Source organism: Buteo buteo, chromosome Z (assembly GCF_964188355.1).
Source record: "Buteo buteo chromosome Z, bButBut1.hap1.1, whole genome shotgun sequence".
NCBI lineage: Eukaryota > Metazoa > Chordata > Aves > Accipitriformes > Accipitridae > Buteo > Buteo buteo.
In genome coordinates, this window is record NC_134204.1 from 60,206,621 (window position 1) to 60,278,709 (window position 72,089).

The window sequence follows — 72,089 nt, forward strand, 5'->3', positions numbered from 1 at the left end:
TGCTTCCAAATATTGATTAGAGATGTCTCAAGTCTGCAATCACCAGGGAACAGCGTAGCTATCAAAGCAAAAGGGACAGAAGTCTCAGGCCTGTAGCATACTATCCAAAATGATTAGATACTAGCATTTGTGACAGAATTGTCTATTCACTCACCTGTTCTGGAGACCACTTGAGGTTCATGTCATGTGCTACCAAAACCTTTGTCTCAGGGAAAGCTATTCTAGCTCTTGCAACTTGGTGGTTTTTTTTGGTAAGCTTGTTTGGTTTGGTGGTTTTGTTTGTTTGTTTGTTTGTTTGTTTATATTTTCTCTATGAAACCTGCGTGTGCTTGATCCAGTAAAATTTATGGTCCAGCTTTATATTCAAGAGACATTGCTATTGAATCAATGAACAGTTTAACTTGGTTTATATATAGGTTTTTTTGAGGTCTGGTAGTTTGACACAGTAACTTTCTATTCTCCTTGCCACAGACTTGAATTTGTCTTAGGGGCAAAGAATGGAAACTGCTACCAATAAACAGCTTTTTCATTTCCATGTGAAATGTCAGTCGTCCCTGCTGCTTTGTTAACAGCTATTAAAAACTTAGGGATTGACTCAGTTATCTAAACACAGGTGGCTAGTACCATATTAGATGCCTTAGGGTATCTCACTTTCTGTCCAGTTACTGCTTCAAAAAGGCATGGTTTCCCTGTAGGTCACATACCTCAGAACTCTACTGGTGTCCCAGCTGGCAACTGACACCTATGTTTAGGTAGGGAATTGAGGCTCTGCTGGTGTAGGACTTACCTCTTCAGTGCAGGGATAGAACATATTTACAGTTTATCTTGTATTGGACTTGCACTGAAGTCTTACAGCTGTCAGTCTTCTGTAGGTTTGCATTTAACCTTCTTCAAAAAGGAGGTTATACATCTACAAATAAAACTTCCCTCACTAAAAGTAACCATTAAAGCAAAAAATATTTCCACAGGGAAGTGCACATTTCTTCATCTGTACAAAGAACTTCTTACATTACTAAAATAGCAAAACAGGAGGCAAAGGCGGTGTGAAGTAAGAAGTACCACATATGTTCTCTCCTAGACTACGCAGTCCTTGCCTGGGGACTCCATATGCATGAAATGTAAATTCATTAAGCAGTTCATCTTTAAAGTTCCTTCCCATGTGATTTGGGCTGGTACAGGCTCAAGTTTGGTGCAGACCCAAGCATATGGTGAGGTGATAGATTTTTTAACAAGACAGTTATGGGACTAACTGTTTCAGGAATTGGAGGGACAGTGAAGGATAATCTAGGCAATGAACCTGAAGATAAAAGGTGGAGAGGGTGGTTATCTTAGTGAGGCAAGAGGGACTCCCAGCTCACCATAGCTTTTACATAAGCAAAGTAGGCATCAGGATTATGATTTTTGTTACACCCACAAAGCTGCTGCGGTAAGTGATTATCTACCTGGTTTTTTTTGTGCCTAGAGTTTGTCTTAACATTAATTGCATATGGACAAGGATGGTACAATCAACTTTTTTTCAGTTAGATTGTTTGTTTGGTTATATGAAGGAGAGACAATACTAAGTCCTATAGTGAGGAATAGTTCAATTGAACAAAAAATGCTTGCTCATGATAATGACTGAGACAGAGACTCAGGTTATGAACTGAAGATCAATTTCCTTAGCTGAAAACCCTGTCAGAATGTCTTTTACATGAAGGAGAAAGAATATAGTCATAAGACTAAAGTACTCACTTGATCCTTCAGTGATTGTGCTGTTTATGGAGCTCCCTCCAGTCGAACTGCATTTTTTGCTGTCTTTGAACTGTTTCCGTCTCCTGGCCCACTGGTCTGTTGTTTCTTCTTGGGAGCTATCGCTTGCTCTGGTGTCTTTCATCAAAGGTAGCTTTCTGGTTTTATTCATTTCTGATTTCAAGTCTAAATTATAACCAGACATTATTTGTGAGGAATGTGTAAGGCAACTTAAGCAATTATAGTGTTTAAAATTTCCACATTCTAAAATACAAGAATAATGTAACCAAACACAGAAATGAAAATACCAAATAATACTGAAAATATTCATAAAGTATATCTTTTAGATTAATTGAGGTCTTCATGCAGAGACGAGTACATGTGGTTACCTTGCGGTAGTTGTATCTGTAGTTAAATATCTACATAGCTATTTGTATAGCACCATTTTTATTCAGAAACATATAAGTTGTGCATGGATTTTATTAACAAGTGCTCACACATTTTTGAAGTGGTCAGTATGTAAATATATAAAGTGCTATTTAAACATTAAAAATCTTGCAAGCCACACATGCAGATAAAAGGAGGATATGCCTTTCTACATTAGGTTTCTTTCTAGGTAAGGCAATATAAATTTATTCGTTGTATTACTATTTCAGCTAAAACAACAACTGGAAAACAGACAGTATTAGATTCCATTCTGAAAATGCAACTGTACCCACTGGCAAGGGCAGATAGGGAGAAAGTGAGCTCAGCCTCAACAGGCTCCCTAGAAGATTGTGCAAGTGCTGTGTTGGCTCGATCGCCTCTTTCTGACTTCAGTCAGATATCCATCACACACCTGTGTCACTGAGCCCCTTTTCCAGGGCAGCTAACTATGGCTGAGACTCAGGAAACTGATCTCTTGTAGCTCCCTTGTAGTGCCCTTTGCATGAGTCCTTGCCCCTCTGATAATAATTAAGTTCCCACAACACCAGCAGAATTTTAGCTTGCCTGGACTCCTCTCCTCCATCCTGTTTACAACATTTGCATCTGTTTTTCTCCTCTATTCTAGATGCTCTCACTCTTTGTTGAAAAATGCCATTTTCTTTCCAGCATCACTGAATTACCAGGCACAGCAAGTCCCCCATTGCCCCTTGTGCCCAATATCTTGACTAAGAAGGTTGGTATTCCCACATTACAAGTGGACTTTGATTCATATTAATGAGTCTTAAAACTTTAAATGCTTATACTTCTTTCTGGTTGTACACATTTACTCATTTAAGGTAGGACCTCAACAGAGTTGCTGAGAATAACACAGGTGGAAAATCAAAATACAACCATAGACCAAGAGGACCAAAGTTACAGACCGGGTGAAGTGATAGGTAAGAGAAAGAATACACATAGATAATTATTAGCAAGGGGCAAAAGGAAAGAGGAGAGAATAAAACAAAAATGCAAGGAATAGCTACACCTTACTTCTGTGCTGTGTGTTTAACCACTGAGGTCTAATATATGAGAACTCAAGGTTTTTGAGCACACAGGCTTCCTTCCCTGTCTTCTTTCTATACCTTGCTCTAAAGAGATTTCCATTTAATTAATTCTCTATTTATTTTAGTATTTTAGTTATTGATCTATATAGCAATATCTACCTATATAGTGTATCAATATAGTCTATATAGACTTGAGGTATTTTTGAAATTTCCATTACCCATGCCAAACAAGACAACCTTGGAGGACATACCAGTATTTTCTACAGATACTGTGAGCTAGAAAGATTATTAAAAACTTTCTGATGCTTTTTACTATGATTTGTGAAGATACTTTCCCATGGTAAGAAAGTATGTATTTTTCAATAGTATAAAACTCCTAACCTTCAAACCTACTGGAAACATTCTTTCTGAAGAGGATGATCTGAGTTATATTTCCATATAATTTGATTAATATTAAAAAATTAAAATTAAAATTAAAGTATTTGGAGTGATATTTCAAAAACACACACAGACATATGTGTGTGTACATATTCACAATGTAAAAAGCTTACATTGTAGTGTGCAGTGTCCCGGTATGGCTTTACATTTTTATGATTCAAAACACTCTTTTTAAATGACCAGTTATGAATATGGGTAGATGGATTACAGAAGGGAAGACAAGAAATTTTGTAAAACATTAGCTATGAAAAATAGGTTTTTTTCATATGCAGTTTTCTTAACTACATAAAGAGAGGAGAAAAGAAGGTTGAATGATCTACTGTGGTTATTCCATGACATGTAAAGGCTCAGCCTGAATTAAGACTGAGATGTACTTAGAATTCATTATTTCCTTAGCTCACATGGATTCCAAAAACAGATTTATGTGGTTTTAAACACCAACTAGAGCTCTGAGTTCATGCCACATGGCAACTGCAAACAAACCCTTCCCGTTTTGGTGTTTGCTTCTCTCACTAGATGTATGGGATGAGTTGACTGTTTAGTGTAGGAAACTCACTTCTTGAACAAAGTTGCATTCAAATTTTCTTCTTTTTTTTTTTTTTATTTATTATATTTAAGTTACCTGGCTCTACAAGATGGCTCCTAGGACCCTCAACACAATAACTGCATATTATAACGAAATGGCCCTGCTTACCAACATCATCTCTTTGTAAAGTTATAATATACTTTCATTTTCCCCAAAAAGATGTCACCAAAGCACTAAACCATGTACGCAAAAGGTGTGTAAGTAATATTAACTCCAAAAGTCTTATAATACCTACCTTTCTGACAAATCTGTTTTACTGATGATGGGGGGATATCTGCATTCTGGTGAAAATCTTCTTCTATTTCAATCCTTTTCTTAATGTCATCGGAGCTGGATTTGGCTAACTGAGGTAGTTGATGTTCTCCAGACTCTCTCCTTAAGCTATCATCAGTTGACTGTTTACAGCAAAAGTTCTCTGGTCTTTCCTTGATATTTGAATGTTCTGTGAAATTCTCTCTCATTTCTGTATATGGTGAAGAGGTAGATAATATGGCAGCCTGTGCTGAATCATTATGGCAATTGGATTCAACAAGGATATTCCCAGCTATGTCTTGTATCTCAGAAAAGCTTTCAGATTCATTATTTATGTCATGATCCTCAGGATCTAACAGCAAGGATGACAGCAAGGATTTTTCTTGTATACTACAGGGAAGTTTAGGCTCTTTTCTTACCCCTGAGCTGAAAGAATCAGGCATCAACTTAGTGTCACCTTGGATGAGTCTTCGTTCTAGTTCTCCAGTTATCACAGTCATTACTGACCCTCTCCTTTTCTTTATTACCTCAGGCTCTGCAGGGGTTAGGTGAACATTTTGCTGTAAAGGTGAAAGTTGTTTTGGAGCGCTTCCTGTAGATGAATAATTAGTACTTTTCTTGTCATTAATAAGTTCACCTGAAGGGCTTCTAGGACGTGTAGGGTTCTGTAATTCAACATGCTTTTCTGGATGGTTGTACTCTGGTGTCCTTTCACCTAGAGCACCTTTGGTAGACTCAGAGTCTTCCTCCCATATGGCTATGTTTCTCAGAGGCTCCTCATGCCCATTTTCTTTTTTCTCATTAATAGTACCATTGGAATGAAGACTCTCCATTAATGTTTCTTCTGTTTCTTCACTTTGCCCCACATAGTCTGCATAGTCATTCAGTAAACAAGTGTCATCTAGATTTTCTTCAGGCTCAGATGGATAAATGGTAATATTATGATCGAATGATGTGAAAGCATACTGATATGAAGACTTAAGACCTCTCAAACTTCTCAGTGAGGAGGTCAAGTCAGAACACTTACAAAGCTCTGTATAGCTTGTATGAACATGTGAGTTCCTGTTATAGACATCTGCTTTGGTCTCCTTGGGCAATACTTTTAAGGATGGCAATGAATAAAAACCAGAATCCCTTCTAGGGTGAACTGGTGATGGTACAACAATGGTAGTATCTGGGAAAGACTTTCTTCTTGCTGTTTTTTGCCCTGTTTCTCTGCATTTAACACAGTTATTTCTTTCTTGACCTAATACATTGTTCTTACTGGTAAGCTCTTTCCCAGCATTTGGGTTATTCAAGGTATTACTAGCTACAAGACAATTTGTACTATTTATTTTTGAGAAAAGTATTTTATCTTTTGAAAAATCTTCCTTTTCATTGGTGTGGTCTTCATTGTCCTTTTTGCTATGGTTACAGAAATAATTTTCTTCCCCCCAAATTCTCAAGGCTGTAGAGAGGCTGTCAGATTCTTTTCTGTCATTAACAGTGTACAAAGATACACCCTCTGCAATTGTATCCAAATTCATTTTGTCACAGTCAGCAAATTCTTTAGGTGGAGGGAGAAGTGTACATCCACCTGGGAATGTATAGTCTACTTTTTCATGAAATCTAAAAGATGACTCACAATCTGTATTGCAGGGTGCCCCTGTTACAGAATAACCTGTTTCACTCCAATACGTATCTTTATGTTCCCTGTTGCAGGTTTTGCTCTGTGCCTCTTCACCAGGTTTGATGTTAATCTTCAGATTTTTCTTTCTGCTGGTATATTCCAATTTAATTTCCTTTGCTTCAATGTTCATTTTCAGGGAGGCATTTTTGTTGATGGCAGTTTGAATTTTATGTTTAGAGGATCCCTTATATTTCCCATTATGTTCTGCTGAATGGTCAGTTGAAGGACACTGGTACTTTGAACATTTTGAACACTGGCGTTTCTGGTACTGTCTTTCATGAAAACGTTTATTGTTCTTTGAACTTTTCCTTTTTTCAGCTACAAGGTTTGTTCCGGTATCAAACAGCAAAACGTTCTTAATTTCTACTTTCACATTAAAAGAACCATATTTTACTTCTGCAGTAATTTTTCCAGTGGCCAAGCTAATGGACTCTGCAGAATCTGGCTTGCCCCACAGTGTAATTTTTCCTGTGGATGAGCCTTCTGATTCACCAAAAGTTACTGTAGCTAGGATTTCATCTTGCTGAGGAGAGAACATCTGAGGAGGGAAGTTCTTTTCCTTCTTTCCTTCTTTTTCGCTGTCTGATATGTTATCAAGGTCTCTATCTTCAGATGCATCTAAGCTACTCTGATTCTGGTTTTCATGATTTTTTCCATCTTCTTCAGTACCCTTTACATCCACTGGCTCAGTCAAGTGAGCCAGAGCCTCATCTGCTTTATTTTCAAGGCTTCCTACATTTTGCTGGCATTTACAAATAGGTGACAATTGTTCATCTAAGTTAAGGTAAAAAAAAGAAAAAAATAATTTTTCCCATGATTTGGTAAGCAGTATCACAAATGTATGATTATCTTTGAATCGCTTTCAATAGAAAATGCCTATACTATCTTTAAGGTGTAGTATATTTTCCAAAACATTATTTTTTTCATTTCAATAGTAACTTCTTTTGTCTTAATTATCTGATAAGTAATTTGAAGTCAGATAAACAGGGTAGGCCATGTTAACTCACTCTGAATGGAGGACAATAATATATTAACACTTCTTTTTTCTCAGAAAATTTTACAGTTGTTAGGGGATAAGGTATTCTATTTGCTTATAAAAAGGTCTACCTTTTTACTTCCATTACTCCTCTCGGTATTAACTTCATTCCTATGAAGACACTGGGACAATCACTATCCCATTGCATGTTTGCAGTTTGGGGTAGATTACATGGATCTTGACTTCATAATCCTTTTACAGATGAGCAAACAAAGGGATTAATGAATATTGTTGCAATCACACAGCAGATCAGTGGCACATTGCCAGGAGGTGTGAGCCACAGCTTGCTGTTTGAAGCAGAAGAAAATACTGTTTTCTGGCAGGAGCTGTACCATGCAAGGTTTCACAGCATTCATACAATTACATGCTGCCCTTCTTGGACTTTTTTTAGAACAGGCTATGTGCATTAGAGGCTAACAGTTTACAGTGACATCTACCCAAGTAGGATTAGAATAAGCTGTTAAACTTAGACAACATTGGGAAATTTACAGCAAGAATGCTGAAAATTTGAGGTAATTAAACATCAACATCTTTGGAAAGACTTTGCCAGAAATAGCTAGGGTAGCAGCTCAACTAAAACAGAACAGCTAGCCTCATCAAGACGTTACCTGTACATATGCGCACTTGAGTGTAAATATTTCCAATTTGACAAACAGCTTTGAGCACAAAGATGGATTTCTGTCTTGATGAGTAAATGGAGAATAAGCACCTATGATTCTGATGGTTTTACTTCAAATTAAACATTTCTGTAAACTTACATTCTCTGGAATCAAAGCTCTTTCTGCCCTTGCAGCTTTTTCTTCTTTTTCTACTCATTTCTAAGAACTGAGGGCATCTGGGTTCCACTCTTCTGTGTGGGAGGGAAAACATTGGATAATGAGAAAGTTTCTCTGGAATCCTTTTGCTCTCTAACTCTCTCAGGCTCTCTAACTTGGCTTTTCTCCTGTGTAAGAACTGGCTGATGATAACAAAAAATAGAAAAGTGCTAGAGCATGTACTAATGCATCTATTTTCTTCTCTTGGTTATTTGGGACCAAATTTTCAAAGGTTTCCAAATACTAGCTCAAAAACAAGGTCTGATGATCTCAGCTATGAGGCCTGAACCAATACTCTTTGAAGTCTGTGGGAGATTTGGGCAGTGGCTGACCTTTTCCAGCCTATGATTTAATCTGATTCTGATTTTTAGAGATTAATATTTTGTTTGAAGCATTAATTTTTAATTCAATCTTATTTATATACATAATGAAATACTTAATAATCATTGTTTTTTCTCTTGAGGAAAAATTCAGACCTAGTATAAGAGAATAAAAGGCCTTAGCTAGGACTAAGTACATAACTGAGCTGCATACAGAGCAAACTGACCAATCTGCATCTTACAGTTTGGGTTGCCCCTTGCATTTGTTTGTGGGAAGAAGAAAATTGTCTTATATGATTTTTTTGCCTCATAGGGAAACTTATTAAATGTAAGATTAACTGTTAATGCTGGCTTAGTATTGAAGACTTACTCCACTCAAAGTTAAATGGCAGTGGAATACCTCTCATAATTAATTTTTAAATATTATTCTTTTCACAAAATCAAGAAAATAAAAATTAAAATGTTTATCTGTGTTTCTCCACAGGCCTGTGGGAAATTTCACTGTCTGAATTTAACAGGCCTTAAGAAATACGGTATCAAAGAAGGCTCAGCCTAAAGGAAACATTATGGATGCTACTATTTGTGTACTTTAATAATTTGAGACAAATGAAGAATCCCTAGACTCTCAACTAGGAGCTGAGCTTTGCATCCATGTTTAGTTAGTCAGTCATTTTTTTGCAGCTGATCACTGAAGTGAGACCTTAAATTTCTACTGAACTGAGAAGAATAGCTAAAATCTGGAAGTCATCTATCATTCCTGTTGTGCAATGGGGCTGAATGCTGACTGAAGGCACGATAGTGATGGAAGAGGTCTGTATCCCATGCAGCAGGGTTACTATGTAGAGGCTATTTAACCAAATAGAATTGGTAGCATTTTCTGGGATTGATATTTGCTTGGAAAATAGACCAAAACTTACAACTTATTTTTATTTTGATGTTTTTTTACAGTATTGAAATATAATGGAAATAGTCAACTTTCCAAAATAAGTCAATGTGTTAGGATTTGCTTCTGTTATTTAATCCAAAGATTTTCTATTGTATTCTAAATGACCTTGGAATGGATAATTCACATTGTTTGAAATTAGAAGTATTTGAACTGCTAATACATCATTGGGATAGTCTTGAAAATCAGTAGAGTTATGTTGGGAAAAATCAACTGACTGCAAGTGTTGTTAGTCATAATATCTTTAGACGATAGCTCATCAGCACATCAAATAAGTCATTGTGGAAAAAGCATGAGTGAATTTTTGAGGCTGCAAACTTACCTGGTGTAAAGGGGATGTACGGATTTTGCTATAACAATGAGGATTAGGATAAAGCTTTTTAAATCATTATATTGACATTGTAAGGCTCATGTTACATGTCACTGTATGCAGTGATACGTAGCTAGCCAAACAACTGGGATTTCAATACACAGCCATTGACTTCTATTTCTGAAAACTTTTTAATTTTGTGTGAGGCTAAATGACTGAATATGCCAGTGCACTAACATGTTCATTAGTTGGCTGCAAAAATGCTCTAGATGACTATTTTTGTTGTTTCCCAGGAATTCCACTTTCATGGACATTCTTCCCTGCCTTTTTAGAAGACATTCTAGAGAGACTGAGAAAGCTTTGTGTTTATTTCACAGCAGACACTTTGAAATGTTTACATTGTCAATTTTCATGATGAAACTATACCCCTCTGTTTTTTCCAGGTGTCTCTTTAGTCAAAGCTGGACAGACAGCCAAAGCTGCCAGCTGAGCTCTGTTTTCAGTGGGAAGAATGATCTTAAAGCCAAATACAAGGCTTTAAAGGACACAGAGGCAAGAGCTGGGACTGAAATTTATCTGTAGTTTTGGATATGAGACAGTGCCTATCAGTTTCAGATAAAGATCAATATTCTTGTACAGAGTTACATATGCAAGTATGTTAAGAGCATAAAAATCATACTTAGAGGTGTCTTATGTAAGATCTGCAGATTGGTGCATATATTTATGACAATAGGAACAACAGCCTAACAGAGCTCCATAATCTGATTGTGATCCTTGAGGTTTCAGTTATATTTCATTAAATTGTAATTGAGAAAATATTTTTACTTCTAGGAATTCTCTCAATTCAACCTAAGGAAGATGCTACACTCTGTTCCTTCCCCTTCTCCTTGCCCTTCCTCTTCCCCTTCCCCTTCTTGACCTTCATGGTTGTCTTTCCAAAATACTTTCCTTTGTTAAACTATTTTTTGTCCTTCCTCAGGAATTCCTCTTCCATGTTTTTTTCCCTGTCCTGTGGTCAGTAACAAAATGGCTAATCTCAATACAGGAAATGTGATTGCTAAGCTTCATTGCTAAAATGCTTTTAAAAATTATTTGCAGATCAAGAACAGCTGCCTGTTTTACTCTAGTCTCTCTTTACATTTGACAGTTAATTGTACAGCTGTATGCACTACAGATTACTCTTTACTTTAAAGAAGAAAATCTGTATTACCTGGCGAAAATCTGCATTTTACTGAATGTTTACAGGCCAGGAATATATTTAGTATGTAGTGTTTAAGACCTTTTTTAGGGAAGAATAATAGGCATGACTGTAATCAGTTAGCAGTTGATTTGAATTCTGATGGCTTTGGTGATAAGGTTAGCATGGTTTAAGATGGCTAGAGAAGTAGAAAAAGTGAAAAGAACATTGGACAATATCAAAAGGAGAAAACACTGCAAGAAGGATGCTGAAATATTGATACAGACAGTATTATGGATCAATTCAAATAAAAATCATATTCATTTCATATTCTCCTCATGGTTGTAATGTATGTTTTTGCCAGGCTTTGTCATGGTAAAATATCATATGACTTTGCAGAATAAATTCTAGGTCTGGGATGGTCACTTGTTGTACTACTATTCAAATAACATTTAGTGGCATGGGAAAATCTGAAAGTACTGAAGGCAGATAGTGGTGGTTCTCTGCATGCTGGGATTGTGGGAAAAGATCTACTGTCTTCTGAAACTTAACAATCTGAGTGTGCGGTGTGAAACTATCAGTAGAGATAGCAATGGGTCAAAGTTGCACATTACAGATTTTGCTATGTGGTCAAAGATGAGATGTAAGACCTAGGTGAACAGGATGATTAAGCTGTTTTGTTTTGGTTTGTTTTTTTTTCCAGTTATTTCTGTAATTGGTAGTAAGTAGGTCAAAACTATAATTTAGAATGATTGTTTGCACTGTTCATTTGTGATTAAGACTACTATCTCTCAGATGTTAATTTTCATATTTATATACTATTGATTTTAATCGTACATGCAGTATGTTAAATTGTTGATATCTTAAAGTAATTTTCAACTAAACACTGGAAAGAACCTTTATGATGCAAATAGTTCTGTTGTCGCTACTACATTTCCATATGTTAATTTATGCTTTCTCCTCTAATGTTTACCACATCAGAAGAGGCACCAGTTCTTTGCTTTTCAATCATCTTTTCTGTGCATGTTTTCCTTGCATTCTTTGTCTATTCTCGCTTTGCTGGTCCTACAGCTGAGATGTGCTAAAAGAATTAGGAATCTCATAATCTTCAATCCTAGTCACATGAGTAGACCCACTGACTTGAGTAAGGATTAGTTGTATGCATCAGGACTGCAGGGTAAGACCCTGCATTAGGGACTATTCTGTCCACTGCTGGACACTAGATGAACACTAGTCCAATTAGCTTAGATGAGAATAGAGGCACTCAGCAGCTCACTGAGTGGAAGCCAACATCCACTGACATAGTGCTCTATGTGACAGGTTACTCTCACTACAAACAGCAGTGCTTGGGTTAGCTCAGAATAGTAACTAACTTCCTCATTTTGAGTTAAAGAACACTCTCCAACAGAAATACAGCTAAAGCTTTGTCTAGAATGTGTTCATTTTCACTGTGAACAACATCCATAATAGTATTTCTTTCAGGATAATGCAGGTGATGACAAGCTTTGTGATAATAAAGGCAACAAAATATTTTTCTGACATATGCTTCTGAGATCATCTTGTTAGGCAGGAAAAGTTGCCTTAAAAATGCTGGTTGGAAGTAAAACTGAAAATACAGGAGTTACTTTACTTTTATATATTTATATAATGGAGATTTTACATGAAAACATGTGTGTTGAGTTTTCTGAACAAGCATGTTCAGTGAATGTATACAGTAATGATGAGTCTGGCAGAAAAGACAAACTAAAAAAAGGAAAGAAAAATATGGAGAAAATATTTAATAATGTTGAATCGGAATGATGTGGTGACACAATATATTTGCAAAATATTTAATGTTCTTTCAGGATAGTATTAATTGCCCTTTTAGATGGTAAGTCTCTTTCTTGTAATTTCAGTATCTTATGTTGTAGAAGGCATGGCTATAAATATATTCAGTGGCAGCTGAATACTTCCCCACTGAATTCTATACCGTTCACAGACTATGGAAGAATGGTATCACAAAATGTCCAAACAAGACTTTCTGAAACAAGAACCTTCTACTGCTCTTCCCTTCTGCATTTCAACTGCATCACACCCTTCTGATTCATTTCCTCCCTCCAGATACAGAATCCTACTTTTTGTCTCCATTGCCCTAGATAACCTTAACTACACTGAATTTTGTTGTCATTGACTTCCATTGTGTCTCATATTTAGCAATATTCTTCTATTCCATACTAATCTTTGCTTTGACTTTGCTCCTGAAGTTACCAACTATGTTTGGCCCAGCCTCACATGGCTTAGTTCCTCTCCTCCTCCTCCTATAAAACTATTCTTAAATATTGATTTTTCCTTGTGAATTCTTCCTTTTACTTTCCTTACTGATTGTTTTGTGGCATATTACCTGCATTAGCTTTTATGCATTGAGGCAGATGCCCCACAGATAATTTACTCTTAACAGAGACAATGTCATTAGAATGAGTTGTGTACAAAAGCCTTAGTAGTTCCATACAGAAAGCAGGCAAAAGGGGCTCATCATTGATTTACCTCTTATATACCTCATTCAAGTATGTCTTAATCAAGTACCTTCCTTTTGCCTTTTTTTTACAAAGATGTCCCAAATCTCTTTATCAAGCTTGCACTATTACCTTATTTGAATAATTTCTGAACACCCATTTCTGCAGTACTGTTGCCAAAGAATGTCTTCTATGCCAAAGACATGCATGAAAAGTGATGTTATCAAAAAAGCCTGACTTAGTAGTGTTTCTTACTCTCTGCCTCAGCTGGTATGTATCTTATTTTCATTTGTTTATACAGTTTCGTCTATGTATTTTCCAGAATAGACTGGTTTTTAAAAACGTCTTTGCAAAATGTCTAGAACAAACAAAGCAGGCAGCCATTTACAGGGGCTGTAACAGGACCCTAAAGCATTTTACAAATTAACTAAAACATGAATTATAAGGCTGCAAAGAATCATCTTCCATCTGAATGGAACTTGGTAGTTATCTAGCAGTATCCAATTAGCTATGAGAATAGTGCATCCAAATAAACACTTAGAAAAACATGGATAAGTGAAATTAATCTGCAACAGGTATCATACTAAGACCCAGTGATGAACCATTTTGTTTCATGAAATGTGCTGTGGGACTTTTAATGAGCACACCAAATCAGGATCTTGCTTTTTCAGATCATAAAAAGATAGCTAACACCAGTCAACATTTCTGCAGTTCCGATTCTCAAAGAAGGTTACTGTCTAAGCAACTAAGAACATTACTTATGCCAGAAATGAGAATATTCAGGAAATCCAAACCCCATGTAATTAGATTTTGCATTATTTTGGACTCTTATAAGCAACAAGTGACACCAGACAAAGTGTTAAATACGTTTTGACCAATCATTTTTAAAGGAATAGTGGGTATGCTATTCTTGCCATTATGTTAAAGTTATGTCCCTGCAGGGAGGGTGCTCTTCACTTTAGTTTTAAAAAAGGCTAATAAAGTAGTAGTCAGTCAAATGTTTTCAGGATTATTTTAACTGAAAAGCGAGAATGCAAGTGCCAGCAAATTCATTGAAAAAAAATAGTTCAGCTATCATGGGCTGTATATGCACAAGGATTTCTGCCTTTTTAGGGAGAAGTCAAGTCACAGGTTCAGCTTTCAATTCTTAAATTCTGCAAAACCATATATAAAACTCATCTCCTTATAAAGCTTCTGTGTACTTACTCAGCTAACCTTGCTTTCTGTTTAATTATTTTGAGCTTTTGCCACAACAAAAAGAAATATTGTATTAATAAGGATAAGCACTGATCTCATATTCTGGAGGTGTTTCATTTCTGCATCAACATTGTTTATTTCTACCCTCATTTAAATGTATGCACTGTTTTCCACTGCAACAAAATGGAGAACCAGTAGGTAGCTTCTGTGCTCCAAATGGTCCATACAGAGATCATGTGATGATTTTAACACAAGTACTATATAACAAATATTTCAACATCCTGATCAGATTTTTCCAGTGTTAGCAGTTTAATGCAATGGATGTTCATGTATTTATTATCATGTATGTAAAAACATATTTTAAAAAACTGGCATAGAGAACATACTTTATTGTGCATTATATCTGTTACACTGGATAAAATAATTTTGTCTTCAGCAAAACTTCTGAAAATATATTAAAAAAAGATCCCATGAATTGCCATTTCTGTTTACATTGTTGGACCTCCACTCTTCCTGTTTTAGAGACCAAAGGAAAAACTGCTAATTTGAATGTTAGTTGGATTAGCCCTCTTCTTGTCAGTAAGTTTGTCATTCTGATATTTAGGGTGCAATCTGGCATTTTAGTCACTTGTAATTTGTTTCTGTTTTGGCATGTAATTCATGCTTTGTCAGTATCAAACATGACAGCAGGTAAGTGAAATACCCTTCAGATGTGACGTGGCAATTGGTCATGAAATTGGTAGAAACCTCACTGTAACACATGACCATTTCCAATAATGAAATATAATTTCTATAATCAAAGATGTTACTGTCAATGAAGTACAATTCTTTGTCAAGCCAAATTATTCAACTTTTTGAGCTTCAGAATTGTTCATCCACTGTAATAGAAATAATGTAAATCCAAAATCTTTGATTATACTTGAAACTCAGCTTACCAGAAGAAACTTGCACAATAGTTGTACACTATAATAATTTTCTTTGAAAATGAGGTAGCCTTTTATTTTGAGAATGCCTGTGACTGTAAAATATAAATTATAATTAAGTGAGAAAAATCCTTCATTTCTCATAGAATGCAATAAGGGCAAAACCCCTGTATCCCAGCTTCTATGATTTGATTTCCAGCATCTAAAATAGGGAAACTTAGATACCCTATTTTCTGACTATGCAGTTACCAGGGTCACTTCCTCCAGAAGATGCATAAATTAGGAGTAATTTGGGTTTCAAATGACAAAAAATTGGATGTTTAGTATTTCATAGGGTCTTTTTTTAGTTTTAACAGGTGTTTTGAGAAAATGCCTATGTTTCTTCACTGAACTGGGAAAGCTCCAGTGTTAGAATGTCTCTCTCCTTACAGAGAAATAAGAAAGTATTTTACCAAAGGTGGTTTAGTATGCAGGATGATGAAATGGTAGGAGAAAAAAACTACTATCCAGGCTTATTTAAGTGCTGCAAACTGAGTTTGTAAGGTTCTCTACTCCACAATATGTAACATTCCTTCTTGATTAATAATCCTGTAATCTTATTGTAGCATTCCTCACATTCCATATCTGAAATATTAGTTGTAGAAAGACAATACAAATAACAAACTGAAGTTCATTCAGGTAGGCTTTCAATTCTACAATTATACACTACTACAACTTTAAGTCCCTATATGCTAAAATAAGATGACAGGTACAGTCTTAGGAATTAAAAATCCATCTCAGAAATCCTTATCATTTAGGAAAACATTCTTATTTACTCACAATCAAAAATCCATGTGAAAAATCCCTTCTATTTAGGAAACTATCATTATTTATTCAGAAAACTAAACACTGAATTGTAATTGAAATTCTTTAAACTGTATCTACTGTGTAAAAAACCTGCAGAAATCCTGTATTTTATAAAAGCTATGATGAGTTACAACAATTAGTGTCTACAGAATACTACCTGACAAGGTGTCATTTAAAAAAAAAGAAAAAAAAAAAGAAAAAAGAAGTTTATACTTACTGTTACTATAAGTCAATATTCATTTTCCTCAGATACTTGCTTGCTATTATGTACTCTCTGTGAACAGTTTGCTTTTCTAAGCTCATGATGGATGGGCTGGCTGTCTTGCTAAGGCTTAATAGGATAAGAAGTTCAATTTTTTTTTTCCTTTGGACTTAACCACTTCCGTATTGTCAACCCCAGTCAGCAATGATATGCTGTATACACATATCCTTCCCATCACTGAAGCAATAAATGACTACTAGTTATTTAACTCTTAACAGCTAAATCAGATAAGAAAAATAACAACTCAACTTACCAGGGCTTTGCAAAATGTCAGCTTTGTCTGAAAAGTCTTAATCAGATTACCTAGTTAAAATTAAAGATAAAAGAGGGAGCAATGTTGTTCACAGTCTTGCTCCACTTCTTTTTCTATTTTTGTCTCCTAAGCTCAGAATCTGATTAGTATATTTAATTCCATGAAGCATCATGACTGGTCTACCTTTAATCAGTCTGCTGACATCCACCCCTTTTTCCTTCACATGTTGTAGAATTCAAGATAATAATTTACCAACTTGGCAATATTCCTACACAAAATATAACGTTCATGCTGTAGTATCAATACTGGAATGATTTTGTTTTCCATGTGTTTACACATATCCAATACGAAAAATATGATAAAAGAAGTATACTTATTGGACCAATGCAAAGTTTGTGAAAATCTCATAATCGCTGTTGTACTTACATGAGATGTCGTTACATCACATGAGCTCACAGTGTGGTTAGTAGTATCAATTTTGTTTTGTGTTTAAACAGATCTATTTTTTCCTACTTTATTAAATTACTATTTGTATTATTTGTAAACTATTATAATTTAAAAAACAGATAAAATACAGAATATTTACAAATTCTGTACTGAATAGGAGTTAATTCTCGTAAATGTACAGGTAAATTGGGAGAAAAGGCGTCTCCAGAGTTTTCTGCCTTGTACATCTACATCTAATGAGTACTCTTTTTGCTCTGGCAGCATTGTAGAAGCAAGGGAGAAGAGAGCGAGATCATTATTACACAGCACGAACAAAACCTCTCTATTTTTAGTGGTTTAAGGAACACCATTTTCTTAACGTACTGCATTAACTTAGGGGCAAGAAACAGCCTGCTTGCAAAGTTGCAGTCTTTTGGATGAGGCAAACAGCTGAAATCTTATGGAGGTGTTGCCCTGACCATATTCCAGTCAGATCCACTACATTCTGTTTAATTCTTGCTAAATTTAATTTGGCACTTTTCTACATTGCTCTACTTGCTAAATATCTACAGCATTTGGCATTTCAATTAGATATTTCATATATAATTGCAAACAGTAACTATTCTTCAGAAAATTTCTATGCATAGGTATTTTCAAACTAAATCTCAACCCTATGACCTACAAACAGGTCAAATTAAGCAATAAAAAGCCAGAGGAAGTTTCACTTTAAATAAGAGATTAAAATTATCAAAGGAGTTTTCTTAAAAAGGGGTGTTTGTCATCTTCTCTGTGAATGGTTCTTCTGTTGGGGAGGGAAAAAAGAAAAGAAAGCTTAAAAAAGATGGTTAGTTTAGCTTTTGAAAATGTATATATATTAAAAATTGTTGCAACACCAGAAGTTATTAGAACTGAAAGATCATTAAAAAGTTACTCTCAAACTGAGAGATTATTGAATAGTTTTCTTTTTCAAACTATCCTTTTCCTGCCTTTTTCATGCAGCAAAATTAAATCTTTCAAATTATTTATTAGCATTGTAATTGCAGATATATACTGTTTATACAGATTCTCAATTAAAAAAAAAGTCTGATTCTTAATATCAGTATTGGTTATGGATACTTTCTTCTGCGTTTCACAGCTAGAAACCCATCTCTACAGCAACTGACAATAATTTCCTACATGAAAAACTAATATTAGGATGGGTCTTATACATGTATTTTTAGTTACCTCAATGTGATAAATTATTTATCTTTATGCTACCTATATTTGCTCTTTGCTTTATCCTCCCTCTTCCATCCGCTCCTCATTCCTTCCTTGTTCATCTTTCTTAATGTGTAATCATCATAGTAATAGTTAAAAATGCCTTCCATTGCTTAGCTTCCACCAATGTTTGCATACTGTCCAATGTTCTCCTTTACTTGTATGAACAACCTGCAACTAGGCCTTCTTCTGTCCCACAATTTTTTTTGGAAGATTAATTCCATTGATAACATGCAGTCCTGCTGGTAGCTGTAGTCTATGACTGCTTTTCATACTTCCCCTTCTCTGTAAAAGCAATTTTTAAGGGAAGCAGTGTAATCCTTTCTTCTCACTTCCAGGTGAGAACAGATAACCTGATTTTCTTCATTTGTAGGTATAGCTGAAACAAGGGAGAGAATGAAGCAATGTAATGATTTGTCAGCTGTTCAAAGTCTGTCAGAAATGCTTCTTGCTTTAAAGTTTGATATGCATTGCCTTAAAAAAACCCAACAAACCAGCTGCTGAGCATAGTATGACACTGGATGGAAAAAAAAGAACTATTATGATTTGTAAAACATTTTTACTGATTCCAGTTTGCAGAGAACTTTGAAACAAATCTGACATCATTCACAGATTAAAAAATATTCAAATTACTCCGAATACGCAAATCATCATATGATATTAAGTTAATATTTACGACTATCATTGTATTTCCTTTGGGTCATTTGCATTTCTTTTTATATCACTGCAATGACTGCATAATCACAGACTACTGAACCATTACATAATGACATTAATAATAATACCAGTATACTTTTATAACTTTCCATATTGAAATAATATTAAGTTAACATTCTTTTCAATAACAATAAATCAAGGCACAAATCTGAACTGTAGCATTAAATATATGTAAGTAAATATTTAATTCATATATTGCTTTTCCAGTCTTACAGCTGGGGTTAATACATTTCCTTCAACTGTAAAATTCTTAACAGCAGTGTCTCCATTTCCATAAAAAAAATTGTACATATTTTGACACATTATGTCTTGTTTAATTAATCTACTTCTCTTCTCCATTACTTTACAGCTCCATTTTTAATTACCAGAGAATGAAATAACTCACTGCCTAGGGTCAGTAAGTACATTATCATCTTATAAAAATATCTAATATTTAGGCTTTGGGGATGCTTCTCCAATACCTTTTTCATAAACAGAGTATTGTGTTATACCTTTAAATTCAGGCTGACATACAATTGGCTAAGTGCAGGCCAAATCAAGACTGGAGGAGTACATACTCTGCTTAGAGGGCTAATACCATAAAAGATACAAAGTACTACATATTCACCATTTAAGTATGCTATTAACTTAAAAATAACCATTGCTGGTAAGACTTTCAGCACTGAATGTTGATTTTTCTGCCAGGCAGAATTTAAAGAATGGAGATAGGAAAAAATGAGAAATAAACAATTAAGACAAAATAGGAGGATGTAAATACAAAGTTCAAACAGCAAGCAAGGTCAGGCCTCTTTGTAATGCTGTGACTCCTTCCAGTGAGGAACATGAAAGACCAAATCAAACATTAAGAGCATAATAGTAAAAAGCATAATATTTTGACTCTAAAATGAAAAAGCAGCCTGTGCACAACAAGGTACCAATTTTACCTATTTGTTGCTTGCTTGGGATAGTCACTGGGTTGCTGTCCAGTTCTAACTCCTATCTGAAAAAACCTACAGAGGTTGGATAATTTAGCTCAGGAATCAAAGGAAAGGCCTAAAAATTCACGTGGTTGGACATTTACTGGATAAACAATTCTTCGTAATGTATTCCTAATTTAACATTCACTAGAAGTAATTTAACTTAAAGAAATCAAGTATTTAACTTAAAGATTAGCATTCATTCCAATCCAATGTTTTATCAACTGGTGCGCAATAGCTTGACTTGGTGGTACAAAAAAAGAACGTTGGTTTCCTTTAATGAGAACTTCCATGACCTGCAATAAAAAGAGATTTTTTTCTTTAGAAGGTAATATTATAAACTATATGGAATCTAACATTGTACTAATACAGGAATTATCTTACTATGATGATCTATCAATCTACCATTACTATAGCTATTAAAGAGCCACTACCAGATTCTCCAAGACAGATGCAGAGGAAAAACCACACAGGATTCTGTGTGAATTCTGACATTTTTTAGCTCAAATGTGCCTCAAAGGAAACCTTCTTTCTAATACAACTGCGGAGATTGACTGTTAATATAATATTTAAGGTTTTTGTGAAGCCTCTTTACAGTAAGGACCATCAGATGGTGCTCTACACGGTTCCATAAATTCTTGGTGGTTGTTTTTTTTTTTTTTCTCCCCCCCCCCCCCCCCCTCCATGTAGTGCAGAAGGAAATGTGTTTTGTTGGTTTTCTGAAGCAATTGCAAGCAACATGGAAGCACACTTTTAGTTTGGTACATTTCTGAAGTACATTTCCAACTCTAGACCAACCCGCATGTGACTAACTGTATTCATTTAAAATGCTCTCAGGGTTGTTGTGAATACACTGAGATTGTAGATGACTAACTTTGCCTTCAAGTTGACTTACAGAGTCAAAACACTTGCAACTGCTAGACAGAAGTACAGGGTTATTAAAAGTTTAGCTCATAAGTAGCATGTGGAAAAAACTGTGAAGACTACATTGTGTAAGCAATCTTTCCTTTTTCCACTCATGAACTTAAATCTCTCTTTCTGTTAAAGTCCTCTTTTCCTCTCTTTTATTTGACTATATTTTAAATACTCAGGAAAGCTAAGTGTAGAATTTCCTATTAATGCATAGTAAACTGCATTCAATACCAGAGTATTAAAATAGTACTGCATGGAAAAAGATGTTCCCAGAGTTTTCACCTAAACCTCCCCACTCCCAGCAAATCTGGTAGCGTGCTTGTTTGGAGAAACTCAGATGATGAACGCTATTAAGCACTACTTCTGCCAAAATGAAAAGCACAAGCTTGCTAAGTAAGGGGGTTAAAATAACTATAACTTGGATATCTCTCAAAAGGAAAAGACGAAGAGCTAACTGGCAAAAATGTCATAAAGTAGGCTCGCAAGTGACTCAGAAATTACTGACTATCTGCTTTTCTCCGATTGTGTGTAATCTACAATTACAGTATAATGCAATTTTAGTATGATAAAATGGAGAGTATACATGCTCATTCAGCTTGCTGAAAAAAGCAAGTATCTATGTATGCCAGAACCGATACAGTCACAGACTAATCAATACAAGAAGGAAATTAAATTGAACTTTACCTGTTCTCTAGTGAACCAGCGGGCATCCTCTATTTCATTCTTGTCAACTTTGATTTCTGTAGACACTGCAACAGCTAAGCAGCCAATCATTAGGGAGGAGGGCATTGGCCATGGCTGACAAGAGACATACTGAACATGGCCAACTTTGACTCCAGCCTCCTCTTCTACTTCTCTTCGAACAGCATCTTCTATCGTTTCACCTAATCAAATAGGGCAAAGAACAGGCAGCTGATGTAAATACTCCAAGCAACGATTACATCCTGTAATCTTGAAACTGACTCAAAAGATTTGAAACTGCCCAAGACAATTATCTATAGAGATCTAGTTCACAGATCAGGGCACAGACCTTAAGCACAAGACGCACAAGTCTAATAAGGTAAAACTAGCCACCAAAGCAAAATGGAACTCTGAAAATAAAGTATGATAATTTCTCCATCATAATATTTATTTCCTCAATTGATTATTTATCATACATGCAAACTATTATTACCACAGCTAAAATGTAAAAAATTGTGTAGGAAATACATTGTTCCTTTAATTACTTTTGAAATGCTGCTCTGTTCATTTATAAGAAGCACTGTGTTAATTTTTAGATTTTCATTATGATTGTAACAGCATGTAATACAACTTGAAAATCAATATTTAAAATTACAATAGTAAGAAAATAGAGACTTAAAAAGATTTCCACACATTTCTGCATTGTATTATTCACTTTGTCTGACTCATTCTTCATTGTTTTAACACATACAGACAATTCTCCAAACTTAAACTGCCATGGAAAGCTTTACGTCCATATTCATAAAAAACTGCTAGATGTATATGTGGAGTGTTGATGGTCATAGGCTTACATATACATACATGTACTGTGCTGTAACCACTGATTACATGTTCATTAAAGCAGACAGTCCATGCATCAGAGATAGTTTTAGTTCAGCTGATTAGAAGCTGATGATAAGTTCAGCTACTCTTAAATTTCAGTTTATATACTTGAATTCAGTATCAGAAAGTAATAAGGCTAGCAGAAGAAAGGAGTGAAGAAATAAACATTCTGACTTTTTTAAAATGATACCTGAATATTCATGCTGTCACTGTATTTCACCTGCACACAGTTATTGAATATAGTTATGCAATATAATTTCACTGGTGATTAAGATGTATTCCCAATATAAGAATGTTTTACAAATTGTTCTGCAGCTACTAATAATTGTAAGTAATTCCAACTATTATTGCTGAACATAGCTAGCAAAATATCTCTTTACTTTTCCTTTGAAATTATATAATTTCTGCTTATCTTCCACATAATCAATCAGGCCCTAAACATGTAATCATATATGTAACTTTATGTAAACTTTAAGTTATCCTTTAACTCTTACTTTTCCTATGCTAAAATCCCTTGCTAAGTATCACCAAAGAAAGGATCTTATATGTGTTTCAAAATGCTTTTTCACTTAAATATGTCATTTAAGAGTGCATGATGAGAAAACTATTTTAAATTATATTTATTCAAGTTGTTTTTTGCCTTTTTAATAAATCAGCTGCTGGAAAGTATAGAACAGATGTATTTATTCTAACAACTTATCTAAGAAGAAGTAAAAACATTTATTTGACATAACACTGAACATATTTCTGTATTATTTTCACTGTACAATACTGATATGTGAGAAAAATCATTCGGTAAGGGAAAATGAAATTACTCACCAGGTTCTATAAATCCAGCAAGACAAGTGAACATTCCTGGGGGAAATCTCTTCTCCCTACCTAAAAGACAGTGATTCCCATCTGGATGGATGACTTGCATTATCACAACAGGATCTGTAAGGGACATGAAAGGAATATATTTCAACATTTGAGGGACTTAAAAGCAGCAATAAATTTCAGCCTGTTCAATACCAGTGCATGTAAATACAAATAAGATACCTTTAAGTGACTGAAATCAGAATTGTGTAGATGCCCAGAGCAAGCTGTTATTTTATTTCACCTTTTTTTCCCTTTCAAGATAGCCGTTCATTTTGTTTTGCAACATACATGGCTTTACCAGCCAAGGCTTGAAATGCAGGACATAAATTACCTGCAACCAAAGCACACAATCTGTTAAGAGTATCAGCAATACTAACCTAGCTATGCATCCTGGAGATAGCAGTAATTTCTGCAGCAAAAACGATTTACTATCATGTCCTCTACACACACAGGTCTGAAGAACCTACTTTTGACTGAAATACCAAAGAAGAGGCAGATACCCTAGTTACAATGTAACTACTGACTAAACTTTCCACTTTTGACTTTGTTGACTGCTATCAATCTCTCATCTGATGTCGCACTTTGATTTACTTTCTCATGTCGGGTCATTTTATCTATCTTTTTCTTTCTTGCTTAATATTTTCTCCTATTGGTATCATTCTTTTGGTCATGCCTTTCTAGACACTGTTCATCTATGATATTTTTCCCTTTTCTATTGTTATCTAGCTCTTCAATATTTATCTCAATGGTTTGCTTTTAATTTTTTCTATCTACCTCTGCCTTTATATATTTTTTCTATTGCTATTGTTTTTCATGTTTTTTTTTTTTGTCTAAAACACCAGTATATCTCTATAAACAATAATTTCAAAAATTGTTGTCCTGCTCAAAGGCATCTGCCACATAGCACAGCGTATAACATTCAGTGTTGCTGTCTGTAAACTTTCTTCAGAGAAACGCATCAGTAGAAAACACTGGTTCATCAGTCTATCCTATATAATCCCATACCTTCTGTAAGTTTGTTGTACTAGAGACTGTAAAGAAACAGCCACTAGTATTTTAGCACGTTTCACTATAGTCCATAAGACAGAATAATACGGCAGAATTGCTTTGATTACTACAAAGGTGTATCTAGAGCACGTAAGAGAACAAGAAATTCAGAATTACAACACACATAAAACATCCAGAACTACAACTGCAGAAGGGAGGACAGAGTAGGGAATGGAAAGGATCAAAGAGTCCCCAGATGATCCAGGGAAAGGGTAAGTTTTTTTCCCTCCCTTGTTTCCTCATCAATAACATTGTACACTTCCTTTGTAACACATGAACAAAAGGAGCTATAGAAGACTTTCTGTTCAAGCTTATATTCTGAGTAGAAGTAGGCCTGGCAGTTTGCAACTGACAATGAATAGTGAAAGCCAGTGGAGACGGCTAATACAGTCAAAGTGGCACTATGGGAAAATGAGCACTATATCAGAAATTCGATACAGGGCCAAATTTGATGCAGAGCTATTTCAAGCTCAGATATCTCGCAGAAGGTGAGAAAACAACATGCAGGAAAAAAAAAAAAAAAGGAAAATGTGACCCTTTGTATTGTTAATATCTCATTTATGTTGATATTACTCCATTGCAATAAAGATTGGTATTGTCACAGCAATTCTTTGTCACAGATTACTGCAAGAAAGAGAAGCCTGAACTACTTATTCCTAAATAGAGCTGAGACACACATACTCTAGGGAGAAACAAGTATGAAAGACCTGGAACAAAAGCAAGCAGCTGAAGTAACTAAAAAGAAACTGATTTACATGTATATAACAGTACAAAAAAGCCACTTTTGACCAAGTTTATCCCATAATATTCTCACCAACTCTTGGATATGATGTGTTGTGAACACCTTGGAGACTGGGACAATCTTCTTTTAAGCAAGTTTTCTTGTAACCCCCTTCTTCAATCTTGGTTGCACTCCCACACGTTGGGCAGAATCTGTAGCGGTTGTGCCATGATAGAACAGATCTAGCCTGGGCTACTACTCCTTTAAAAGAATACATTGAAAATACAAAAAATCAAATACTAATTCATGTAAACTTTTAACAGTATAGAAAAAGGAAGTAGTAAACTTCAATATAAAAATCAAAGTAAGTCTATGGCTTGCATTGCAATCTGCTACATGAGAAGCTGAGCAATATGAGTTATTCAGATCTTTTCCTTTGTAGCACAGCACATGCAATAGAACACAGTACTATGTAGCTACAGACCAATTTATGCATTCAGAAACAAATTCATCCAGAACAATTTATCCTGTTTCTCACAAAAGTTACTTTGTTTGGGCAAAGGGCCAGAACTATATATCACTCCTTTTCCAGATGACCATTCTAGGGCTACTACAGGTATTGACATAATAATGCATTGTTCCATTTAAACTCCAGGTGCAAGTCAAACTTGCCCTTTATCCTTCTGGAAAAATAAACTTGTTACAACAGCAGTTGTTAACAACATGTCCATAATAACATTCATTCACATTGGGATCCTGACTTCCCTTCTCAGGTGAGTACCCAATACACTTTTATTATGGACTTAGTTTCATTTCTTGTAATGAAAACTCAGTAATGACAGATTTTTTTCTTCATTTTAGAACATTAATCTGCATGCATTAATATTTAAATAATACCATTTATAAACCCATGATGACCAATAGATTTTACAGTCTAATACTTGCCATTGTAGATGTTAGCCTTTGCAATTGCACATGTTCTTACATACAAAATTCTTCACAAAACCACTGACAGGCTTTTAAAATCAAAGTATTTCTAAAGCCACTGAAAATACCTGATTCCTTTGCAGTGGTCTGTCCTTACATTGGACCTCAGTGAAGCCCAAAGCATGTCTTTCTGATTACACATTTGATAACTGCTGTATTTTATGCATCTTACCAGCTTCTTTTTCAGGTAGCTGCAGTAGTGCTGGCACTGGTGGGTGAAGAAAGTAACAGTCCTCATGCTTCTGTTTAAATTTCTCAGCAGAAGCAGAATCTATGCTAAGAGCAAACCAAGCAACTAACCCATCCTCTTCATCTTGCAGGACTCTTCCGTTGCAAGCAGCCGGCAGGTTCACGTGGAACTGAAGTTCAACTCCAAGAAAAATCAAGGTTCTTTCTTCAGTTTGGTTCATGCACTGCTCCACATCCTTGTAGTACAGCCTACAAAGCTTTATTTCTGGCTGCTGGGAGCTCTCTATTCCCCCACCCAAAGTAACGAAAGGACTTAAATTTGAGAAGAGGATGTATACTGTAGTTGGATGGCTTTGTTTTTTGCTTAGCCACTTGGAATCTGTTCTTTTATCACTCCTTCTGTCCAGAAGTGTCAAGCCAAAATAATTTTCATATTCTTTGACTTCATTTGACAGAAAATTAGGCCTCTGCCCACCCTTCACATTAGCCAGCAAATTAGCGATGTGCTTGTACCCCCAAAATTTAGCAATGTCCAGAGCTGTCTGCCTTGATTTATTAACAATGGACCTGTCACACCTAGAGAAACAGAAAAGAACAGTGGTTACCAGGGTAAATATATTTAGGAAGAGTCCTGATTGTGTATTACTCTTACTTACAGCATATACATGTGGTATTATCAAGGTGCAAGAACTTTTAGACACCCTGTCTATACTGGGGCACTCTTTAGGCTAAATACTTAGCATTATGGTAATGAAAATAATCATACTTCATTTTCTTTTGCTAAGTCCAGATTCCACGTTTTTGTTGATCCAATCCAGATTATCACTTACCAAGGTTCATACAGTACTACAACAGCAATGAATTAATTAAAATACCACCCATTGTATCATGCAAAAAAAAAAAAAAAAAAAAGGCTCAAGATCATTTTCAGATACGACTTGGAAAGCCAGGCTACAGGTCTCTTCTGAATAACCAGTAATAAAAAAATAAGCTGTTTAACTAGCATTACTTTCTAGAAGCTACTGAAAGCAGCATCAAAACATTTACAATAAAATATTTACCATTAAATAAGAATCAAGAATACAGCCTTCACTTAGTGAGAGAAGTAGCACCCTTACAACTGTGGAGCTGGTCACTGTCGGGATCTCTTTGTTACCAAAATGTCTGCAAAATTACATGGATGAGGAAACACTGCTTTATGATATATATTGAAATATTAACAGAAAAAAAAATCTGAAATAGATTGGGGTTGATTGGGAGGTCAAAAATAATGCACTTTCATTTTTTGTCAATTTTAACTCAAGTGGGTAAGTAAACCAGAAATTTCACTGTAACTACAAATTATGCAGTAGATGTGGGGCCAGACTCATTGGTTTTTGAAACGAGAAGATGCCAGTATATTCATGTTGCTGATACACAGATAACTGTACTATAGGCAAGACTGTTTTTACTTGAGTTTTTATATTAGTGTCAGTAGTTTTTGAGGGAGTTTGAGTATATTTTAGAAAAGCATTCAAAACTTAATTTACAAGTGTTTGGTGCTAAAAAAATACTGTTGCCCATTTATCTTTAAAGATTAAGTCTTCTTTAGACAAAATCTTGCCTAATTTCTGACTTAATGTCCTATCTCTCTGCCACTGAATTTTGTTCTGATTTTGTCTTTGCCATTCTATCTGCTCAGGTACATGCAGGCTGTGATCAGGCTGCTATTCAGCATCCACAACAGTGGCCTGAACACTTTAGATCATGAAGATCTTTTTTTCCAGTCTACAAACATTTCCTGTAGCTTTTCTCAAACATGGATGAATATAAACAAAACCTGACTAGCTTTCCAAGACAAGTCTCTGGAATGTTATGTAACATTACCTTCATAGGCATTCATGTTTATATATCCACAACTGTATTTGTCCAAATGATTATTATGACTAAGTACTAACTAAAAGGAGACCAATGAGGCCTCAGTATCACCTCAGGACCTACATTCAATTGCCTAAGGGAACAGCCCTGAAAAGGACATTTACAAGTGGCTATTCAATCTTTTTTTACAGGGTGCATAACTTAAAAAACCTGTTATCCTATTTACCAAACTGGTAAATTCCCCAAAATCTCAAAAGATTCCTCGATATACAGATGATTTCAAACCTCAAAATCTGGCACTCAGATACTCCTCTACATGCTGGAATGTACTGATTACAGTACAAAAGAGCTGTTCATCTGATGCTGCATGCCGAGTCCCAGCAGAGGGCAGAGCATCTGGGTAGGACTGAAAAAAAAAAAAGGGTCGGATGATCACTGCAGGCTGTGGAATGCTGTGCCTGAGATTACTCATAACCACAGAATGAACTAAACTTGCTTGGATCTGTCATTAAGGGTGCAGAAATGAACAGGCTGCGTTTGATTAATGTAGAGCTCAGTTGAACTGCAACACCTGACTCTCACCCTTCAGTTTGAAATGTTTTCCATTCAAAATATTTGGAGCCTGACTTTATTCAGGCCTCAGAATAATGTTCTCTGGGGTCTCAAGGAGAACTTTGAAGCATTCTTTGCTTTTCTGAGTGTCTTGAAAAACTAGAACTATAACGGTTGACTTGAAGATAGATAACAAATATGATAGCAAGTTTCTGACAAGCAATGAACACGCTTGGTGTCATACTGAATGAAGAAAATAACGTGACAGCCCAAGGAGGAAGTTAATTGTCAAAAAAATAGACAAATTAAATTAATCAATCAGTAACTTTGTTAAAGATGTGTCTGTCATGTCCTCCTTAACAGTTAGTAGGTCAGCAAACATTCTGCACTGTAATATAGATTCAGGTGGATTACAAATAAAGTTTAGACAGAAAAGTCTAAGTGAAACAATCAAATGTACCAAATTCATACTCAGTACAGTGGTTGGAATGGGATACAATCCTTGTCCTATTCTGTTGGTCTCTGGGACGAGTAACAATATATCCTTGAAGATCAAAGGAAAAATTTTAGAGATGGTCATAACTTTTAAAGAGTTTCTTAGCACATATGGAAAGCATGATGCAATAGCAGAATCCAGTTATAAACAGACACGGAGTATATTTTTCTGAGTTTTAACCCTGAAAATTCTGCCACTATCTGTCAGGTAAATTTACTTCTCTGAGATCAAGCTGAAATGGGCAGAAAGGGATTGAGGTTAGAGCTCTTCAATGGGATCTACTAAACAGCTTACCCTTCTTCCAGAAGAATCTGCACAACCTCAAGGTGTCCATTTCTGGCACCATACATCAGGGCTGTCCAGCCATTATTGGCAACCGCATTGACAAGTGATGGAGAACGACTGAGCAACGCTTTCAGTTTGGCTGCATCTCCAACAGCAGCAAAATTATGCAGCTGAGAAATCATGTCCTGATAGAGGTTCTTCTGAAAGTCTGTCATTGTGCCACCTAAGTTAAAAAAAGAAAACAAAAATGCCTCAAAACATATCCACCATTAGCAAAAGGACTTAAGTAAAAGAGTTAAGTTTAATGCTATACAGATAACAAACATTATCACCAAAAGTATGGACATAACCGTCAATTTCTTATAATTAGTATGACATTGTTATTCCCAACCAAATCCTAGTCCCACACATCTCCAAATATAGTGAAATTTCAACCTAATAATGAAGACCAGTTTTAAAGAGGCTTAAGGAGAGAAAGATTTTGCTATGAAAATGCAGCTTCTTTCAATGTGAAAAACACGTTCTGGTTTCCCGATTGAACACACACACACACACACCCCCCACACACACCCCCCACACACGACAGAACAGTACAGAACCCCACTCCCAGAAATGAGTCTCAGACGCTTTGGAAACAATGAAAAATAATCTCAGGAGGGCAAGTCCCGTTGCAGGCTGAGGGACTCCGCCAAGCACGGACACATCACTGCAGCAACTGCTGCTAGGCCTCCAGCGGGCGGCCACCCCCCTGCCCCGGGGCAGGTCCGCCGGGGCCGCTGCTGGCGCCGTCGCACGAGAACGAAAGCTTATACATTCGGTCGTTCCCGCCCCACGGTCACTTCCCGAAGACACAGACACACCACTTTCTCCACCGCTCGCGACTCACCCACTACCTTGCAGCGGCGCGCCACCAGCCTGACTGCCTAGCCCCGCCCCCGAACGTGCTGCGCCGGGGCGGCTGCCGCGCAGGCGCAAACCGCCCGCCCCGCCCCCGTTCCGGCGGAGCGGATGAGCCGCCGGCTTCCGCCGCGGCGCGGGAGCGGGCGAGCTGTGTCGGGCCTGCGGGGAGCAGCGCTCCCGGGGGGAGCCTTCGCGCCGGGGCCGCGGCCGCGCGTGAGCCGCGGGCTTGGCCGGTGGCGCCGCTCCCGGCACCTGCAGGGGGCCCCGTTACCGTGAGTGGCCGGGGCGGCGCGGCGCAGCGCAGCCCAGCCTCCGCGGGGAACCGGGCCCCGTACGCTCCTCCACGGCCGTGGTGCCGCGGAGGGGAGCGGGTGGCGCGTGGCGTCCGGCGGTGTGCGGTGAGCGGCGGCCGGCCGGCCGGCAGGCCCGCCCCGGTGCCTGGCTGTGGGCGGTACTGCAGCCCCCGGTCCTTGCAGCGGCCGTCGGCCTTCGCTGCCGCCGTCTTCCCGGGGGCAGCGGGCAGGACCGCGGCGAGGGAGGAGCGGCGGGTGACCGCTGGTAGGAGTCGCCGGCCATTACCTGAGTGCTGCTGGCAGCTGGGTCAACGTGTTGGGCAGGTTAAAGAGCAAGCAGCCATTTTGTCTTTCAGGCGAGAACCTTTGTGGTTCTAGAAAGCAGACAAACTGGTTTTTAGCTTTGCTTCACTGTGCTAGCGGAAGGCAAAGCCAGGTAGCTATAGAATATGCAAGCACTTGTGAGAAAAGTGGAGCAAATGAGATGTCGTGGCAGGGGAGATGACTCAGCAGGGAAGTTGGAATGATGATACAGGCCAGAAGATGGTTTCATTAAAAGTGTGTGCTGTTAGCCTAAGAAAAGCTTGGGGAAATGGAGGCTATACCAGTCCTAGAAAAATGAGTATGGGACTGTTCCAGTGCGTTTGCCTTTGGGGAGTACTTAACAAGCTTTGTGCTTGCTTTACAAAAATTGTTACCGAAGTGGCAAACAGTGCAGCACCAGGTAGTCTAAAGTCCTGATGTCGGCCTTGAAGTTTCAGAGAATAAGAAACACTAAAGTTTTAAAATCCTGTTACTTGACAATATAAAAGTATTGGAGTTTCTTTTTAGTTGTCATTGGAATTTCTGAGTTAGATTCACATCTTCAGATTTCTTCAACACCACATATCTTCAAAACCGGAAGACCTGGACAGCTTTTGTTCGTGGTACTTTAAGAAAGCATAATATATTCACGAATCCATACGTTACCATAGTGCCATATATTTCTGGTATTGAGTGAAGAGGATGAGAGAAGTTGTGACTGGGTCTTGTCAATCCCAGCAATGGCACATGTAATTGCTGTATCTTATGTACTCATGGATAATGTTATAAGGGGCGACGAAAAATTGTACGCCAGCCCACGGATAATCCAATTAAAGTTTATTAAAGCAAGCGACAAACAGGCAAAACAGCGCTGGGCGGCCGGGGAGTCTCCCGCTCTACCAACGGCGCACGCCCTCCTCCCTCAGAGTTCCCTTTTTATAGTTTTTTTTTGTTGCCAGGTTAAAGTCTAGGGTCCGGGCTCACGTGGGCAATTGCGCGCCCTGTTGCTGGGGGAGTCGAGGGATGAAGGCTGTAGTCTTCTTCTGTGTTTCTTTGTTATCTGGAGCATGCGTACTTTAAAATACACATCTTGTCCAGACAGCCAGACATTGTAGCTACAATGTTTCCAATCGCACCTGTCTGCAAGGGCTAACACTGCCCTGCAAAACGAACACACTGTGCAAGGCTTACAGAACCGGTTTGATTAACAAATACATATAAAATAAATTTATCACAATCCCCCCTTTTTGTTTTCATCATTCTGTTGGTCAAACCGAATTACAGTTTCTTGTCTCTTTCAACAACTTTGGCTTCCCCTAAGTACTCACATTGCCTTCTCAATAACATTAGGTACTAATCCAACAATTTTATTTAATGTGACAAACTTATTATCCACTGACCTAGATATAAGACTGAGAAAAGTGGTGCCGTCTTGGTCTTTCTATACATTTAATTTGGTTTTTGGTTTTATTCCCCGAGGGAGATGGAAGACTTTGGGGTGGCCCTGAGGTTATTGGGTTTGGGAGTTGTGAGTCAAGGGGCCTCGTGTGCCATTTCTGGAGGTGGTTCATCAACCTCGATCCCCACAGCAGTACGCCTCTGCCTTCTCCTCTGCCTACTCTGTTGCTTAGAGCAGCGAGGTGTACCATCTTCTCGGCAGCAGTCGTATTCTTCAGGGGAACCTCCTTTGTCCACCTTGACTTATAGCTCTCTTATCTTTCACCTCCCAGACTCCACACCTCACTCTGGCCATAGTTCGTCTGCATGTTCCTGTTCGTAATACCCATAAGAGCAATGTGTCCACCACTTTTTTCTACAGAGTTTACACCTGTAACATACAAAGGGATAACATATACAGTTAGGATCTTTACAAAAGATAGTCTCACTCATCCGCTTTTCTTCGGAACTTAATTTTCAAACTATCAGGGTCTCTGGTCGCCTCCCAGTGAGAACTCTGAATTGGTCCTTTGATTCTGCTTGCATGAGTCCACCCTCTTTCGGCAGTCTGGACTGCAGTATCTGTAGTAAGCAAAACAAGAAACGGCCCTTCCCAACAGGGAGTTAGAGATGATTCTTTCCAAGCTTTGATCAATACCTTATCTCCAGGCATAATCTTGTGTATTGCAGTATCTAAGGGTGGCCTCTGCACTATCAGTCCCTTCTTTATTAGTTTTTGTCGTCTCTTCATGAGTTCAATGATATACTCTTGTAAGAATTTTTCTTCTACCTTTGGGTGTTCAATTGGCATTTCTAGGTCATAAGGCATCCCATATAACATTTCAAAAGGAGAGATCCCAGTATCTGCTCTGGGCTGTGTCCTTACATTTAATAGGGCTAAGGGCAGGCATTTTATCCAATTCATTTTAGTTTCGATGATTAATTTAGTCAGGTGTTTCTTAATTTCTCCATTCATTCTCTCTACTTTTCCTGAACTCTGTGGATGCCATGGGGTATGATATTCCCATTTAGTCCCTAAGGGATCCAAGGCCTCTTTGATAACTTTGGAGGTAAAATGGGGTCCCCGATCTGAATCAATTACTGCTATGTTTCCATATCGTGGTATGATGTTTTCTAGCAGTACCTTAACTACGGTTTTTGCAGTGGCTCGGGCTACAGGAAAGGCCTCCACAAAGTGGGTCAAATGGTCCACCAGTACTAGGAGATATTTGTATCTGCTCACTTTGGGAAGTTCGGTGAAATCGATTTGTATTCTTTCAAATGGTCTTTTAGCCAGTTCACGCCCTCCCGGTACTCTTTCCCTGAGCTGATGCTTATTTATCCTTTGGCATGTTAGGCATTCCCCAACGATTTTCTTGGCTATATCATGTATCCCTATACACATATACTTAGTTCCGAATTGGTCTACCAATGCCTGTATTCCCCAATGAGTTTGCCTGTGAAATTCTCTCATTATTCTCCATGCTGCCCCCTTTGGAATTACTTCTCTTCCATCAGGGAGAAACCATTTCCCTTCCTTTTCAATAACTCCTGCTTGTTTAAGTTTCTCCTTTTCTTGAGTGGTAAAACTCATGATACCATTGGCTTTTATTTGAGTCTGTGTTTGTTCCACTTCCCTTACAATTAGTAAGGTGGCTTTCTTTGCTTCTTCATCAGCCAAATTATTTCCCCTTACTTTTTTATTGATACCCCTCTGATGGCCTTTTACATGTACTACTGCAATTTGTTTAGGTCCTCTTAGAGCCTTTAGAGTCTGTTTTATCAAGGCCTCATGTACTAAGCCCTTCCCTTGAGAGTTCACTAACCCTCGTTCTTCCCAAATTTTGCCAAATGTATGAACTACCCCGAATGCGTATTTAGAATCTGTAAATACTGTCCCTTGTTTATTTTCCAGTAACTGCAAGGCTCTTAGTACTGCATATAATTCACAAGCTTGGGCTGACCACGTCGCATCAAGGGGGCCAGATTCTTTTACCTCTAGGGTGGTCCCATCTATTATCGCATACCCTGACCTTCGCTTCCCATTTACCATTCGTGATGACCCATTTACAAATAATTTTAACCCATTCGGTAGTTCCTCTTCTTCCAAATCCTCTCTAATTTTGGTTTGGTGTTCTATTAATTGCATGCAATCATGAATTAAGTTCTCGCTTGGTTCCCCATATAAGAACTGAGCTGGGTTTTGCAAGCTAGTTGTTTCAAGCTCTAACTTGGGAGAATGTATTAGGATACCCTCGTATTTTAGCAGCCTGGCATCAGTGATCCATTTATCTGCCTTCTGCTGTAATACTCCTCGTATGTTATGAGGCGTATACACTTTCAATTCTCCTCCTAGAGTTACTTTCCCAGCTTCCTCAACTAAAAGGGCCGTGGCTACTATAGCTTGTAGGCAAGTAGGCCATCCCCTACTAACCGGATCTAATAATTTGGAAAAATAGCCTATGGGTTTCTTTTTTCCAGCCCATTCTTGGGTTAATACCCCAAAGGCTGTTCCTCCCTCTGAATTCACAAACAAATAAAACGGTCGTCTAATATCGGGTAAACTCAACACCGGAGCATTTACAAGGTCAGCTTTGAGGCTTTCTAAACTCTGTTCGTCCTCCTGAGTCCATTTTATTAATCCTACCCCTACTAATTTCTGATACAAAAACTTCACTTTGCTGCTATAATTTTCAATCCATTGTCTACAGTACCCTAAAAGTCCTAACAATTGCCTTATCTGTCTCTTACTTGTTGGTGCCTGGAGGGATAAAATACCATTCACTCGTTCAGGATCTAATTTCTTAGTTCCCTTACTTAGCCAGTGTCCTAAGTATTTTACTTCCTCTTCAGTAAACTGTAATTTAGACTTTGAAACCTTTAATCCCTTTAGGCCTAAAAAGTTCAATAACCTAATGCTCTCATTTCTAACAGCCTCTTGATCTTCCCCAGCTAACAACAGATCATCTACATACTGCACTAAAGTCACTTCTGGGTTTGATTCAAAAGTTTCTAATACTTGTTCTAGAGCTTGCCCAAACAAATTTGGTGATTCTGTAAACCCTTGTGGGAGTACAGTCCATCTTAACTGTTGTTTCCTGTGGGTCTCAGGATCTTCCCACTCAAAGGCAAAATAATCCCTACACTTCTCCTTTAGAGGACAGGCCCAAAATGCATCCTTTAAGTCTATTACACTATATCATTTTAATTCAGGGGAAAGTTGACTTAGTAAAGTATATGGATTGGCTACCACTGGGAATCTAGTAATAGTCCTCTTATTCACCTCTCTTAGATCCTGTACTAAACGGTAGGACCCATCCAATTTCTTTATCGGCAGAATGGGGGTATTGTGTGGTGACATGCAAGGTTCTAATAATCCCTGCTGCAACAACCTTTCGATCACTGGTTCTAGTCCGTATCTGCCCTCTTGTGACATAGGATATTGTTTGACTCTAATTGGAATTTCCGGGTCCTTAATAGTGACTTCAAAGGGAGCAATGTCTAATCGTCCTACTGACTCCGGGGTATACCATACTTCGGAATTGATTTTAGCTTCATCCTCTGTTGTCAAAACACACAATTTTACTGTTATTTCTTTGTTTTCTATTTGTAAGTTAATTCCCAATTCAATCATTAGATCTCTTCCTAATAAATTATATTCTGCTTCAGGTATCAACAAAAAGGATCCTATTCTAATTTGAGATGGAGTTTCTATTTCCACTCCTTTTATTATTGGTACCTGAAACGGTTCCCCTTTTGCTCCTATTACTTGTATTTTCTCTGAGGATAGTGTGCATCCTCGGGGCACTAACTGGACAGTAGATCTTTCTGCCCCAGAGTCCACAAGGAACTCTACTTCTTGATGCTGGGGACCCAATTTTAATTTTATCAAGGGCTCTGTTTTCCTGGGGGTCCCCAGCAAATAGAGCCCCTGACCCCCCTAATCTTCCTTAAACATTTGTTCATCCTGTATACATTTTCTGCAATTCCTCTTCATGTGTCCTTTCTTTTGACAGTAGAAACACTCAACCTGTCTCAAATCCTTTATGTCACCCTGACTTCTCTGAGATCTTTCTTTTCTTCTCTGTCCTTCTCGGACAGCTGCCACCAAAATCCTTGCCTGCTTTTTCTGAATCTCTTCCTCCCTTCTCACATACCCTTTCTGAGCTTCTCTCAACAGCTCATCTAATCCTCGCTCCTGCCAATCTTCCAATTTTTCCAGTTTCTTTCTAATGTCTACCCATGATTTCGCCACAAACTGAGTTTTTAACAGGGCTTGCCCCACCGGAGTGGCAGGATCCAGCCCAGAATAAAGCTGCAGATTCTTTCTCAATCTCTCTAACCATTCAGTGGGGGTCTCATCTTTCTTCTGGTGTTCACTGAATGCTTTGTTAATATTCTGTCCTCGGGGAACAGATTCCCTAATGCCTTGAACAATTAAAGTACGCAGATCTGCCATGTGAGTTCTATGTTCTGCATTCTGGTTATCCCAGTTTGGCCGCTGTAGTGGCCATTTAATATCTGCGCCTGGACCATGTTGGTGTTGCTGATCCCAAACTCTCATTCCTGCTCTTCGAATCATTTCCCTTTCCTCTACTGTGAACAGTATACCTAAAATTGCCTGCAACTCTTCCCAGGTATATACATTAGGACCCAAAAATTGGTCTAAACTTTCAGATACTCCCAAGGGGTCTTCTAAAAGGTTTCCCATCTCCTTCTTAAATTCCCTTACATCTCCGGAATTCAAAGGCACTGACACAAATCCCATGCTGGGTTGTGGGCCTCCCATAGCTATTTCTCTTAGGGGGTATAGTCTTTCCTCTGACTGCTCTTTCCTCCTAGTCTGACTCCTTGTTATTCTCCGAATCTCCTCAGGGGAACTAGGAGGGAACAAGTCGGGGTCTGGGGCTGTCGGGAGAGAGGAGGAAGGGGGGGTTGGGTCAGGCACGAGTGCATGGGGAACATAAGGGGGAGGAGGTGTGGGAAGTTCTTCGGAGTTTTTAGTTTTTTTCCTATGGTTCTTTTCACTCAGAGCAAACACATGGATTCGGGTATCTAATCTTATCTATAAACTAGCATCCTTAGAATTTACATATATGTTTAAGGCCTGACATATCCAATCCTCAAATGTCCCAAAAACAGGCCAAAATACCCTGTCTCTTCTGATTTGTTTACCACCCCACACCTCCATGCAATAATATATCATCTTTTCTATGCTTTTGCCTTGACTGAGCGGCCAGTCATCCCAATGGGCAATCATTAATCCTAGAGGGCCATCTACCTGTATGTCGGGTAACCTCACCTCGGGCCCCCCCTCCATGGAGTCAGAAGGCTTGCTTTTCTTCTGCCCCATCTTCCGAAGTGCCTTCTCACACACACACACACGCGCCCCTCGTTCGTGGCTCACGCCCTCGCGGGCAGTGAGAACCGCACTACAAGAGGGTCCGCACTCACTTCGCCCAGTGAGCTACTAAGCCCGGTGGACGTCTCGTTCATGCACACTTCGGGAAACCCACCCCGACCGAACGGGAAACGCTTTCAATACTCACTTAACCTGGAGTCTTCGTCCGGATCTTCGTGCACAAAAATTATGGGGTACTGCAGTATTCTTTTGCCTGCTTGCCAAATTTAGGGTTCGGAGGTAAGGGTCTTGGAAAGGATATCGTCCACTCCGGGGCCATCCAAGGATGGGGCGCCTCCCCAGAGTTTAGATTCTGAACCAAGTTAACCTTATCCGAGTCACGGCACCAAATTTGTTATAAGGGGCGACGAAAAATTGTACGCCAGCCCACGGATAATCCAATTAAAGTTTATTAAAGCAAGCGACAAACAGGCAAAACAGCGCTGGGCGGCCGGGGAGTCTCCGCTCTACCAACGGCGCACGCCCTCCTCCCTCAGAGTTCCCTTTTTATAGTTTTTTTTTGTTGCCAGGTTAAAGTCTAGGGTCCGGGCTCACGTGGGCAATTGCGCGCCCTGTTGCTGGGGGAGTCGAGGGATGAAGGCTGCAGGACAAAGTTCCACAGGCTCTTCCCATGTGCCAGCATTGCTCGCCAGCCCTCTGGGCTCCCCGGTGCCTCCCATGGCACACTGAAAAACTGCCAGACAGTATTCCACCTAAGGACAATCCACGGGATGTGAAGAGGCCACCAAAGGTTGTGTCTCTTGTCCTCTCCCTCACCGCAGGTAATTGTGTCCAGACTGGCTTTGACCCATTCTCAGGCATCCTGTCACTGAATCCCAGGGAGAAGAGATCAGCACCTCCCTCTCCACTTCCCTTCCTTGGGAAGCTGTAGAGAGCAATGGGCTCAACCCTCAGGATCCCAGAATGCACACAACAGTGAAGAGAAAGTGTTACTTAATCCTATGTTTTGACATCAATAGATTGGTTGGCCTTTTTAAGCCTAATGAGTCTTAGGCTGGCTGACCATGTAACAAGCCTTATTCAGGTATCAGCTCTGCCTGGGCAGCTAACATCTGTAAAGAAAGGGGCCAATAATGCAATTCTAGGGAGGAAAAAAAAAGGTGGGTTTTTTTCCCTTTTTTTTTTTTCTTCCTGGGAGTGACAAGAATAAAGGAAAGGGCATAGAAATGAGGTATCTGTTTTTTCAAGCCTTTGTTACCAGGTGATATAGCCCTGGTCTGAGTTACCTTTGAAGTCTTTTTATTTGAATTAATAACCTGTGCTGAGGGAGAAGTCCGGAAAAGACTCCAGTAACTATCAGTTCTTTCTGGGCTAGGGAAAATTACTAGCTTAGTTACTTAGGTTAATAGATTTGTAAAATCTCATTATGTTTATATTATTTAGACTCTTTAGATCAAGAATCTGGACTGATCCCATTTTGGTGTTGGGGCTAGATTACACACAAGAATAATTTATTTTAATGTTTTTCAGACTCAGTAACTAACAGTAGCAATATCATAGGTTTGCTGGTTCTTCATTTGGGCCTGTACTTCATTCTTACCTCTTAATTTCAATATGTTTCATGAAGGCTCTGTTTTTCCAGGAGTCACTGTGCTAGGTGAAGGTTAAAAGGCAGCTCAGGTTTTCAGTTTTTAGTGGAAGTGAAACAAAGTAAGACAGTGGATGTGTGAAAGGAACGTGTTGCCAAACTTTTTAGTTCATGTACAATACATTATAATAGATTAAGCTTTTAGCACTTCTTGGCTTCAAAATAAAATTTTAATGCATATGTAGCTTATCTTGGGGATTCAAGACTTTATGAGGCAAGCAGAAATCAGTATAATCTGACAAATTTTATTGAATTGGCACTGCAGCATTCCCTAATGGTCTTCTTTGGTGTTTCCAAGCAGGACTTTGTCACAGTCTAACTAGTTTTTTTTTCCCAGGCATCTTCCTGGTTCATTTCCAAATAGTCCTCCCTGAGAACCGATTGGACAAATGCTAAAGGGACTGATCTAGGGTCCATTGGTAGAGATATGAGTTTCTTGGTGCTGAGGAGTTGGAAACAGTTTGGTGGGAGTTTACACTTTCTTGTAGGAAAGAGCTATAGCAAACCTGTATGATAGTAATTATTCTGAGAAAAAAGATCCATTTACAGGTATGATTTAATTTCAGTCTAAGAAACCCCAAATACTATTAGGTCATTTTAATACTAACTCTGGTCCTCAGCTTTCAGTATACAGAATGGGGAGAGTAAGAGTTCTTTCAACTCAAAATGCTTTCAGTCAGCTAAACTGTCTTAACACGAAGATTCTTTAAGCAGTGGAATGTACTACAATATATGCTGTGCTTGACAAGAAAAAAGGAGTGCAGCAGCACCAATCTGCTCTGAATGTGTTCCTGCAAAGTGGATGGTTAGTGATATAATGGTTAGTGAAGCGAATTTTCCCCAGACAACTAATGTAATGGGAGGAGGGATAATGAGTGCAGAAACTTAATAAATATGCATGAGTTAAGTTTGCAGGGATAGTATGCATGTTGTGGAGAACTGGAAGGCAGAAGCATGATCATCAGGACTGTCAGCTGGGGAGGTGTTAGCTTTTCAGGAAGTGGCTTTTCAGAAGGGATCGCTGCTCTGAAAGGTCCCAGCTGCCTCATCTGTGAGATTGAATGCTTGACCATTACCCCATTTTTCTCTCCTTCACCTTACTTAACTTGCTTAATCTTGATTCATTGGAGAAAGATGAAGGCAATAAAAATATAACTGTTCAAAGATCTAACCCAAAAAGGCAACAAGAACATTTACAGTATAGTAATCTGCTGGACTGCTCAGAACCTGATAAACTGTGGTAAGGCTACAGAGAAAAGAAGTAATACACCATGGGTAAGATGTATGCTTTGTGGCTGAAATTTGATGATTTTTTTAGTTTTCTCCAAATTATTCTTGTGTTTTCAGTTTTCTTCCTATTCTAATTTCATTCTGCTTGTTAACTAATTGCTTATGAATGTGGCAGCATGTCTCCCTGAGTACTACACAGGGTAATTTAGTTTCTCAAGTTTCTGAGGTGGTGGCTAAGTTGGTGTTTGAATTCGTTAATAAAGGTCAATTAATTAGAGTGGTTTTAATAATCTGTCAGTGTCTGGCTTACAAATACTTCCTCATGATTAGTGAAATCATATTTGCAGCAATTTTGAGTTGAAAGAATTGTTACTCTCCCCATTCTGTAGACTGCTAGTTGAGACCCAGATTTAGTATTAAAACCATCTAATAGTGTTTTGAGGTTTTTTTTAACTGAAATTAACTGAAACCTGCAAACTTTTTTTTTTTTATGATAATGACCTTCGTGCAGCTTGCTTTGAATTCAAAGGATGACTCCCCTTAAATTAAAGGGGAGTTTGAAACTAGGAAACTAGTTTTACTTGTTCTGGGAAAAAATAGTCTTTCCAGGTATCCACGGGAAATAGTGGAGCCAATACACGGATAAAGATTGAGCTTTCTAAAGGAGCTTTCGTAAATCTTTTGCTTCTCTGCTTTAATTCTTTGCCTTGATCATATTCACCATCTATTTCCAAAATAAATGAGGCAGGAAACATAGAAATTATTTTCTCTTTTCAAAACAAAAACTCTTTGTTCCCAGAACACAGAGAATGTACATGCACTGTAACAAAGATGCTACCATGAAAAAACAGTATATGGTCATGTCGTGGGAGGCCTTTTACCATCTATATGATGAATTAAAGTGGCATTAATTATGAGACTTTCTAATTTTAGTGTTTTACTTTGCACTATTCAAAAATCTTATGACAAGGTTTTTGTTTCTTTTCATTTGGGTTTTTGTATTGACATGTGAAACTCATTAAGTTCAGCTTACTCTTTTCTTAGAGGAGTAGAAAAGAAATGTTTGTGTTTTCAGCAGTAGAGTTTGTGCCTTAAGATCCACCAGAAAGATTTTTGCTGACTCAACTAATGGTGTAGGTGGAGGTGATCATTGAATGGACTGGCATCAGAAAGAAAAGAAACATGGTTTTGTCACTGAGTACTCCTGTAAACAGGGAAATACTTTAACTCAATTTTGGGAGAGCTGTCGGATACAGCTGTTAAGTGACGTAGGTAGTGCGGCTGCCTCCTCCAGCCTAGGCCCTCTTCTGCCCAGCTACTGGAGCCCAGGCTGTGGACCCGGGGTCTCAGCCCAGGCGGAGGGACGAGGGTGACGTCTTCCCATTTGCAGGCGCAACCAGCAGTGAAACTGAGCACGCGTCCCTGTGACACACAGACACACGGACAGACTATGGAGAGGGCACCGACGCGCCCGGTCGCAGGCGCTGCCGGGGAGGCGGCTCCCCGGCAGCACCCCCACAGCGGACTCCCACCAACACAAGGGCAGACAGCCCAGCCCCCTCCTCCTCCCGGGCCTGCCAGAGACGGAAGGTCACTCGTGCAGCACGCAGGGCACGCTCTCCCGGTTCACAAGCACACGGCCGTTCGCGGATCCCCCGAGTACCGGCACGGCCCCTCTGCCCGCCCGGCACCCCTGCCCCGACCCCGGGCCCCCTCGCCTGCCCCACGGGCCGCCGACTCGCCGGCCGGTCCGGCTCGGTGCTCGCTGCGAACACGCAGCGCTGACGCGCTCGCTCTCCTCGCAGCACCCCGCGCTCGCGGGTCCCCCCGGGCGCGCCAGCACAGACCCTCTGCCCGCCGGAGACCCCTGCCCTGACCCGGGGTCTCCCACTCGCCGGCTGCTCCAGCGTGAGGTTTGCTGGCGGTTACACACGCGCACCCCAGGGCTGGGGAGGATGCCGACGCTCGCCCCCCTCCGGCAGCCGGCACCGGGCTCGTGGGCTGCGACCCGCGGTCCCGCTCCCGCCACCGGCGCCGAGCCCCTCGCTCGCCTCGCTGACGCCGGCGACCCCCGGTAGCTGCTTTTGGGAGCACGCGCCGTTCCCGCCCCGTGGCTGGAGGTGAGAGACCCCCGCTCGCCGCAGTAGCTCACGCTGGGATCCCCCCCCTCGCTCCAGCCTCTGACACCACGGGCCAGGGGCGCCCACCCCCCCAGTCTGACTCCAGTGGCTGGCACCGAATTCCACGTGCACGCACGCGGGTCCCCCCGGCATCTGGCGCCGAGTCCTTGCGCCACGCAAGAGTGAGATTACGCGGAGAGGTCATTAGGAAAAGATTTAACGGGGAGCGAGGACAGGCTGCACAATCAGGCGCAGGGCTCAGCCAGACAGGCACGCTGACCAGCCACGGTTTACACGCGACTGGACCCCTTTGTACCCCTTTCTGTCTGCCCCCTCTTTGTTTCTTCCTGCTCTGCCTTCCCCTGCGTGTCCCTCCATGGGTCTCTACAGCTCCATCGATTCGCACACCCCGCACAGTCCAGGCCCCCCGGGTTCAAAGACTTAGCAGCAGTAAAGTCCAGGTGGATCTCCCTCAAAGTGGTGGCTGTAGTTTCTTGATAGTCCACCAGCTAGTGTGACCAGTGTATTGGGTTTGTGTGGTGGGGTTTTGGTAGCAGGGGAGGGGCTACAGGGGTGGCTCCCATGAGAAGCTGCCAGAAGCTTCCCCAGCTCCAAGTCGGACCTGCCTCTGGCCAAGGCCAAGTCCATCAGCAATGGTGGTATTGCCTCTGGGATAACAGATTTAAGAAGGGGAAACCTGCAATGAGTAGGGGGATTGGAATGTGAAAGAAACCCCTGTGCAGACACTGAGGTCAGTGAAGAAGGAGGGGGAGGAGGTGTGCCAGAGGAGGGGATGCCCCTGCAGCCCATGGTGAGACGGCAGGCTGTCCCCCTGCAACCCATGGAGGGGAGCGGGGGAGCAGATGCCCACCTGCAGCCCAGGGAGGACCCCACGCCGGAGCAGGGGGATGCCCCCGAAGATGGCCGTGACTCCATGGGAAAGCCTCTGCTGGAGCAGTCTGTGACTGAAGGACTGCAGCCTGTGGAAGGGACCCACGCTGGAGCAGTTCGTGAAGAACTGCAGCCCATGGGAAGGACCCATGCTGGAGAAGTTCATGGAGAACTGTCTCCTGTGGGAGGGACCCCATGCTGGAGCAGGGGATGAGTGAGGAGTCCTCCCCCTGAGGAGGAAGGAGCGGCAGAGACAGTGTGTGATGAACTGACCCCAACCCCCATTCCCTGTCCCCCTGTGCCACTGTAGGGGAGGAGGTAGAGGAAATCGGGAGTAAAGTTAAGCCCAGGAAGAAGGGAGGGGTGGGGGAAAGGTGTTTTAAGATTTAGTTTTATTTCTTATTATCCTTGTTTTTTATTTGATTGGTAGTAAATCAAATTGATTTGGTTTTTTTGTGTTTGGTTTTTTGCCTGTGACCATAATTGGTAAGTGATGCCTCCCTGTCCTTGTTTCAACCCACGAGTGTTTCTTTATATTTTCTCCTCCTCATCCTGCTGGTGCTGGGTGGGGAGGAGTAAGTGAGTGGCTTTGTGGTGCTTTGTTGCTAGCTAGCCTTAAACCACAATAGCTAGCAAGGTTTGTTTCTTGTCGTTGTCTCCATGTTTGCTTTGGCAGGTGTGTGTCTTGGTATATTTTGGGTTTTGGGTATTCTTCCTCACAGCTGCTTTCAATAATTTACAGAATACCTTAGTGGTGGCAGTGGTAGTTATTAACAGTCAATAAATTTTTCTGATGGAAGGGTTTCAAATTTTTTTTTGTTTTCTAAATTATTTATTTATAGCATTTACAGCGTTCTCTAGCAAGGAGCTCCACAGCTTAACTGCAAGTTGTTTCAAAAAAAACTTTCTTTTTTTTGTGTTGTTTTTGCTTTGGACCTGCTTTGGACCTAGTACTCGCTTTTGATTCTTACTGAATTGGAAGAGAGTGAACAGTTGTTTCCCATTTACCTATTTCATGTCACTCATGGTACGACTCTGTCATATTCTTCTCTGTCTCTTCTCCATAAGAAATAGTTGAACCTAAGTGTTGTCATCACCATATTGACTGCTTATTCTACTCTTTTCTGAACAGTCTGAGGTACTTAATGCCTTCTTTGCCTCAGTCTTTAATAGTGAGACCAGTGATTCTCAGGGTACTCTGCCCCGTGAGCTGGAAGGCAAGGACGAAGAGCAGAATATACCCCCTTTAATCCAGGAGGAAACAGTTAGTAACCTACTACACCATTTGGACACTCACAAATCTGTGGGACCAGATGGGATCCTTTCAAGAGTACTGAGGGAGCTGGCAGAGGTTCTTGCCAAGCCACTCTCCATCATTTATCAGCAATCCTGGTAAACAGGGGAGGTCCCACATGACTGGAGTCTTGCCAATGTGATTGCCCATTTACAAGAAGGGTCAGAGGGAGGATCCGGGGAACTACAGGCCAGTCAGCTTGACCTCAGTACCAGGGAATATTATGGAACAGTTTGTCTTGAGCGCGTTCACATGGCAAGTCCATGATAACCAGGGGATCAGGCCCAGCCAGCATGGGTTCATGAAAGGCAGGTCCTGCTTGACCAACCTGATCTCCTTCTATGACCAGGTGACCCACCTAGTGGATGAGGGAAAGGCTGTGGATGTTGTCTACCTGGACTTCAGTAAAGCCTTTGACACTCTCTCACAGCATACTCCTTGAGAAGCTGGTGGCTCATGGCTTAGACAAGTGTACTCTTTGCTGGGTAAAAAACTGGCTGGATACACGAGCCCAGAGGGTTGTGGTGAATGGGGTGAAATCCAGTTGGCGGTGAGTTGCAAGTGGTGTTCCCCAGGGCTCAGAATTGGGGCCAGTTCTGTTTAATATCTTTATCAGTGATCTGGATGAGGGGATCGAGTGCACGCTCAGCAAGTTTGCAGATGACCCCAAGTTGGGAGGGAGTGTTGATCTGCTCAAGGGTAGGAAGGCTCTACAGAGGGATCTGGACAGGCTGGATCGATGGGCCAAGGTCAATTGTACGAGGCTCAACAAGGACAAGTGCCGGGTCCTGCACTTCGGTCACAACAACCCCACACAGCGCTACAGGCTTGGGGAAGAGTGGCTGGAAAGCTGCCCGGCAGAGAAAGACCTGGGGGTGCTGGCTGACAGCTGGTTGAATATGAGCCAGCAGTGTGCCCAGGTGGCCAAGAAGGCCAATGGTATCCTGGCCTGTACCAGAAATAGTGTGGCCAGCAGGAGCACGGCAGTGATCGTCCCCCTGTACTCAGCACTGGTGAGGCCGCACCTCGAGTCCTGTGTTCAGTTTTGGGCTCCTCGCTACAGGAAAGACATGGAGGTGCTGGAGCATGTTCAGAGAAGGGCAACGAAGTTGGTGAGGGGCCTGGAGCACAAGTCCTGTGAGGATTGGCTGAGGGAACAGGTTTTTTTTAGCCTGGAGAAAAGGAGGCTGAGGGGAGACCTTATCGCTCTCTACAACTACCTGAAAGGAGGTTGTAGTGAGGTGGGTGCTGGTCTCTTCTGTCAGGTGGCTGGAGATAGGACAAGAGGAAATGGTCTCAAGCTGTGTCAGGGGAGGTTTAGGTTAGATATTAGAAAAAATTTCTTTACTGAAAGGATTGTCAGGCATTGGTACAGGCTGCCCAGGGAAGTGGTGGAATCACCATCCCTGGAGGTGAGGTATTCAAAAAGCTCATAAACAAGGCACTTCAGGACATGGTTTAGTGAGCATGGATGACGGTTGGACTCAATGATCTTGGAGGTCTTTTCCAACCTAAATGATTCTATTATTCTAAATGCCATTTATATTCCTATAGTGTCTTAACATTGCCAATGTCCTTGTTCTGTCAGCCCAGTCTACAATTCTTGGTCTGTATAGGGGAAGTAATATACCTAAAGGATTCTTTATAGTCAGCAAAGTGACTAGAAGAAGGAACTGCCATAAGGAATAGAAACAAATCCTCAGTTTGATTCTTCAAATCTGCCCCAGAAGATTGTTAGTTGCTTTTTACCCCACAGTCCATCTTTTTTCATTTCAACAATTTTAGTGATGAACTTTTTCCTGGAATTCAGCCTTCAAGACCAGGCATTGGAAAAGGAAGATTTCCCTTCCAACTCAATATTCTGAGAAGCAGTATAAGCCAGCCATTGGAATAGCATGGCTAAGCTACTACCCCTGAAATTTAGTAGTAGCTTTAGGACCATATTACATGTTTAAATACATATATATACATCAAACATATAAATATATATATAAATAAATAAAAAAAATCACACACAACCACACATATATAAAACTAAAGAGTGTACATATGCCAAGTTTGAATTTCAGAAATAAAATTATTCTTTAATTTGTCTGCATTTTTTTCTATACAGAAATTTAGGATAGTTCTAAAGACAGTTGCAAAGGAAACATGAAATAGTTTGTTTCATTGGATAATGCTCCCCTCAGATTAAATTCTCAGCATTCTGTTGATATTGTAAAGCTAAGGCCTACCTTAAGAAATAGTAAAATCCCACAACACATTTAGCAGGTCTACTTTATAAAGAATGGTAGAAACTATTTTTTTAATATGTCTTGAAATTCTATGCTAGGTTTGTTGGGTTTAAAAAAAATAAATAAATTATGATTTTAATAAATTTGTAATTAGTTGATTTAATCTTTTATTCTGTTAAAACCTATTAGGAAACACATACAGGATCCTAGGCAAACACCTCCAAAGGAGACAGAAGGTCTTGCTTCTTTATTGTGATTATTCTGTGTGCTTAAAAAAGCATGAGAAGATAATTATGTGTCTGCTGCCAACAGAAGCTGTACCAATGAGTGGTGTTTAAAATAGTTAAAAAAATCAATGTTGATTATATGTGTTTCTTACAGACTAGGTGAAATTAGCTGTACAAAATAGGTGTTTTAAAACTGTTGAGCGGGAAACAAAATTAATATCAACAGCAGGTGGCAGTGCTAGCAAGATCTGTGTTTCTGATGTGGGTAATCGGCCACTTTGTGTAGTGTCATCTCTTCAGCAAAAACTAAGTTAAATGCCTCAAAATCAGTGATGTCTTGTTTCAGGAGGTTTGTGCTGCTGAAAATGTTAAGTAGAAGGTTTTGTGAACTTATTTTCATAGGCACAATTATATTTTGTTGTATGAGATAGCAAGCTTATCCTGTGCTTGCTTTTAGATGGAATTGTGAATGGTTGTATGCAGTTTATATGAGAATAAATAGAGAAAATGTGTGAAAGTAAAAACTGATAAAATAAATATGGTTATAAAATTTCAGACATGCCAACATCACAGTTCATGGTAATTCTGATGCTATTGTTACAGTTTTGTCATATCTTTGCTAATGCATTGCTCTTTTTTGAAGCTCATGAATCCATTAATGTTTTAAAAAGCATTTTAAAAAATATTACTAAAACAGCTTATCTTAAAGACTATATTTTGGCTTCGTCTCATATTGTTGTGCTAAATTGCACTCATACATTTAATTACAGAACAAATTGCTAAGCTTGTTTATTAGTTTTTTACTTAATTGACCCTTGGTGCAATTTACAGCTATTTATGGCAGCTTTAACTTCTGCCAATGGTTAGCATCTCACAAGGAGCTGCACAGCTAGAGATGACATTTCTGAGGTTCAGAGTACTTGTGTTTCTCCTGTGGGTTAGCCTAAAAATTACAGCAGTAGAAAATGGCAGGATCCTAGGTGCAGAGTGCACAAGACCAGTTAGAGCTGATGACTGTCCACAGGCACACTACTCAAACATTGTTATGACTTTTCTGTAGAGGCCTGCTCGATGTTGGTGAAGTGTTCCCACTGTGCTTCTTAAAAGAGAAAATTAGTGAAATTGGTAAAAAATTCAAAGGTAAAACAAACAGAGTTTAGAATGTTTTGCTCAGAAGTTACAGGCACAGGTTCAAAGTCTCTGTAAATGAACTTTTTTTGTGTGTAGTTTCACTGTAAGAAGTGAATTAGGTCCTGTTTTTTCTGGTCTGTCTAATCATATGACTTCCCAGTGTTGTCAACTGTATGGACCACTAAGTCTGCCTTGATTCCACCTATGCTAATAAGAGGAAGAAGGTTGAAGAAACCCAGAGAAAAGATGTAATATAAAAACATTGTGTCTAAATTGCAGACTTTGCAGGTTTTCATAAGGTGTCAGCTGATCCTTAATATTCTGCTTTGAATTCAAATTGTCTTACAAGTTTTCAGTAGATGACAGATTAGTATGGTTAGCAATAAGAGTTTAAGGGGCTCCTAATGGTTGCATCATTTAGAGAAAAAAAAAAGAGATGTCAAGTAAGTGTCTAACAGATGATCAGTTTTTCAGTAAAACTTACCCACTGAAATATAGGACTTTATCAACTCTGGCCTTTGGTAATCTATATATTAAATTAAAGCACAACTCTTTTCAAATCAATATAATGAATTGATTTGTACACATTTCAAGCAGGGCTGCTTTCTTTGGATTTTTGGTATTGAATTTGCACTGCAGTATAAAGCATCTTTTCTGTATAATTAAATCTGTATTTGTTGTCTTCTTCACTGAGTTGAAACTGAGTTTAAAAGGCAGAAATGCAAGTTAAAGCAAAAATACACAAATATATTACTTTTTAAAAGGAAGATACTGAGATACTCTTTTCTTGCATGAAATACAGCAAGTGAGAAAGTATGCTGTGTTTTGATTTAAGCTATTTCAGTTGTTTTAACTAAATTTCCGAAAAAAATTGATGTTGTATTTAAGGAACGTTAAGGTTTTCACTGAAATACTAAGTTGCTTTCAGTCAGCACCTCTTTGTTTTTACCCATTTCTTTAGTGGTGGTTTTGACCAGTCAAAGTGTGTACCTCTACTGCCTTCTAGGTATTCCTGAGCTTTTAAAATATCTGTCTTGTTCTAGTAAACTGTTAATTGCAGCAGCAAAACCCAGAGCTAGATTGAACTGACTGATTATGAGCATGGCTCCAGATAGATTCCTAGTACCTGAACTAGCTCATGTAGAGCTGGTAGTGTAACCTAATGATAGAGCATGTGTGGTAGTACTATGCTCTGCATGTTGCAATATGTATTGAAACAGTGTTTGAGATGCAAAAAGTTTTGGATATTAGTACCTATTTATGTCAAAGGAATCACAGCAACAAATAGTGTATATGAATCAGTGGGAAAAGTTAACGGTTAATCATGCAGTTTTCTGTGAGTGCAGACAAATTAGGGGAGATGTTATAAACATGAATAATTGTTCACCGTTGCAAATTAGCAACACGGTCTGAGAAACTCGGTCAATAGAGGGTGCTCATGAGACTTGAAATAGTACAAACCAGTGGCTCAGTCCAATTTCTGAAGAGCTTAAAGCAAGCAAAAATACCATCCCAGATAAAAGGATTTCATGTGTAAACAAATCAGTTTTTGACATTGTGTGTGCTAGTTCAATTTAATAACAAAAAACATGATTTGCAATACAGAAACTAGAGAGTGTAGTGTATTTATCTGTTTTTGTGTATGTGTAACATAGTGACAACAAGAACGCTTGTATGTGCACAATACAGAGGAACTGATGCTTTTCTCATCCTACAAAGCAAACAAAATAGGCTGAAAGACAGAAAAGTAATGTGTGTGTGCTTTTATCTCTATATATACACATATGTATGATACGTATTTGGTCTGGATACATGTATTAGTTCTAAATTTTTCATCTGGAGTTTTAAAGTCACTATGTTAAACATGTACAGAATCTTTATAGTACCAGATTTTGAGTGTGATTTACTCTGTCTTTGCAAATACTGAATTATGTTTTGTTTTTGAAATGTCAGTTCAGATGGTTCATTTAATTGAAATCTGACACAAAACAGTACTTGCCAGGGAAAGCTTTTCATTCTCATTACTATCAAGAGCCATTTGCAAAAGATGGAGAGGAAAAGTGTCAGGATGAAAACAAGTTTATATACCTTGTGAATATTTACATACCTTCCAGTTATGCTTAAAAAGCATTAAGAAATTTAAGTTAGGTATTTGCATTGATTACAAGAAGACTGTGGAAGAAGTTCCAAAGAAGGTGAGGTGTTTGGTAAAAAAAAAAAAAAAAAAAAAAAAAAAAGACATAAGCAATAATTACTAAAGGTTATAAAAATGTTTATTTTACAGCAAAGAAGTCACTTCAAATAGTTGATAGATATTGGGACTAGAAAACTAGGTATGAAAGTACAAGAATTTTGCCCATGAGCCTTAGAGCTTATATGCTAAATTTTTCTTATATGTACAATTTAAAAAATGTTACACATAAGAGGGGAGAGATTGTAGCTTATTTTTAGGACCATAATATGTACAAGTAAAACTCATAATTTTCAGGTACATAAAGTCATTATGCTGTAATACCGAAACAGTAGCTTAAACAGCATTAATACATATGGTATTTGCTAAAATGTTTTTCAACCACATGCTACAAAGCCAATTAATTCTATCCTTGTTACCAAAATCTTGCTTATTTTTGTTGAACACTATTCGGTGTAGCATGTCTGTTTAACAGTGACCTATCTGTAAATTAGTATGGACTTGCAGGGAAGAGTGTTACTTATGGAAGCCTAGATCAGGCCCCTTTCTGTAAATTTGGTATAAATGTGTGAGTTGGTGTGCATTGTTTTTAATGGTAATCCATTTTATCTATTATAAAGACAATGTTGTAATCAATTGTTATGGAGACACAGATTTATTCAAAACAAATAAACAGAGTTAATTCTATTTTTGGAAACAGTTCAAATGCTGCATGCTGCTGGATGAAATACATTTATGAAAACAATGCATGCAATTCATGGTACAGTTTGTCTGAAAAACTGGTAATAGCATAAAAAAGACACCCTTGTTTTGTCAAAGCCAGCAAATTCTTTATTCCCTGGGGAGGTGCCAAGTGTGTGTGTATCTGTCAACTCATTTTGAGTACATAAATCTCTAAAACTAGGCCTTTATGTCCTGTTAGTATAAATTAACAGCAAAACACATGACTAGTTACAATCTTTAGTACAAGTTAATCAGATATAATCTTCTGTTTGTTTTGATGTGATGGTTTATAGAAATTACAAGAATTCTACCATCTCAGAGTACATCTGTCTGACACAGGCACACTGCAGACCAGCTGCAAGCTTTTCTGTGTATATCCAATGTAGGCATCCCTTAATCCTCTGTAAGACATCTAACATTCCCTCTGGCTTAGGATAAGCATGTATTTTGCTCTGAATACCTCCATCTCATTGGGAGCAGTAATTTGAATTGTGCTTTCATTGCTTCTATCTCATCCAGAATCTTGAATTTGCTTATAACTACTTTTTAAGGTATACTCATGGGTTTTTTTGCTTTGTATGATAAGGATGAGTTCTTACCTGGTGAGTTTAGATTCTGTTTTGCTTCTTTTCTGTAACTTTTGGACTTTGTGGTTATTATTACTTTGTGTTCTAATTACATCAGAAAATGCAGGAAAAATCATATTCAATATTGTGCAAACTACTTTAAAATTGTGCTAAGCTAAGGGATATTGCAGTATGTCCACAGCAGATGGACTGGGATTTGAGATTTCAAGTGCCTAAGAGAGTCATTTATTGATTATGGGTAAGTAAGTATCATGTTAATGTAGAGATGGCATGAGTGACCTTGATTGCAACAGAATTCTCATGAAACCACATACTCCCTGCATGATAATAGCACTGTGACAATCTACTTAAGGTGTTAATACCTTAATTAAAAATTCTTATAAATATGTTCAGCTGTTGTGTGGCACGAAGTAAGAGAGAGCTGAAATACCTGAGAAAATAGGTGAAAATACATTTAATAAAAGGTCTTTCTTGCATTGACAGTAAAGCCAAGAAAGTTTGAATACTTAAACATATGGGGTTTTGCCACTAGAGGGTGGACAATGCACAGGAATAGCACAAAAGGGAACAAAATCCTTTGCTACTTGCACGCTCTGCAAGAGCCTGGGAAAACATGTCTGAGGAACGTTGTATGTTTTACATTTCAAGGAGGATTCAAAGGTTCCCAGAGCATTTCTCTGAGTGTCTGAGACTGCAGCTGACTGTAATCAAGGTGGATTTAATGATAGCTTTCTTCACCCAAATCCTCTGAAAAACAAATTGTCACTGTTTATTCTTGCAGACCTAAAATATGCTTAAAGGTCTTTAAGAGTACTGGAAGCAAAGAAGAATTTAATTTACTATGGTAGTTTTAGGCATTATTCCCTTTTGTGCTCTGAACTTTGTAGGCACTTTGCATGAAATATGACTAATGACTGAATGATTAGAGTTTACCAATAAAGCTTCTGTAAGAATCTCACTTTTACTAGGTATCGGAGTGCAGGTGTTGCATATCTGCAGGCAACATTTGGTAGAATGAAAAATGGAAGTGTAATAGCGGGTGTTGCGTAGAATTATGGACCATAAAATACTCTACCTTTTTAAAATTACTGAGTAATTTGAATTTTTAAGTGTGGTTATTCTTATCTGTGGGGTTTGATCCTCATTTCTGCTTTGTGTCCAAGTACGTGTTATGTGGTTGTGTACTCTGAATAGTGTTGGTTTTCTGAATTTAGTTTTGGGTTCCAGAAAGACATGAAATAAGAAATTAAGAGTGAAGATGTCTAAAATATTAACATATTTTAGGGGGGCTTTACACTTGTTGATGTGAGTCATTTGAGGCACCCTTTAATACTTAATTTTCTTTCGACTAATTAAAGGGTCTCTGGTGGAAGCAAGACATATGCCCAGAAACAGTTGGAGGATATGTGAAATGTATGGCTACATGGAGTGCTCATTTTCATAAGGTATTCTTCAGAGGCCAATATCCTTGGTCTGGGGACATCAGCTTTAAAGGATCTCATATATCAGAATACTAGTATGAGGGCTGGTAGCAATAACCAGCCAGGGACGGAGATAATCTCTGTGCATTCTCTTTTACAACATTGTCAGGAAGGATAATTGTGAGGGACCTGTGACCAGATGGGCAGATGGGTTGAGCACACAAAAGTTGTATTTGTATCTTCCCCTCTGCTGGCTCAGTTCAAGAACAGGTCCCCTTTCTCCCTGTGTCTTGGCACCTTTGTTTTCCTGGAGCCAGCTATCAGGGCTGCCTTCTGGCAGTGCCTTTTGTAAAAAGAAGGAAGCAAAATTAGAAAAAAAAAAAAAAAAAAGAGTTCTCAGACTAAACTGTATTATACAGTGTGATTATTTCAGTGAAGGTGAAGGTTATTCCTTTCTCTGCCACTCCACCCTCTGTGTAGTTAAATTCCAGACCACCTGGTACTATTAATATTCCTACTGTTAAACTTCACAGAGATCTCTGAGAGGCAAAGAAGAGTTAAGCAGTCATGGAATTGGTCCACATCCTTACCACTCTCCATAAAGTCTTGCCATACCTAACACATCTTTATGCAGTGTGTAAATTCTGAGCTAAAGCACCTCTTCCAGGGCTAAAAGAGCAATTCATTTCATAAAGCAGTGGTTCTGCAACCATACTTTGGAGACTGCCAACTCCTATTAACCAGTGCCACATGTAGTGGGTTTCTCGATGTGGAATAGATCACTGAGCACACCACATTTGTTTCATATAAAACTTCAGGACATAATTGCTTATGGCTTTCATCACTCCTATCTTATGATGTATTTTAATTTGTCTTATGGAGTTGAAAGGCTCTGTGTGCCCTTACCAATAATCTTGAATCATCCAGGCCGCTTGTTTTAGGTTGTTTGAAATACTCTGTAAGCAGCTGCAGGTACAAACTACAGTGCTGAAAGAAAAAAAAAATCAAAACAATAGTAAGTCCATTAAAGACTGTTAACGATATGCACTATTTTATCATGAGAACAAAGCTAACATTGGGAAGGAGTAGAGACAGGGAAGATGAAAGCTGGAGGCACATTTCCAGCATGTTAGAAAAATGATTGAAGAAGATTCAAGAAAATTCTTCGCTGCTATGCTTCTCTCCCTGTTTTGAGGGTGGAGGGAAAAAATATTTCTTGGTCCTTTCTGAAAAGAGGCAGAGGTTGTCCTTTTGCAGATTTTCTATATTTTTCTTAATGTCAAGATTTGTATTAAAGTGTTTTAGGAGGCACAAAGTAGCAGAAAAACAGAAAATAGCTGCCAAAAATAATAATTTAGGAAAAAGGAGAGGGGGAAGCAAATGCAGTAATACCCTTTTCACCTATATACTTGTACTCTTTTTCTTTTTTTCCTTCTATCTTTCTTCTGCTCACACCTGCTTCACACTCTTTGTCTTTTGCTTAGTTCTGCCATGATGATTCATGGTCACCCTGTACACTGTTTTTGAGGATCTTAGTAAGTGGCTCACACACTGACAGCACTTTAGAAAACTGGCCCAGGAGCGGAGTCAGACCTGTGAACTAGAGAGGTCATTGTTCTCATCTTTGTGTTGTGTGGCTGTTTGAGCTGAAAGGGTACAGGGGAGAGTTCTTTCAGGGAATGAACTGTGCTGTGATTATGGAACTGATTAAGCTTTAGTAACCTCTTGACTATCTTTCTAAGGAGGCCATGGTCTGGCATTCCTAAATAGTATGAGGTCTAAATGCCATACAAATCTCAAAATCTGAAAAGCCATAGTAACTGCTATAGCTAAATTAAACATAGTAGGCTATACAAATATTCTATGCAGTTTCTCCATACACTTCCAAATCAGAGAGTCAAAAAAAGGAAGACTGAAGACAGAATGAAAGTAGAGGTCCGTGTGGCTTTGTAATGTTGTGCGGTCTGTCAACACCATTGAGAAGCTGTTTTATATTAGAGCAATTCGAAATGCAGCTTGAGCAAAGACATCATAAACTTTTTTCTGTGTGCTTTGCCTGTCAGAAAGCATGTTATGCCCTTCAGAAAGCATAGCACATAGTTTAGCACAAAGGATTCAGCTTATCCCAAATGAAAAAATTGTGCTTTTTTTTTTTTTTCTTTGTAAGAAAAGATTGGATGTTTCAGGAGTTTCGTGCCAAGTCTAGGCATGGAACAAAATTGAAGGTAGTTGTAAACTAGACTTGAAGCCTGCAGGACAGCCTATCATTTAAAACGGCTAGTGACTGCTTTGTGACTACAGTGGTGCTGCAAAGTGTCTGCAGGATCACTGAGAATTATAACCTGTGCTTCTAGATTTATAAGAAACCTCATATTTTTGATACACTGGGAATAGTTTTGCTGACAGTTCTTTCCCTAGTGCTTTAATGTTTTTTTTTTACAGAAACAGGATGGCTTTTTGACCATATTTATTGAGATATGTTGGGGTTTTTACCTAATGAAAATCAGAATAGTTCAAGAATGTCATCTGTTGCACTCCTGTGTTTTGTGTATTTGATACTATAATTAGCTGTGCCAAATGTATGCTTAGTGAACCTGTTTTTTTGAAGTGCTTGCCAGAAGCGTGTGACTTATCATGTCTCTTGTAAACCTATAGATATTGCCATGTGCTAGTAATTTAAGCTAGCATTTGCAAGTTGGTGGTGTAACAATTACATTACTAGTGCGATAATTGCACTAAGGAGTCCCAGAATATAAAAGTAACAAACACTATGGCTAAGTCATTTTGCTAACATGAAAAGGATATCTGGCCAAACATGCATAGTCTATATTAATTCCAAATTTTTACTTTTTTTAAGTCTATGCCTTCTGTAGAGAACCACATGTGTTTCTTGACCCCTTCTAAATAAACGTATGTGTTCTCTGAAGTCCTTTAATATCTGACTTTGTATGATCCCAAACAATCTACAACTGGATAATAGAGACTGCTGAGCACGTGGTACAGAAAGACCCAAAATATTCTACTGAGACCTTTCAGTCAGGTATTGCATTTCACATCAGTAGGTAAGGCATTTTGCTGGTGGCTGAAGTGATACTTATATAACCTTTGCCAAATTATGGGAATGGTGTTAGAAGTAATTAGCTGTCAATTTCTAACTTTTTGAGGTCTTTAGGTAAGATGATGTAGAAGTAAAATAATTACTTTGTGCTTGTGAGAAATTTTGGTCATAGTAAATGAATAAAAGATTATGGTGAATCATTATGTAGCAATTCCATAAAATCATGATTAATGTAAAGGAATTAAAAAATATTTTCTTTAAAAATTAATTTATTATTTCATTATTTAATAATTAATAACTTAAGATTGTGATGATTGGTATCAAGATGGAGTACTGTAGGTCCTTGACATGACAACACAGTTTAAAAGTTTACATAGGAAAAAAAAAGCATCCCTTTTTGCTGAACACATCTGTTCTCCATTTTATTTGAAAAAGTAAATAGTACAAAATTTATTGAAACTGGATCATTCCTGTTATTGCTAATATTGTTTTTATTAAGAATGCATATGGTCAGAGCATCTAAACTGCGTTATGATTAATGAGGAGAGGCAGATGAGTATTTTTGACTTGTACCTCCCTTCACTAAACCTGCTTTTGCATTAAAATACCCACTGCAACCTTGTTACAGGACAATTTAATGTTATACTATTATAAATGAGTTAAATGAGTTCTGTGTCAGAAATGGAACCTGGAGTAGAGCCAATTTTTCCTCATGCCTACTCTATCATGCTTTTTGGAAGGAGCCTACCTTTTTCAGGCATAGAGTCTTCATGGCCTCACTGAAAGTATTAGTTACGGTCTTGTCTCTAGTGTGAGATTGGAGTTAGACATATGAGAACAAGCTTTATTGTTCAGACTTGCCTCCAGAAAGGAAAGGTGCTCATAACCATTCATCTTTTTTCTTTCCAGAAGAAAAACCTGTAAAGTTCCCATGCTGTGACTGTGAGGCTCACTCTTTACACCTCACCTCCTAATTCCCTGACACAGAGATTGACTGTAACATATTCCCAGCACAGCTCTACAATATGTCTCTGGCTTTTGACTATTTCTGAAGAGAAAGGTGCCAGGTTACTGCACTACAGCCAGGCCTGTATCTCTTAGAGAGAAATCCAAGCTCAAAGAAGGTTGAGCATACATTTCCAAGGCATCAGGCTGGCAGTATGGTTGCTGTCTATCAGTTGACCTGTCTAGTCTGAAGGCATACCCGTCATGTAACTGCACTTATATGCATACCTGTCCTGTGACTGCAGAATGCCACATGTCTTTCCTGCAGCTTTTTTAACTGGTCAAATGCTTGGATTCTTGTACAATAGTATTCAGGTAAGTTGGAAGGCCTTGGCAAGCAGGAAGTGGTATAGAACTCAAAAAGAGAATAACCAAATTGTCTCTTGAAAAGAACTTTAAAACATACTCTGAGTTTTTTACTCTTTGGAACAAAAAATGTGCTGGACTGTTGTCAGGCACAAATAGGTATAATTTGTGAGTACAAAGAGATACAAGCAAGTTTGTTGACTCATTGCAATAGTGAGACAAGTAATAATTTTTGTTAGATTGTAATGAAAATTAAATGTCTCACCCTCCATTCCCCCCTGGCAAATTCATGGTCTGATTAGTTAAGAGAGATAAATAATTCTTTCACATTTGCATTCCTTTTTACCTACCAATACAGACTTTTCCATTGCTTCATACCTATAAAGAAAGGTAACTGACTGATAATGAACTCATGGAGCATCTATAACCATGAAAAGAACATTTTAAAACCAGAAGGTAGAGGTGGGTTCTGCACATGGAACAATCTGAATTTCTGACCAGAATAACAGAATTGAAGCAGTCCAAACACACCTGGTTCCTTTTCAGTTCTGATGGCCTTGTGGGAGGTTTATGCTCTTTGATCCAGCTGTGAACAGAATAGGACATTTCTTTTTGTCTTTAGGTTATCAGTTTTTTCTGTGCTTGGTTCTGGCTATAGAGGCCTTTTTAATATCCAGGAGAAGGAAGTGAAAAGGTGTGTTTGCTTCTGTATGCACACTCATTCCATCTTGCAGGGTGGATGATGTGGCAGCATCCCACGGGAGGAAAGGCAGGATTCAGAACATCTGTACAGGAATGTTTTTTATACATTCTAGAATGCGTTTGACCTGATACTGTATGTTTAATTAATTAATATACTGAGAATTTTATGCCTATAATCTTCATCTATACCCTTTCTGAAGAGGGTTATGAAAGAAAGACTAGGAAATGAAAAGGAAATTAAGTGTCCCATACAGGCCCTTTCATAATCCCTACTTATGCTTTTTTATTATTTATTATAATATATCGGCCAAGTATTTAAACACATCTTCAGTGCAAGCTAATTCTAAGGTTATTGGTACAAGGCTACCTCAAAGCCAGTAACCTCTGATTTATAGTAAAGCCAGATTGTGACCGATGGTTTTAAATGCAGTGAAGGTCTTGGTAGTAGGAGAAACACCCAACTTGATGTTCTGCTTGAGAAGACTTGCTTATGGCCTGAACTAAGATCAGGAAGAAACAACAAATACTGGAGAGGCTATTCATTCAGGCAAACCTATTTAATTTTATTTTTTTGTCTTTTATTATACTTGCAGATACCTTGCAAATATACCATCCTTTTTGTTTGGAGTCTCTAATCCATACTTCATTAAATCCCATCCACTTACATTTGAATAGTCCTGGATGTTTCTTGCATTGATGTATGTCAGTGGAATGTAGGAAATAGGACTGAAAAGAACTCTTTGGGTCGACAAAAGTACAGACCTCTGCTATCATGTCTGAGCTCATCATATAATCCTGTTCATCAGCTTATCAAACTGTATTTTGAAAATACGCTTGTTTATTCTCCTGCATCTATAGGATGACTGTTCTGGAATGCTGCTCCAAGTTTGACTCTTCTGAAGGTCAGAGAGTATGAATTGGAGAATCTATACTTTCATCTGATATGAAACTATTACTACACATAAAATCACTTATAATATATACGTTTCCACAGATACATAAGATTTGCTTAAGATTTTTTTTAATTAATTTGGAAAATTTGATTGGTTTCTGAACTTTTGAGATTCTATATCTGACATTTTTTTCTAACATGGAGGTAACAGTGGCTTTTTTCCCTCTGCTGACCTCTGATTGACTGAAACACCTTCCCTCATAGCAATTTAAAGCACTGCCAACAAAAGATGCTTTGCCATGTGTTGAATCTGTCAAGCTTTTAACTAGTTTCTCCTCAGGTGTCCATTGAAGATGAAGCAGGTTTTGAACAAATGTATCTCAGGACTCTTTGTTAGCTAATTTTTCATTTGAGTTTCCAGCTGCACCAGCAACCTGAGTAGGGAAAAAAGAAGGTGATTTTCAAGACAAATCCTGTCTGAAATAGAATAAGCAATGCAGTGTTTGCTTTTTGTCTTTTCAGATAAATTACTTTAACCAGTTACCTTCATCTGTTTCTTTGTTCTCTGTTTAAGTCACCAGCGGTACAAAGTTTGACGGGAAAAACAGGCACAGATCTTTAAAGCACATTTTTCTAGTACTTCCTAGAAATTTATGCCAAGACTGCTATTTCTGCCATAGGGAATATCGAATTTTGAAACAGTCTTGGGACAAAGGTCATTCATAAGGAGTTGGCAGTGTCTGATAAACTTATAAGTAGTTACGTTTCATTATGAGATAATAAAGCTAATCAAATAATCTGTGTTTCAGATGACTGTATGAGGAGATAAAATGAGTAAGGTCACATTCAGACTATTCCTGCTAATGCCTCCAGATGCTGTCCTTTTTCAGTATTATTAAATCAACATTTTCTCACACTGCCTGTTAGACTGGCTAAAGAATTCCTGCAAATCACCCACATAGGACTGAAGTCCAAGGGAAGGCTTGACATGAGGAGTTGAAGTGACAGGTGTTAAAACATTTGCCATCCTGCTTGGCTGCAGGCACTGCTTGCAGCATCCTATCTACGGCTTTTCTTACATGGATACTGAGACATGTAAGTTTTCTGTTTTACTGTGGAAGATGGAAGTCTTCAAACAGAGGTTTCTTGATTTGCCATTTATTTTAAGGCAAGCATCTCTGAGTAGTGTAGTCAATTCATTTGGCCTTTTAGTTCTTTCATCTCAGAATTGAGATGTCTAGTGGCTTTACCAAAAGTGAAGGTATTTGTTGTCTGGTTGTTTTTGGTTTTGGGTTGGTTTTGTTTTTTTTTTTCCTCTTTCATTTAAATGTTTGAGTTGTATTACGTAACAAGTTGGGCCACATGAGCACTGAAGTAAGCTGTCAGATAGCTAGTAAACAGCAACACTACTGATCAATAATCTAAGCTTGGTATGCTCTTTTTTTGGTCTTTGTTTATTAAATTTAGACTCTTGTAGATTGGTTCCCATTGTTTCTTTAAATTTATGTGAATGTTAGCAATGTAGTGTTCAGTAATCATCCTGCATCTAAAACTCCTAATCACCTGTATTCCATAATGTTATTTAACGTATTGTTTTCTTCATGTTGATACACTTTCATCAAAATCCTGACTCTGAAAATAAAAAGATCTTGCCCTGTCTAGAACAGGATTTGGATACACAGGGAATTTTTCACTGCTGCTTTTCAAGCTGTACATAATCTGTACAGTTTGTATGGATGATTCATCTTCAGGGTTTCCTGCAGCACATTTCACAAAGGCTGAAATTCAACTTTGAAAGCAAAGACTTATTTACTTACTTCTCAGATGTGCTAGTAGGTAACTTCTAATGTTTTGACTTTAGTAAACTGGGTGCTTCTTGTTCTCATGAGTTTTGCTTTCTTTTTCAGTCAAAATACAAGTGAGATTTCAGCATTCTGTACCAGGTGTTCCCTTGTACATTTGAAAATAAGTTACAAAAGGAGAAGCAAAGCAGTTTCAGGGATGCCATCTCACAAAGCTGTTAAGAAATCTTTTCTCAGCTAGAAACCTGTGATTGTGAACCAACAGTTGCTCTCTCTGAGGTCAGGTAATTTAAAAGCAGAGTTCACATGAACTGAGCTTTTAGTGAAGTGGGAGACAGTATCAGATTGAATTAACATGTACGCAGATAATGTAGCACACTTCATTCTAGATAAATAATGAAAATTAGTGGAAGTAAGTATAAATTTGAGAAGTAATTTAGAAATAAGCCATATATTTAAAATTAAATATGTGCATAAGTGCTTCTTTGAGACAGGGAAATATATTGTTTTGCCAGCTATCTAACCAATGATTTTCTAATTCTTCATAGCCTTCTGAATGACTGAGTTTATGGTTCAGAACATCCTAAATTAATTATAATAGCAAAAGATATGTCTTACAGGACACTCATCTAAAAGTAATGATTGCAGCATGCCATTTCTAACTTTAAAATATTTATAATGGAAATCCCATGTAGACATAATAAAGGACCTGTATAATCTTGAAGAGTGATGTAAACTGCTTAATCAATTCAGTAAGAAAATGTCATAAATTTGTGTAACTGAGCAAAAAATAGGATTAATTCACCTGTATGGTAGATTTGTACTTAAGTATTTTCTTTGGATTAGTGGATGTCAGGAGTAAAATTCATTTATATGTAGGTGGCAAGTTTTGTATTTCTGTTATTGATTTCATATTTATATCATGCTTTGTAGTTCCTAATTTTTGCCTCTTTAATGGCTTTGATGGAAACAATGCTCTTTACTGCTCTTGCCGTGTGTGACAAACCTCTGGACAAAGGATTGGGAGAAGCTGCTGGTTTTACAATTCCAATCCATATTGCTATTCATAGAGCGTTCAAGTTCAAATTAATACAGTTCTCAAGACTGTCACCTGGAGACTAGGTAAACTGCTACAGTAAATGTGGTTAGGTATTGTATGGGAAGTACCTACCTTGTATGCAGCCAGTGTTTCTTGAACAGTAGTAGTATTCATTTTTGTGGCTTAATGGGTAAGGTACTTGGCTAATGGTAATTCTTTCTCTTCACAACTTTTAGCATCTGTGTTATTCATCCAGAGATGACTTGGTGCTCCTGCTTTATGGATTGCAAAGATGTAGTGGAAGATATGAAAGGACTAAAGTTAAAATGGAGTAAATACCTGAAAACAAAGCAAGCTGGGAAAAATTCAAAAAACTTACAAGGTTAATCTAGGAGATAGTTGTGGAAGCTAAATAGGCTTAAAGTCTTTTTTTGATTTGAATCCTTACTTCATGTAGAAGATTCATAGACAGGCTTTGGTTAAGTGTGCTTGTTGATGGAGCGGTTGTCAGAAGGAAGGTTGAATACTCTGTTGTTTCTTTTTCTTTTTTTTTTTTTTTTTTTGTTATTGAGAATGAGATCAGAGGAAATGTTACCTTCTTAGCTTTTTCATTTCTGTATAGGGGGTGTGTGTGTGTAGGTTTTGGTAGTGGCAGCAGGTGGTTGCAGGGGTGGGTCTCTGTGAAGAGAGGCCAGGTCTGCCCTGTACCAGACACAGCTGGTTCCAGCCAGCTCCAGTGGACTCACCGCAGGGCACGGCTGAGCCTGGCAGCCAAGGTGGTGGTGCCTCTGTGGAAACATATTTTAAGAAAGGGTAAAAACCACTGTGCAGCAGAGTCAGAGAGAGAGAAGTGAGAAAAAAAAATAGGAGGTAAACAGCCCTACAGACACCAAGGTGAGAGAAGGAGGAGGGGGAGGAGGTGCCCTGGGAGCTGGAACAGGTGTTTCCCTGCAGCCCATGGAGGACCACGCCAGAGCAGATATCCATGCTGCTGCACTTGGAAGACCCCATGCTGGAGCAGGTGGAGATGCTCTGAATGAAACTGCAGCCCATGGAGAGCCCACACTGGAGCAAGTTCTCCTGACAGGAACTGTGGCCTGTGGAGAGGACCCCATGCAGGAGCAGGTTTATCCTGAAGGACCCATGCTGGAGGAGGGGAGAAGCGTGAGGAGGACGAAGCAGCAGAGAGGATCTGTTATGGGCTGACTGCAAGACCTGTTCCTAGAGGAGTTGGGAATGAAGGAGTGAAGGTGTTTTCATGTCAGCATGTTATTGGCAGGACACAAGTAGACTTCAAATAGTTTTGAAAACTGTTCATATTTGCCATTATTACTAGTGTAGTGTCACAACCATAAGCCTGAGAAAAAGGGGGTTGGGAGAAGATGTTTTAGCTTTCTCTTTTTGTTTCTCACAATACAACTCTATTTTAAGTAGCAATAAAATAATTTTCCCTAAGTTGTGTCTGTTTTGCCTGTAATGGTAACTGGTAGAGTGATCTCCCTGTCCTTATCTTGACCCATGTGCTTTTCCATCTTATTTTGTCCTACCATCCTGTTGAGGAGGAGGACTGCAAGAGCAGCTGGGTGGGCACCTGACATCCAGCCAAGGTCAGCCCACCATAACTTCCTTTTTATGAAGTATTTAAACATTGATATCCCTTTTATTACAAGAATTGTAATGAGAATGGAGTAAGAATGCTACCAGGCTGTCTGAATTTGTCTAGGCCCCAAACTAGGGGAAATGAGATAATGTTCTAAGTGCAGAAATGCATTTATTCTCTTCATTTAATGTTACCATGTATTCTGTGAACATTGTTTTTCATAATTCAGAAGTGACTTACTCCAAGAGATATACTTTCCACGTAACTTCCTGAATACTGGATTGTAGGTATACTGTCAAAAAAATAGACTAAATATTTTCATGTTAGTATGCGATTGATAGGAGACAAATAGAGTTCAAATAGTTTTGAAAACTTTTCATATTTGCCATTAATTCTACTGAAGTGTTACAGGTACAAATCTCTTACACATTTCTTGCCATCTCAGGGAGAGTTTTGGATATTTAAAGATTACAAGATTAAGAAAAAAAATTAAAAAATTTTTTGCATACATTTGTTAGGAATTGTAATGCATTCAGCTGGACCTTGTCACAGAGGTAAAAGTATGTCTTCATTGTAAGGTTTCACTACAGTTGCTCTATTTGTATTGATTAAATAAAGACACTAGTTACTGATTGACTTTGGTGTTGTACGTTAGAATAATTGATAACTGAGATTTAATATCTCCTCTATTGCCCATGGTGGTATCCACTATTTCATCATACAGGTATTGGCTATAAATACCTCTTTAATACTTTCTACTTTGTTTTGAAACAAATGTACTTAAAATCATAATTTGTGTTGTAGTTACACTGTTCACAAATATAACTTCAAGTATATTTTATTTTGTTGGCAAATACTTTATTTTCAAAAGTTTGTAAGTTAGTCATTCATGCAATATCTAAAGAAATTTAGTATTCATATCTTGAATATGGTAATAGAATATTATTCCCAAGAAAAAGGGCAATGTGTTCATTAAGGATTTTGAAACCTGCTAAATCATTATTAACATTTTATATCTTAAGATGCAAACATGTGCCATATTACAAAGATAACAGAAACAAAAGGTTAGATGTGCTTAGCTTGCATTTCAAGAAATAATGTAAACATGCACTTACATAATAAGCATCTGAAGGTCCATCTTTTGTCCCCTAACTTGCACTGTATGTTGCTTACTGCACTAGGCACAGATCCTCAGCAGGTGTAAACACTCATAGCTCTGACATCAAGAGTTCTATGCCTGCTTTATAGTAGTGAAGATATACTGTTGGTCTGTTTCTAAATATCTTTTGTACTCTCCCTGATGTATTCCACAGTCTCACAAGGGACAGGATCTGGTTGGCCATTCAGCTCATTTCAAACTAGCACTCCTGACAGTATTCTTTTTTAGTAATGCTTTCTCATTAAACATCCTTGTCATGGTTTAAGCCCAGCTGGCAACAAAGCACCACGATGCCACTCGCTTATTCCTCCCCCACTGTGGGATGATGAGGAGAAAATATAAAGAAATGCTCGTGGGTTGAGATAAGGACAGGGAAGGATCACTCACCAATTGTGGTTATGGGGAAAAAACCAGACTCAACTTGAGGAAAAAAACAAATCAATTTGATTTACTACCAATCAAATAAAAAACCAAGGATAATAAGAAATAAAACTAAATCTTAAAACACCTTCCCCCCACCCCTCCCTTCTTCCTGGGCTTAACTTTACTCCCGATTTCCTCTACCTCCTCCCCCACAGCAGCACAGGGGGATGGGGAATGGCAGTTGGGGTCAGTCCATCACACACTGTCTCTGCCGCTCCTTCCTCCTCAGGGGGAGGACTCCTCACTCGTCCCCTGCTCCAGCATGGGGTCCGGTCCCTTCCACAGGAGACAGTCCTCCATGAACATCTCCAGCGTGGGTCCCTTCCACAGGCTGCAGTCCTTCAGTGACAGACTGCTCCAGCAGAGGCTTTCCCATGGAGTCACGGCCATCTTTGGGGGCATCCCCCTGCTCTGGCGTGGGGTCCTCCCTGGGCTGCAGGTGGGCATCTGCTCCCCCGCTCCCCTCCATGGGCTGCAGGGGGACAGCCTGCCGTCTCACCACGGGCTGCAGGGGCATCCCCTCCTCTGGCACACCTCTTCCCCCTCCTTCTTCACTGACCTCAGTGTCTGCATAGGTGTTCCTCTCACATTCCAATTTCCTCCCCTGCTGCACGTTCCCCTTCTTAAATCTGTTCTCCCAGATGCGCTATCACCATCACTGCTGGGGTCAGTCTGGCCACAGATGAGTCCAGCTTGGAGCTGGGGAAGCTTCTAGCAGCTGCAGGAGCCACCTCTGCAGCGCCTCCCCTGCTACCAAAACCCTGCCACACAAACCCCAAACAATCCTTTACGTATAACTTCTAGCACTTCAGACTTCTTTTTTTATTGTCACTGGGAAATAATCTGAAACTTTTTATTTACACATTGAGTAAACAGCACTGGCACACCAGTGGCTCCCTGGGATAGGTCAGTTGTAAGCACAAGCTGAAGCTCTCCATGGGGATTTTATATGCAGAATGTAAAGGTACCATAATAGTTAGTTGTAGGAGAAAGTACTGTTTTTGTATGCCTTAGTTCCAAACACCTTTCCTTTTGGAGGAGGGTTTCTTTTTTGTGTGTGTGTGTTTGTGAATAACCTTTAAAGTCAGTTGTTTTTAGCATTTAAACACTCTGTCCAGATGCTGAAAAATAATTTCATATTTACTGACTCATGATAATGCCTATTAACTTTTGCATAATCTAGATCTGATCATAAATCTGGCTTAGCAAACAAGTGAAGATGACTTTTGGGGTATCTATTTAGTCCATAGTGGCTGTATGTCCAAGTCACAAAGCCACAATACCAGATAACTTCTGTCAGTCCCTGCACAGGAGAGATCCAGATCAAGAATAGCAGGGGCGTTATAGGTCAGGACTGAAATGCATTCACAGAGCTCTGCAGGGAAGCTTGTGTAGCATCTGCTAGTACTATGTCTGGCATTTTTTAACCACTGCTATCAATTCCTTACTTGAACAATACACTAGAAATTTACCCCAAACCTCAGAAAACCTTCTCTATCAATGCATCACAAAGAAGAGAAACTGAAATCCAACAACAAAGTTAAAGACCTAGACTTCAGTTACAGAAGCAGAGATGCTTATGGAGAGGAGGAAAAAAAATAATCTGTGGATTGAACACACTGTCTACAGCTGGTGCTGTTTCAGCTTTTCCTCACTGTAATGGGTGGGGTTTAATTTAAAAAGTGAGATTAGGAGTGTAGGTGCAAAAAATGCAGATAAAGTTTGCATCTTCATTGGTGTTTACAGGAATAACACTTGCAAATGGATTTTTAGATAGTTTGCCTAATATGTTGTATGCATCTTGGGCTCTTTTTTTCAAATGTAGTCCTTATTTTAAAATTCATTGGAAGGTAAAATATCTGAAAGAATTACACAGTACACTATACTATACAGGATTAAGAAGTTTAGAAAAGGGATTGTAGTCATAGATGAGGAAAACTACAGTACTGTTACAGCATAATATGCATCTTAGCTGCTAAAAACTATTTTGGAAATGAAAGAGATGAAGATACAAATGTCTCTATCTTTCTTCCACCTTTTAGGGTTCGGCATTCGGAAGACCTCACAATGTCACGGAAAGTTAGAGGGTTAGTCGCAGCCTTGTGATGTACCTGTAATCCCACCTCCCCTTGTTAGTATAAAAGGAATTAACTGCGCAATAAAAGGGGGAAGTTGGCGCTCACACTGTGTGTGTTATCTGTCTCTTTCCCTGGTCCGGGCCGACCAGTGATCTAAACGTGGCACCTTGATATGTAGTGAACGCTACACCACCTCTCCTTGTAAACTGCACCAAGGAGCATTAAGAGCTCTATTCTGTTTTTTGAACAGTGGCCAATATCTAGAATATGAAAGGAACATTGAAGATTACAATAGTGTAATAAGACAACTCATTTTTACATGACTCATGGTTTTATGCAATGTGCTCTTATATCTTCATGTCAGTCAGTCATTGAAAACTGAAGTTCACTTCAGCTATTTTCTTTATGGAAGGTTATGATTTCTCACGTATGAATCAGGACGCATATTTATCTTTCATCTTAGTTAAAGACAGTATTGCATCTTAGAGGATTTTTTTTCTTTTAGACAAAATGTACACTGAAGTAACAGACATGCTAGCAAGTGCAGAACTGAGAACTAGGAGTAGAACTTGTCTAGACAGAATTATTCTGAGACAATCACTAGTAATGTATATAACCTTCTGCATTCACACGTAAAGTAGCACAATAACAAATTCTGAAATGCTGTTACCACCTAATGCAAGGAAAGTACAGCTGACTGTAATCTCTTGCAAAATATTCCAGTCCTATGGAATTATAAAACCCAATCATTAAATAGAAGAGAATAGAGTTCTTGTTAAAAATAATGGATACATTTGTACTAGTGTTTGTGTTCCTTATTTATGGATATGTAGCTTTGTTTTAATTAGAATGATCAGTTCTTTACTCTTGGCAGGGGCGAAGAGGCTTAATATTAATTCCAAACCTTTCAAGACAGTAAGTTCCACTGTCAGGTGCATTATCATAGTGATACTGTGTGGTAGCATGTATGAAAGGAACAGTTATAAATGTAGGCCCTGTGACAGGCTTGTGTTTATGAAAACCATTTATGATGGGCCTTGTTAGCTTCTTAGTATAACAAACCTTTTGCTCAGAAAGCAGATGTTACAAAGGACTGCAGCCCAGGCAGAATAAGGAGTGAAGGCTGAGGCTGTAGATGTTTAGGCTATGGAAAGACTGGTGTGGAAAGGAAGATTATTAAACAGGGGATTAAGAAAGCTGTCCAGGTAAGAAGTAAGATGTAAATGGTCTGCTGATTAACAGGATTCCTGTGTGGGAATACCTGTGGAGAGGGTAGGTCTGCTTCAGTGTTCCTGTAAAGAAAATGGACTGGTGGCCCTGAAGACAGTGGACCAAAAGCTGGGAAAGTATGCAGAAGCACAAGATGAAGTGTGAAGTTGTTTGGATCTTGAGACTGGTTTGAACTGTTACCAGTAGTTCCTGAAATTTATGGACAGGGCCATGTTGTAGATTCTTGTAAGTTTTTGCAACTCCCTGTGTTTTTCATTATGTTATTGTGAATAGTTCTGTGACATTTCAAGATCATTTGTGTTAAAAAAGAAAGACCAAATACTGTAGTGGAAGACTGCTGTTAATGAAAAAACATGAGTTACTAAAAGCTTTATGCCACATGGTTGCTATGTATGTTAGGAGAAGAATAATCAGTCTGGGTCTCAAACTTAACTTGAAACTGGAAGCTTTTTCTCTAGGGATGCTTTTCCACTGATCTTAAAACATGTTTTGAAATTTTTCCCTTTCTTCCTGTACGGTTTGTGTCTGCAAACAAATAGGAGCAAAGCATGGTAGTAGGTAACACAAGCTACTTGCAGTAACTCAGTATAGTCCAAGATGGCCCCATGGGTCCTTGTCTTTGTAAGTGTAGATAAATGAAGTTTATGCAGTTTAAAGGAAAGAATAGTTAGACTGAACTATGGATAAGGACAAGGAAAAAGAGAAAATATGTACTCTATGATTGTGGTGCAAAAGTTAAATGAGAGGAGGATCTGAGGGTGATAGTAGAATTTCATCAAATACCAATAAAGAGCAAACAAAATTCTGGGCTGCTTAGACAGCTATATAAAGCATAACATGGGAACATTAGTCTTATGAAGCTGCATTAGGAGTTTGGTATGGTTTGGTATGTACTTTAATAAAATGAAAGCATTATAGACATGGAAAAATAACAAAGGGTAACCAAATGAATACAAGGACTTGAGGAACTCTGTGTGTGTGTATAAATATGTTCCAAAAGGAAGCATGCCATTGCCTGAGACAAGATGATTACAAGGATCTCTCAAGAAGGTGCAAGATACAAGTTCTGAAACTGTAATAGGCTGTTTTTCCCCAGGCTTGGAACAAGGCCATGCAAGCTTAAATTAAGGATATCAGGCAAATAAAAGAGTGAATTTCTTTGTTCACAAAACACAAAACACAACAGTAACACAAAATAAACTGCCAAGAGCAATATTACAAACAGCTATTACCAGGAAGCTACAGATATTGCATGGTGAGCTACTTAAGCAAACTGAAACAACTTTCTTAACTTTGTGAGAAATTTGTAGTCCACTCTGGTAATCTGCAGAATGATTTAATTTTTGGAAGCAGCTGATGCTGAAGACAAAGCTAAACTTTAACAAAACCAATAATATATATGAATTTTATCCTACAGTTGTTATCTTCACATATGTTGTATGATAAAAATATAAACTCTGAATTTCACAGGTGTTTTATGTCACATGTAACAGAATTTTTCATCCTTGTGTGCTGTTCTAGAAAGACGGTTAAGAAAGATCAATTTATTTAATCTGATGAGTTTTCTGCAATATGTTTTTTAACAAAGTTTGTTATCAGAATTTTCAGGACACATTCAGATATCAAAGGTAACTAAAGTAGATGTAAAAGACAGGACAGTCAATAGCTTTCAAAGAACGTGTGTATCTGTTTTGTAGAATATAAACTATAGCCCTGATTTTCTGTTGTTGAAAGGAACATAGCCACCAGCAAGGGTAGCTTGCATCACAGGTGCCATTATTAGTCTTTAAGAGCTGTTTGCAGGCATCACTTTCCTTTTACTCCCAGATGCTAGGATAGGATGTAGACAACGTAAGGCTTGAATTGAATAGATCATATCTCTTTGCATCTGTTTCCACATAAAGTAGATCAATCTTGCTTCCAAGTACGGGGCTTATCTGGTGTTTAGGGCAATACTTCTGCCTCCCCGCCCCCTTAGAGTGATGAAGGCAATGTACAGGAACTTTTCTTGATCCTCTTTGCTGTTCCTCCCTTGCCCCTTTGTGAAATCTTTACTGGACAGAAAATGAGTAGAAGAATTCCAGCATGTAAGTCACAAAGTCATAGTAGAATTTAGCAGCCTTATGTTAGCTGCTGCTAAAAGCCTTGGCTGCATACCTCTGCTATCAACTTTGATCTGTCTGAGTAGAAGGAAAAAGCCTGTGCCTCCATCCCCATGCAGAAATCTGTGCAGTCTGGGAGTTTTGTTTCCTGAGGCCTGCAGGCACCCCGGTATATGTGTGAGAAGGCCTCTACCTTCTGGAGACTGTATAGAAATGAATGTTTTGCCTTGTCTGCTGCACTTTCAATTCTGTGGCCCACAATCCCCAGGTCCAAAGGTTACTTACTGGAGAACAGTTTGTTACATTAATTCTGGTTTAGAATTTGGTATCTTTTCTGTATATTACATATTTGTAGACCTGGAAAAGCTAGCCGTTCCCTGCCTGTTTAGTTAGATAGTTAAGAAGTGCACAAAAAAGAAAAGTAGGGCTATTATTTTCTTAACTGAGAACAAGTTACAATTTCTAAGTCAGGAGACTTGTTGGACTATGGTTTCAATTTGTGCATCGCCAGCCTTGAGTTCTCACTTAAAGTTATTCTCTAGAAGCATGAGAATGACAGCTCTGAGTAGCTCTAAATGCCTAGAGGAGCTATTCCTCTCTAGTTTTTTTTTGGATAACAATTCTGTAGTTATTTTTGTCCCACATTTTGCATGTTTCTGCTATTCTGAGTTGCAGAGATCTAAGCCATGCCTTTCTGCATCTGCATTTCTGGTTGAAGGAAGACTTGTGTAACTCTGAATGTGCAGAAGTTCAAAAAAGTACAGAGATGAAACACATGACATAGAAATGGCATTCTCACATTGCACTTCAGCCTAAGAACTGAAAAAAACAAAACAAAGCAAACCCTATAAATAACAGGCTGTTGGGTTTTTTTTTCTGCATTGCATATTGTAGGCATGGTTTCTTATTTCTGAGTTTTCTTTCATTTGGAAAGCATTGTATTAATGGTCAGCTTGAAAAAGCAGAGCAAAGCTTTTAGGGAACTAAGAACTGTTATAACATTTGTAGAATTTGTGGTCAACTGGGTAAATAAGGATTTTGGTAATTTTTTGAACATATGTGTTTACTCTGTAGACAATAATGTTTTGAGAAAAAAAATCATTATGGTCTGTCAGCTATATATGCATTTTAGGCACTTTTAAGAGTGACTGAAATGGCTCTT

General features: G+C 38.7%; 1 protein-coding gene across 3 annotated transcripts; it reads right to left on the minus strand.

Moving 5' to 3' along the window:
- Positions 1-18,950: 18,950 nt before the first annotated feature.
- NUDT12 (nudix hydrolase 12) lies at positions 18,951-30,487 on the minus strand. Of its 3 annotated transcripts, none has more exons than XM_075020520.1 (7): positions 30,426-30,487; positions 29,549-29,762; positions 26,333-26,925; positions 25,267-25,434; positions 23,367-23,480; positions 21,669-21,868; positions 18,951-20,368 (listed from the first exon to the last, which is right to left on the minus strand). In XM_075020520.1, the coding sequence occupies exons 2-7, from the start codon at positions 29,752-29,754 to the stop codon at positions 20,258-20,260; spliced, it is 1,392 nt and encodes a 463-aa protein (XP_074876621.1). In that variant the 5' UTR covers positions 29,755-29,762; positions 30,426-30,487; the 3' UTR covers positions 18,951-20,257. The 3 variants fall into 3 exon arrangements, with proteins under 3 accessions (XP_074876621.1, XP_074876622.1, XP_074876623.1); XM_075020521.1 differs by having other exon boundaries at positions 30,433-30,481; XM_075020522.1 differs by having other exon boundaries at positions 30,400-30,443.
- Positions 30,488-72,089: the final 41,602 nt, after the last annotated feature.

Excerpts from the sequence above, each read along its gene's own strand:
- NUDT12 (XM_075020520.1), bottom strand. The coding sequence starts at position 29,754 with ATGACAGACTTTCAGAAGAACCTCTATCAGGACATGATTTCTCAGCTG. Across the intron at positions 26,926-29,548 it reads CAGATTCTTCTGGAAGAAGG|GTGTGACAGGTCCATTGTTA; the intron begins GTAAGCTGTTTA and ends CTGTTTCTCTAG. Across the intron at positions 25,435-26,332 it reads GCTACCTGAAAAAGAAGCTG|GAGTAGTAGCCCAGGCTAGA; the intron begins GTAAGATGCATA and ends ATTCTTTTAAAG.